Source organism: Pinus tabuliformis, chromosome J (assembly GCF_031772625.1).
Source record: "Pinus tabuliformis cultivar Carrire ecotype Pingquan chromosome J, CPIR1, whole genome shotgun sequence".
Lineage (NCBI taxonomy): Eukaryota > Viridiplantae > Streptophyta > Pinopsida > Pinales > Pinaceae > Pinus > Pinus tabuliformis.
Window position 1 is genome coordinate 14,958,303 of NC_142295.1, and position 72,089 is coordinate 15,030,391.

Here is a 72,089-nt window from a genome sequence, read left to right on the forward strand (position 1 = left end):
TGTGTGTAGCAAGATGCAGAAGTCACATATTCTGCTTCAGTTGTAGATAAGGCAATCGAACTTTGTTTCTTGCTAAACCATGACACTAACTGAGAACCCATATAGAATGCACCTCCACTCATCAACATTTCCTGCCCAATCTACCTCTGTTTATGCATGAAGAGTAAGGTTTGTATCTTTATGATACCATAGTCCAAAGTCCTGAGATCCTTGAAGATATTTGAAGATTCTTTTAACTGCTTGGAGATGTGATTCCTTTGGATTTACTTGGAACCTTCTAACAATTCCTACTACATGCATGATATCAGGTTTGGTACCTGTTAGATAAGGCAAACTTCCAATCATAGATTTGTAGGTTGGTTGGTTTACTGCTGGTGATTCATCGTTAGAACTGAGACTATACCCTGTTACCATTGGAGTACATACTGGTTTAGAATCTTCCATTCCGTACTTCTTCAAGATCTACTTGAGATATTTGGTTTGCGAAAGAAAAATACCATATTCTGTTTGTTGAACTTGTAGACAAAGAAAATAAGTGAGTTCACCAAGTAAGGACATTTCAAATTCTTGTTGCATCATTGAAGCAAAATTCTAACTCATGGATTCTTCATTGCTACCAAAGATGATATCATCAACATAAGCAACAATAATTAGCAGTTTATCATTTTCAATCTTAGTGTATAGATTGCTATCTGCAGAACCTTTTGTGAACCCTTGTTGTTGTAGATATTTGTCAAGGCAGTAATACCAAACCCTTGGAGCCTGTTTCAAACCATAGAGAGCCTTTTTGAGCTTTCATACGAGTTTTGCATCATTTCCAAGAATGAATACTTTTGGATGTTCAATATAGACTTCTTCTTATAAATCTACATTAAGGAACGCTGATTTTACATCCATTTGATATACTTTGAATTTTCGAAAACTAGAAAGAGCAAGAAACATCCTTATGGCTTCAAGTCTAGCAATAGGTGCAAAAATTTCTTCAAAAACTACACCTTCTTGTTGAGCATACCCTTTACAAACAAGTTTGGCCTTGTTTCTAATAACTTCTCCATTTTCATTCAGCTTGTTCTTAAATATCCACTTTGTTCCTATAATATTTTTGTCATGAGGTCTAGGAACTAATTCCCAAGTCTCATTCTTTTCAATTTGGTCAAGTTCTTCATCCATGGACTTGACCCAACATTCATCTTTGCAGACTTCATTTATATTCTGAGGTTCAGTGGAGGATAATAATGCTAGATAGCTTTAGGTCGCTATCTAGATGATTCTTCTAAACATACATGGATGGAGTCTTTTCCCTATCTGTTGTATCTTATTCTGGTGCTTCATTGGTTTCTTCTTCTATATCATTTTGTTTTGATGCTGGAAAGAATTCCCCAACTTCTTCACTGTCATATTCCTCTGTTGATTTCATTTGTTCTGGATTTTCGCATGCTTCATCAATACAACATCAATGCTTTCAAAAATTTTCCGAAGTCTTTTATTATAACATTTGTACCCTTTATTTCTGGATGAATAACCAAGAAGAATTCCTTCGTCTGCTCTAGGTTCAAACTTACCAAGTTTTTCATCAGTCCTTTTGATAAAACATTTGCTTCCAAAAACTGTAAAGTGTTTTATAGTAGGAGGCTTACCATACCAAAGTTCATATGGAGTTTGATTTCTATATACCCGAACATTTGCTTTGTTAAGAATAGTTATGGCAGAAAATGCAGCTTCACCCTAGAAGGTTGTAGGAGTTCCAGATTCATCTAGCATAGCTCAAACCATTTGTTGAAATGTTATGTTCGTCCTTTCCACCACACCATTTTGTTGAGGAGTTCTTGCAATGGATAATTTCCTTTTTATTCCATGTTGTTCACAAAAGTCAAAGAATTCATCTGATATGAATTCTCCCCCTCGATCAAATCTGAGACATTTGATTTTTTGATCTAATTCATTTTCAACTAAAGCTTTGAAGGCTTTAAAATTTTCAAATGCTTCATCTTTTTGCTTTAGTAGACCTATCCAACACATCCTGGAAAAATCATCAATAAATAAAATAAAGTATTCTTCTCCACGAGGTGACTTTTTCCTTGTTGGTCCACATAAATCAGTATGGATAAGTTCAAGAGGCTTAATTGTTGACCCTTCCTTTTCAATGAAGTGAAACATTGTTTGCTTACCGATTTGACATGGTTTTCATATGGTATTTTCTAGGATACTGATATCTGGAAGATCACAAACTGCCTTGAGCCTGCATGCTTTTCTTATATAATAAAATCTTAGATGTCCCAATCTTCTATGCCACAACCAATTTTCATTTGTTTTGCTCAAATAGCATTGTTGTTGTCCTCCTTTGAGTATGTATAAGTTGTTTGGAGTTCTTTTACCTTTTATCATGGTTTTTCCTATATCAAGCTCACGAACGACACATCTATTTGATCAAAACACCACTTCATTTCTTTGATCACACATTTGACTAACACTCAACAAGTTGTGCTTTAAACCATCTACATACATGACATTTCCAGCTTTAACCTTTTCTTTCAAGAAAACAAAACCTTTACCTTTAATGACAACTGGAGTGTCATTTCCAAATGAGACATTCTTTTCCTTTTCTAAAGCATTATATGAATGAAGTTTATCTTTATCACCTGTCATGTGTTTGGAGCATATGTACAACTGATTTTCTTGTCCTTATGCATACAAAGCTATACCAAAACTTTCTGATTGAGATTCCTTCCTTCTCCATATCTTGGGATTCAATGGTGTTTTCTTGTTTTGAAGTGTTGGACGAAAATTGCTCCTACATTCAGATTCTTCATGACCAAAGTTGTTACAAATCGAGCATTCTATTTCATTTTCAAGAGGAGAAAAGTTATTATAGGAACTTTTCTTGATTCCTGTTCCATCCCTTTGATTTCATGCTTCTCTAGTCATGATGGTTTTGTAAGAAACACGTTGAGCAGCCTTGTGCCCAAAGTTATGACATGAAAAACATTGCCCATTAAAGAAGTTTCAGCGATCATAGAATATTTTGTCATTTTTTACCTGTTGGTTGCGACTTCTACTGATATTCATCCTTGGATTAAATTCAGTATGATTTACCTGATGAGTAATTTTAGGCCTTTGATGACAGTTGACATACTGTCCACTGGTCTTTGCTGCATCAAGATAGCTTCTGGTGGAGGTTGATAGGTTCTGTGATTGAGATGATTCTTTAGTATATCCAAGGCCTGTCTTTATTAGAGGATAACACAGAACTTTGATGATTTCATTTAAAGTTTTTGATCCTTTAGCAAATCTAATATTAATAGATTTTGTTTTCTCAAGATCTTTTCTTAGACCCACAATACCACATTCTAGGTTTTCATTGTGTTTTTCTCTTTCAGCAAGTTGGTGTGTCAAAGTATCTATGATCATATTCTTTTCTTCTAAACAATTTTTTATTTTAGTGATTTCTTCAAGAAAATATTCCTCTTCTAATGCATCCAAAAAATCATCATTGTCATAGGCCATGAGTAGTCTATAATCTTGTTCAGATTCATCTTCATCACTATTAGATAAACCATCACTATCTTCATGTGTATAGTAACTCCTTTTATTCACAACCTGTTTTCTATTTCCTTTAGCATATTCCTTTCCCTTTTCATATTTATCTTTATGAGGACATTTGGCAGCATAGTGGCCGACTCTACCACAAGCAAAGCATTTGAAAGGTAGCTTACCTCTAAATCTTCTGGAACCCCATTGAAGCTTCTTTACAAAGTGTTACAGGGAAAAGTGTCTATTTAGAACTGCTCTATCCCACTCAGGTGTGACAGCTGCCTTAGAAACAAACAGAGAAAAACTATTTTTGTTTTTCCTTTATGAATTATAGATAGAGAGGAATAGAAAGACCAACCTCTGTCTTGCGCTAATCCTTCGATTTGATCCCTCTCTTCTTTGATAGTCCTCAGCTACCTGCTCCCTTGCACGCCCAGCTTCACAAAGTACCTGTAAGATCACAGAAGCATAGCACTATACAAAGACATGGATCTATAATCATAAACAATCTAGGATCAGATGTAAATTGACCATACAAATGTAACAAGCATCAATGATACAAAATCATGGAGGAAAACTCAAATAGTTTTTATTGATAAACAAGAAAAGATCCAGGAGGAGTTACAACCAGTTGTTCCAACCCAGCATCAACTTCCCAGCAAAGAAGCCCCTCTTCACCTCAAACAAAGCTTATATCACCCAACAATCTGATGTTTGTCTCTAGAAACCAAGAGCAATTCCTTACAATATGCAAAATTCCAGCCTCTGGATCTCTGGGATGAGGGATCCATATATAGATATCTGTAAGGGGGATGAGTCAGCTTGTGATTTGATTAGTGTCTTCTCTCTGATAGTTCTTGCTTCCACTTGGAGACTGAGGGCCTCTTACTCATCCTTGGTCGAATTCAATGAGGCAAGTGTCACAGGAGAAGATTCTGGAGGCTTCCATTGCCTCTCCACCTCGCGGAATGACACTACCATTTGTCATTTCTCCCCCATCGCACCCCACAGAAGGGACTTTTGAAATGAAATGCACCCTCACAGTGTATTTAGGTGAGATGCAACGCACTTAGCTAGTGGAGCAGCTGCAATGATCCTGTTTTGACCAATTCTGAGTAGTTTCTCATGGAGAACTTCTGGGAGAAGCTGTAATCTGTTGACCTTGTTCCTTTAGGGGTTAGAAAAACACTTTTAGGGACTTAGGAGCCCTTAGTTTATGGACATTTCATGCTTGGGGTTGTAGGGCACAAAAATGTCTATAACAGTTGCCCCCTAAAGTATGAGGCCGTTAACCTTTTGGTGTCGGGTGAAATGCTTTATTATGAGGATCTGAAGTTCTTTCAATGCTGGGAGGAGACCTGTAATAAGATACAATACAATACATTATCTTCATACTATTTTCATGATCTAGCTGAGGCGGGCATACCCATGCTCAGCTTTATAAATTCATTTTCATGTACATAGGACAGACAATCGTCTGAGTGTATACTGATGATTCTGATAGAGCCATCATCCTTTTGAGTGGATGATTATCTGTGCAGCAATGATGTACATTTAATGTCTTTATTTCCCTAAATATATCGCAGCCCGGATGGATGAAACTAGATCCGGGGTCTTCAATCTTGTCCAATCTTCACTCGAAGTACAAGTCAATCCATGTGAGAAATGTTCTGAAGTTGAACATGGAAAGACATCGCTTGATTACCAGTCAATGATGTAAATTGTTAACAAGCGCGAGAGGAATCACCGATAATGATAATGATCCTCAAGGTACTGCAGTACAATTCACGTGGTGTGAATAAAGGACTTGGCGTCGAACACCACGCAAAATCTTTCGGTCGAAGGTCATTGATGTAAGACTGTCGCCAGAAGTGAGAAACTTGCCCTTGAGGCATGCAAGCTTCAAAGTACTGAATGGGGTGTTCCTAGATCAACTTCTTGGATAATGAGCTGATGTCGACAAGAAGTGATTCGTCACAGGAGGGTGTTGGGTCCCTATAATACTAGTGATTACCCCATTACTATTGTAGTTATACCCCTTATTTATATTGTTGTGCCCCTATTACCCCCATATTGTTATTTCTGTGCCCCATAGAATCCCTCTATTGTTATTTTTGTGGCTTTATATTATTATTGTTAGGTCGGCTGGATTATATTGTGACTCCTTAGACTCCTATATATAGAAAGGAGGTTTTGTCATTTGTATCATCCAAGAATTGTTCATTTATGTAATGTAAAGGAGGTTTCCCCCTCGAAGAGGCTGAATTCTAAGGCGTTGATCTTTCTTTCCTATCTTTTATTGAGCTGGTTTCATAACATTTGGTATCAGAGCTTTGGATTCTAGGGTTTCGCTGCTCCAAACAGGTCATCGTGGCATTTTCGCTATAACTTTTTTTCTGTGACGTTTCAGAAGTCGCAAAAAAAACCCATTTGAGAAGAAATCACGCTGAACCTTGGGTCCGAATTTCAGATCTTTTCGCGTGATATTTATGGAGATATGATCTGAGGAAGTTGGTCTTTTGGCAGACTCCTGAATTACATTCAAAACAGGTGACCTAGGGAAAATCGTCATAACTTTCTCTCTGGGGATCGGATTGAAATTTCGTAAGAAGGTACAGAAAGAGGACAGACTGTAGTTTCTTGTATATCTTTTTCAGAACCAAAGGTCGAAAATTGTACACGTGGCACTTCATACAATTTCACTCTTCTGGAAAGGTCTATAATCAGGTCATCTTGGGAGATTGTGTATAACTCTTTCTTGGAGAATCCAATTTGGATCAGACTGGTGGCATTGGAAAGAGGACACAGAGAGCTACTACAGGTCGCAATTTAGAACTAGATGATTGGAAAGTACAGAGATACATCAGAGGCAATATCAAGCTCCTACAAAGTGAAAAAAGGTGTGTAGATTTTTTTAAATTTTTGCTTAAGCTTGGTTTGAAAATTTATTTTGAAGGAATTCAAAGGGCATAGTAGAGAATTATTATCGGTAACTGATGCCCCGAGGAAAGAAAATGCAAACACCTAGTAAGGAACCTGAAAGCTCTAGCATGACTCATGAAGAAGAGGAAGAAATGCAACATGATATATCAAAATTACAAGACCAAGTGCAACAACTGTCCCTTGCACAAAAAGAAACAGAATCTAAGATGGATGGTTTAAAGAAAGGTGTAGAAGCTAAGATGGATTGTTTAAAGAAAGGCGTAGAAGCTAAGATGGATGGCATGGAAGCTAAGGTGAAGGGCATGGACGCTAAAATTGATGGCATGGATGATAAGATGGAAGAATTGAAGATAAATATGAATAAGTTGCTACAAGAAATGGTCACTAAGGGTGAAAGAGTACTAAAGGAAACTCATGATGAGAACAAAAGAAATGTTAATCATGATTCCATAGACTCTAATGTTGGATCGAAGACTCACCATATCCAAAAATTGATATGAGGAAGTTTGATGGCAAGGATCCCGCCACATGGATATTACAGATGGAGCAATTCTTCGATCTCAATAATGTGCAAAACACACAAAAGGTACGTATGGCAACTTTATATTTGGAACCAAATCAGTTTGTATGGTATCAATGGCTTTGTTCTCGTAAACAATTTATCACTTGGGCAATTTTTACGGAAGAATTGATAGCACATTATGAGGATACAAAAAGCAACACTTTTTTTAGCCAATTGATAAGTCTCAAACAAAAGGGTTCAATAATGGAGCACATTGAGGAGTTCCAAAAATTGAACATAAGGGTAAAAGATATTCCAGAGGAGCATAGGATTGATGTGTTCATAGGGTCTTTAAAGGATAATATCCAACATGATGTGCGCCTTTGGGAACCTGATTCATTAGAGAAGGCATTCAGGTTAGCAAGAAAAATGGAAAGCAAAATTATGGCAACTAGGAAGCATACCATTCACAACTATAAAGACGGAAGTGTTGTTGCCCATAGTCTTCCACAACCTACAAGGTTGACACCACAACAATTGGAAGAAAAAAGAGCAAAAGGGCTTTGTTACAATTGTGATAGCAAATACACAAAAGGTCATAAGTGTGCTGAGAAGAAATTATTCTACATAGATTGTGAAGAGGAAGAAGAAAAGGAGCAAGAAAGGTCAAAAGAAGAGGATATATTCCAGGAACAAAGCCTAGATGAAGAACAAATAAATCCGACCATATCTTGTAATGCATTGGCGGGAATTACCACTCCTCAAACCATCAAGATAGAAGGACAAATCAAGAAGAAAAAGGTAATAGTGTTGATTGATTCAGGAAGCACCCACAATTTTATTCATTGTAGGGTAGCAAAAGAATTGAATTGCTTCCTATATCCAGCACCAGAGTGTCAAGTGATGATTGCAAATGGAGGAACAATAAATTGTTCTGGAAAGTGCCATAATATCAAGCTATCCATGGGAGAATATGTATTGACTAGCCCAATGCTTTCCATTCCAATGGGAGGTGCTGATGTTGTACTAGGAGTCCAATGGCTACAATCCTTGGGTACAATAGCTTTTAATTTTCAAGAACTTTTCATGAAATTTTCTGTGGAAGGAAAGGAAGTTGAATTAAGGGGTATTGCAGGGAAACCAGGAAAGATAATCAGCTCTAATGGCATGACAAAGCTTCTAAAAAAGGAGCAAAGAGGTGTAATTGCACAATTATGTTCGCTAGATGTTTCCACATTGGAATCATCTATTTCTCCAGATCTCCAAAAAGTCCTGGACAATCATTCCAAGGTATTTGAGACTCCCAAAGGTCTCCCACCTATGCGTGATCATGATCATGCTATTCATCTGATTCCAGGAAGTGTTCCTCCAAACATCAGGCCGTACAGATATCCCTATGTCCAAAAAAGTGAAATTGAACGTATGGTTGCAGAAATGCTAGAGGCTGGTATAATTCAACCGAGTCAAAGTTCTTTCTCAGCTCCAGTAGTATTGGTGCACAAGAAGGATGGATCATGGCGCATGTGTCCAGATTATAGGGAGCTCAACAAGCTCACTATTAAAGATAAGTTCCCCATTCCTGTCATTGATGAATTACTGGATGAATTGCATGGATCAATTTACTTCACCAAGTTGGATCTTCGTTCGGGATATCATCAAATCAGAATGAAGATTGAAGACATTCCGAAAACGGCATTTAGAACTCATGAGGGTCATTATGAATTTTTGGTCATGCCTTTTGGCCTTACCAATGCACCTTCAACATTTCAAGGTTTGATGAATTCAATTTTCAAACCATTCCTTAGAAAATTTGTGTTAGTATTTTTTGATGATATACTAATCTACAGCAAGTCTTGGAAGGATCATGTTGAACATGTTGACAAGGTGCTACAACTATTGGAGGAGAAACAATTATATGCAAAAAGATCCAAATGTTTCTTTGGAGTCCAGGAGGTGGAATATTTGGGTCATATTGTATCTCATGAAGGAGTTAAGGTAGACCCTAGCAAAATTAAAGCCATTAAGGAATGGAAAATCCCCACATCCATAAAGCATCTGCGAGGATTTCTTGGGTTGACAGGGTATTATCGCAAGTTTGTTAAGAATTATGGGAGAATAGCAGCACCTCTAACAACATTATTGAAGAAAGATTCATTTTCATGGACTCCGGAAGCAACAAAGGCCTTTAAACATCTTAAAGAGGCAATGTGCCAAGCACCGGTCTTAGCTACACCGGACTTCACAAAAACCTTTATTGTGGAATGTGATGCTTCAGGAAATGGAATTGGTGTTTCTAATGCAAGATGAAAGACCCATTGCTTTTGAAAGTCGTCCAATCAAGGGAAAGTTTTTAAGCAAAGCTATTTATGAGAAGGAAATGTTGGCAATACTCCATGCACTTAAGAAATGGCGACCCTACCTAATGGGAAGACACTTCAAGGTAAAAACGGATCATGATAGCCTTAAATACTTTTTAGAACAAAGATTATCCTCTGAAGAGCAACAAAAGTGGGTCACAAAGATGTTGGGTTATGACTTTGAAATCATCTACAAAAAAGGGAAGCAAAATGTGGTGGCAGATGCACTCTCAAGAAAGGATGAGGATGTGGAAGCATTGTTGTGTGCCATTTCTATTATCCAACCAGATTGGATAAACGAAGCAAGGGAGGAATGGAAGAATGACGAAGAAGTGTGGGCACTTATTCGAAAGCTACAACAAGATTCCAGTACTTCTGATACATTTAGCTGGCAAAATGATTCGTTATGGTACAAAGATCGCTTATACCTCTGTAAGAATTCCCAGCTAAAACAAAAGATTCTTATGGAATTGCACACTTCTCCCTTAGGAGGGCACTCAGGATTTTTAAAAACTTACCACAGGGTTAAGAAGGAATTTTTTTGGGATGGCCTTAAATCAGATATTCAAAAGTTTGTGGCGGAATGTTTGGTTTGCCAACAAAATAAAGTTGAAACAATTAAGACACCGGGTCTATTACAACCTTTATCCATTCCAAGCCAACGTTGGGAGGAGGTTTCAATGGATTTTATCACAGGTTTACCCAAGTCTGAGGGAAAGAGTGTCATCATGGTGGTAGTTGACAGACTTACCAAGTATGCACACTTTTGTGCATTATCACATCCATTTAAAGCCAGTACAGTTTCTACTGCATTTATGGAAACAGTTCAAAAGCTACATGGAAACCCAAAGATTATTGTAAGTGACAGAGATCCCATTTTCACTGGAAATTTTTGGACAGAATTATTTTCTTGTCTTGGTACTCAGTTAGCTCATAGCTCATCTTATCATCCTCAATCTGATGGGCAAACTGAGATAGTAAACAAATGTTTGGAAGGATATCTTCGTTGCTTTGTATCTGATAAACAGACACAATGGGTCAAATGGTTGCCTCTGGCTGAATGGTGGTATAACACTTCCTTCCATACAGCAACAAAAATGACCCCATTTATGGCACTTTATGGGTATCAACCACCATCCATCACATCATATTTAAGAGAAAATTCTAAGGTTCAGGCAGTGGAACATCACATCGAACATCAACAACAAGTCCTCCAACTCTTAAAGGATAACCTCGTGTTGGCACAAAATAGAATGAAACAACAGGCAGATCAACATCGCAGTGAAAGAAGTTTTGATGTAGGTGATTGGGTATTCCTACGGCTACAACCATATAAGCAAATGTCCCTAAAGCAAGCTAAGAAGGATAATAAATTATCACCAAAGTATTATGGTCCGTACAAGGTGTTGGAAAAGATTGGTACTATGGCATACAAATTGGAGCTTCCTGCAGCTTCTCGATTGCACCCAGTTTTCCATGTTTCATGTTTAAAGAAGGTTATAGGTGACAAGCTCCCAGTTCAAACAATATTGCCAGAACTTGACGAGGAAGGAAAAATTATATTGGAACCGGAAGCAGTCACAGAAACAAGAACTCGACAGCTACGAAATCGATCAATTTCAGAGTATCTTATCAAGTGGAAGAACTTATCCGCTGAAGATTCCACATGGGAGGATGAGAATTTTATGCAGAAGTATCCAGAACTACTCAAGCGTTGAGGACAACACTTTTTTGAAGGAGAGGGGCATGTTGGGTCCCTATAATACTAGTGATTACCCCATTACTATTGTAGTTATACCCCTTATTTATATTGTTGTGCCCCTATTACCCCCATATTGTTATTTCTGTGCCCCATAGAATCCCTCTATTGTTATTTTTGTGGCTTTATATTATTATTGTTAGGTCAGCTGGATTATATTATGACTCCTTAGACTGCTATATATAGAAAGGAGGTTTTGTCATTTGTATCATCCAAGAATTGTTCATTTATGTAATGTAAAGGAGGTTGCCCCCTCGAAGAGGCTGAATTCTAAGGCGTTGATCTTTCTTTTCTATCTTTTCTTGAGCTAGTTTCATAACAGAGGGCCTTAATGAATCCCACATCAATGACACGGAACGGAGCAAATGATTTTAATGGAGGTGAAAACGATCTGGTGATATAAAGTTCAGGGTGGCGGTCATGAAAGAATGGAGTATAATGTATGGTAGTGGGTGAGACACAGGTGAATTCTCTGAACGACTTCTCTTGAACATATTGGCGACACTAATGTGATGGATCGGTAGCATTAACCCCAAATGTGGATGGTATGGCGTGACCATGGTGATGTGACCAGTGAATGAAACAACCCAACCCGACTCGGACATGGAGTGGAAGTGTCATGTTCAAGAGCGACTTGCTACCAACAAAGTTTCTTTGAGTTTTCTTCCCAATTTTCCCCAGTCATTGTTGACCAGTACCTCTTTATTTTTGTCAAGCTTGAGGAGGATAACATATGCTTGTTCTATAATTTTCCCTTCGGGCAAACCCATCGCTATGTTTTAACGAGCCTAGCGATAGTGAAACTCATTCTCGTCTATAGACAAGTTTGTCGCTATTAATCTTTTTAACGAGTTTAACGACAAAGATAACTCGGTCCTTTTCAATTTTAGAGAGTCTGAAAAGGAACGTAAAGGTAACTCCAAAATTCCTTTTTCGTCATCTAATCCCTTAAGTCCGAAAAAGTATAAAACAATATAGAAGGGATGAATTTTCGATACATTTAACGAGCTGAACAAAACAAGCGCTCGATCTTTTTGTGTAATAATCCCTCAGGTCCAAAAAGATTAAAATCTAGAGGAGCGATAGCATTTCCTATCCCTTTAACGAGTTGGAGAGGCCAATGGCTCGACAATCTTTTCATATTTTACGAGTCAGTTGAAAAGAGCTTAAAGGAGACTCGTCTTTTGAGGAACGAGTGATAAAATGGGTAGCAGCTGATTCCAGGTAAGGGTTAGAATTTTCCAATCACGGCAGTGTCACAAGGATGGCTAGTGAAATCACTCTTCGCAGCTGTTCCTCAAAATGGGTAAACAATCAAATGGAGGTGAATGATCGGCCAATGAAAAAGTGGAGGTGACGGTGTAAACACGACCAAGGCTTTAATGGCTGAAGTACTACATTCACGATGGTTATTTACCAAGGAATAGTTCATTTTTTAACGAGCTTAAACACGGGAGGAAACATTTGCTCATGGCTTATGTTTATTTTTTAACGAGCTTGAACTATGTGCTAAAACTGTTCGATGCGGGTTTATTTTTTAACGAGCTTGAACCCTGTAGTAACACTTCTCGTGGCGGGTTTATTTTTTAATGAGTTTGAACCCTGCAGTAACACTACTCGTGATAAGTTTGCATGCCCCCAGCATAATAACGAAAATCGAGGTGCATGCCCCCCAAGCTTCATTGCATTCAACTCGGTGCTTGGAATGAAGGTTTACCTTCGAGATCTTCGAAAGACTCGACTTTGATTTTACGAGATCATAATCAAAGACTCGATTTGGAAAGGGAGTCGTTTCATTTTTTAATGAGGTTGGCACAGTAAAAGAACTATCCTCATGACTCCTTGTTTCATTTTTTAACGAGGTCGACACGAGATAAGAACCATCCTTGAAGTCCACCGTATTTACAATATTTGATAGAAAATCAAAAAATGATGGATGATTAAGGTTGCTAGAATAATCTTTGTGGTAATCCGGAAGATGGGAGCGATGGTGGTAATCTTCCCATGGTGCCTCTCCTATCATCATTGATTGAATGATTCCTTCGTCTGTAGAATGTACATGCGACCAAGGATCTAAAGAGGTGCCATATTCCTTAGACCTATCTATCCAATCACTTGATGAGCGTTGATTTGGGTTTTCCCTCCAAGCCAAGAAAATTGATTGCTACAATATTTCTAAAATGGTGATGATCCATGCTGACAAAATGTTTAGGAATCTTCCGAATCCATTAGATATAGAATATTTCATATTGCAGGTTTCCACTGTGGCCACTTCCGCCAAATTGCTCGGAGGCGGTAGGGCAAAAGTACCCATTAAGGCAGGGTCTTTTAGGAGGCCTACTCCAATATTTTGAAGCGAATGATTGCTTCCATGGATCATTGGAATGCTTCCCGTAACTTGTGAACTGTTGGGGAGAAATGTTTGTTGGTCGACGATTGTAATTCTTCCTTGAAAGGGAAATGCAATCTTCCTGAAGTAGGTCGACACAACTGCGGCCATGGCATATATCCAGGGCCTTCCCAATAGGATGTTGTAATCGAGGTTTTCATGGATAACCTCAACATCAATTTCTATTTTTTTTCCCCCCAGTTCAACTTGCAAGTTACTTAAAATCCCGTATGGAGTGTATGATCGTCCATCAAATGCTTTTAACGTCGTTGATGATCTCGACAAGGGTGGTGAGCCTAAATTTTTCCAGCAACTCATCGACATAATACATGTAGATGCCCACTCATCAATAATTGTTCGATGAACAGTTTTGTTGAGGGCTTTCACTTGAATAAGGAAAGCTAGTTGAGCCGGTAATTGAGGGTCATATCCTTTATGATCAAAGGCCACAAGATTGGAATCCATTGGGTCAATCCCACCTATTGCTGATAATAAAGCCTACTTTTGGGCGAGGCAATTTTGCGGTACCTCAAATGTCGACATAGCGGACGGCGATTGGGCCAGGTCCTCTACTATATTATAATTCTGTGCTGCTTTGGCATGAGGATTAAATGTCGATTTGTGTACTACTCCCTTTAGTGGCTTTATCATTGGTTCAGGAATGATGGGTGGCACAACTTCGGTCAAAGTTGTTGTCGAACTACTAGGTTGTTCATTAGCCTTGTTATTCGACAGCTGTGGATTCTCGTAATCTTTATTCCTCGTCAAAACATCATTTTTCTGCTTTGAGATAGACAACATAAGCACTTGGGATCGGGAAGCATTTTGATTAGCAACCAGTTTGGTTCCCGGGTTTGGAAACGGATCAGTCAATACTGCTGAGGTTTTTGAACTCTTAAAGAGTTTCTTAACTTCAGCTTTATGTGGATAATCTCTCGTCCGATGATCCTCATCGCATATATGACACCCCGCAGGGGGTTTCCTTTGCCCAGAAGGGTTTGCAGAAGGTTTTTCAGGAGATGACTCATCCAGTTTCTTCTTCTTCCCTTTCTTTTTCTTCTTGCCCCCTGGTTGCTTCAGTCATTTGCCCTTGTCGGTCGACACGACATTTACCTTCGAGGCAAGAAGTTCCTCTTTTGCATTTTGACTAGAAATCTTACGGGCCTTTTTAGATGTAGCCTTTGTCAATTTCGTGTCTGTTGCGCCAATCACGCCATCGCCAGCATGAGAGTCATTGTTTGATTTAGGAGGGGGAGGAACTGAGAATTCCGGTCTAGGAGCATCAAGTATTTTATCGTAGAGCGTGCCGGACTGAGTGTAAATTAAGTCCAAATATTGTGCACGAGCGATAACCTGCTCTTCGGTGATGACTCCCCCTTTTGCCACATCTTCCGTGATGGAAGGCAATAATGACTTAATAAACCATTCAGCTAAAAGCTGATCGGGAACATACGTTTTCACCATTCTACGATGACGTCGCCACTCATGTATATGATCAGATATGTGAGTGGCCGTTGTTTGTTTGAAATTGGTAAGAAGTTCTGTTCCTGTTTCGTACCTTATCGGTAACTGAAAATGGGTTAAAAAGGTTGTGGCTAGGGTACTGAAGTTGTCAAATGAAGCTCTAGGTAACTCGATATACCATTTTGCTGTCAGACCAGTTAACGTCCTCTAGAAAAGGTGAAGCCTAATCGAATCATCGTTTAGGGTGTTTGATGAACACCACAGATGAAATGTCATCACATGATTCGACGGGTCTTCACCCGGATTTCCATTAAATTTAGGAATATCTGACGAAAGTTTATGCGGAATCGTTGGCCACCAAGGGGCATAAGCAATTGGATCATTCGTCAGCCGGTTTAGATCTGGTAATTCTAGAGTTGCTACAAAGGGCAACTGTTGATTCAGGTTAGGTGAAGCATACCCAGGATAAGATGGAATCGCCTGAGCAGTAGGTCTTTGCATACCAGCATAATGTATTTGATGCTGGCAACTTTGACAAGGTTGATGGGCATAACCATTATAATATGGTTGTTGATAACCGCTTTGGAAATGCGATTGCCCATTACTTAGAAAGACTTGTTGCTCAGGTCCTTGATATGATTGCTGGAATTGCGGTTGTTGAGATTGAACTAGCCTTGGTTGTTGGACCATTTGCTGTTGTCCACTACTAGATGATTGACCAAGATGAGGAGTCATAGTACTTGTTTGACCCTGAGTCGCTCCAGATAAGGAGGCACTAACCTGAGGTTGTGATTGAGTCGTTGAGACAAGAGGCTGTTGTATTTCAACCTGAAAAACTTGGGGTTGACATACAACAGGTAGCACTTGTACTTGCGACGCAGTCACCATAGCAGGTATAGTGGGAATATTCGACACGGGGTGGACTGGTTGCATTGAATATACAACCCTTGGTTGTTGAGGTGGTATTGGCATCCAACCGCTGGATGTAATTCTATTTTGACCTGAACTTTGTTGTAAACTCCCATATGGTTGTTCTCCGGGAGGGAACAATGAAAAGGCATACTGCCCTCCATATGGTGGCAATCCAGTACTTAAAGGGTAGATTGGCCTTTGAAGACACATTGGATCAATTTGTTGAGTTTCAACATAAGAGATACCAGATGATAATCCGGATGAAGAAATAGGAACTAACCATGTCGTCGAAACAGTCTCTGATTGGACTCCAGCTTGTTGTTGACAACTTGCTGGGACAGATGGTATACCAGCGAATATCGTTGGAGTAGCAATAGGAGGCTCTGCCGCTGCTGCATCGGATGACACAGTCCTGGATGTCGACGGTTGTTCAGACATATCGAGTCTATCCAAAAGATTTTCTAGCGATTTTGATTGACTTTCTTCCACGATTGCGGATTACTCGATCAACTAAAAATAAAGGGGAAGTATGTTTTCGAATTAAATGAATTTTAGACGCTTTGACACAACTTATTTTTTCAATTTTTAAGAGTCGAGAAAAAACAAAAGATGACTCTAGTCGCCTTCGATTTTTAATGAGCCTGAAGTGACAAGTGCTCAGATGGACCTTTTCTGTTAAGGAGTCTGAAAAGGAATGAAAGGGACTGCTATGGAAATCTAGGTAGAGGGATTACCAAACCAATCACAAAACTGCAGAATACTTTTTACGGTACGGCAGTCAATCTTCCCGAATGTTGTGTTCAGTGCATTGCAATCGATAGGGTGGCAGACACGGCTTCCTATGGATAAAGGATTAAGCCTATTGGGGTCTCCCAAAATATACTCGACGGTACGTGGGAGCACAAGTCCGTACTGGCACTTATCGTCTCAAATTGGAGGAATCACCCAACCATCAGTGAGAACAACAGTTACCAGGCTTTACGACGTCGGAATACGTCTCTAGCCTAGACTTCTAAATGTTGTGCGTTAAGTTCCAAAGCGTTGTTAGATTCATTGAATTTATTTTAAGTTGATCTTGTTTATGAAGTTTGCCTTTCAGGTTCACCGCGAGATGTAGATTTAATTCCTAAAATGCAATCTAAGATGATAAACAAACTTTCTATCTTCTTTATGCAATGAAAATCCTAGCTACTAGGGAAAAGAAAGACAGAATCTTTTCACAAAGAACAAAGAGCACACTCTAAATGCACTTTCCTAAATCAAGCCAATTAGACTGTCTATATGCAAATGTACATGCATGTATTTGTTTTCGACTTCCTTAATATATGAATGCTAAAAACAAAGTTGATGCACAAATCTGAATTTCTTTTCAAGCGACAAATATCAACAAGCTTCTTTCGAAATCAAAAAATGGAGACGATTACAACACCTTACGATTTTGAAATGAATACTTGTTCTTGACTCTAGAAAATTACAAATTCAGACCAAAAGCAATAGTAACAAGATAATCGACCATCAACAGCAATCAAACTTTTTCCTACGATCGAAATCGACAGTTGCGACAGATTCAAATCAAAGGACGACAGTACGACTATGCTACTTTTGCAAAGGAGAACTGTAAATAACTCAACAAACACACAAAAACATCTACAGTTCTTTTGTACAAAGGAGGCGGAATAACAGCAAGGAAAAGGGGTTTCAAACAGACATATACTAATCACAGGTAGCAAGATTCAGGAATAGAACTGGAAAGAATGAATCACAGAAGCCACAGCTACACAGAGATCAGCGCACCTGTAACATAGAGAATCTGAAATGCAGCGCAGGTTGTCGACTCGGGAAGTGCACTGAAATTCAGGATCTCTGAACAGTACCTGCGCTGGGCCAGAAACGAGACTCTGTTCGGGTTCTGGGTCACAGTTTGCAGTTCAGTTCTTGGGTTTTGGCCAAGTAAAAAGCAATCAGTAATGCAACAATCAGGGGTAGATCTAAGGAGGATCTAAGAGCTATCACAGGGGAAATCAGATAGTTTGTGAATCAGTTGTTTAAATCATAAACAGATCCAGTGGATGGACTGAAGTAGCAGTTATCTACTTTGCATTTGTTATGGCAAAAGCAGTTCGAATGCTACTTGCAAGTTTATGAAACAAACAACAAAGAATGATAAACAAACAAACTAATTAGTTCCCCAGCGGAGTCGCCATTTTGTTACAGGGAAAAGTGTCTATTTAAAACTGCTCCATCCCACTAAGGTGTGACAGCTGCCTTAGAAACAAACAGAGAAAAACCACTTTTGTTTTTCCTTTATGAATTATATATAGAGAGGAACAGAAAGACCAACCTCTGTCTTGCGCTAATCCTTCGATTCGATCCCTCTCTTCTTTGATATTCCTCAGCTACCTGCTCCCTTGCACGCCCAGCTTCACAAAGTACCTGTAAGATCACAGAAGCATAGCACTATACAAAGACATGGATTTCATAAACAATCTAGGATCAGATGTAAATTGACCATACAAATGTAACAAGCATCAATGATACAAAAGCATGGAGGAAAACTCAAATAGCTTTTATTGATAAACAAGAAAAGATCCAGGAGGAGTTACAACCAGTTGTTCCGACCCAGCATCAACCTCCCAGCAAAGAAGCCCCTCTTCACCTCAAACAAAGCTTAGATCACCCAACAATCTGATGTTTGTCTCTAGAAACCAACAACAATTCCTTACCATATGCAAAATTCCAGCCTCTGGATCTCTGGGATGAGGGATCCATATATAGATATCTGTAAGGGGGATGAGTCAGCTTGTTATTTGATTAGTGTCTTCTCTCTGATAGTTCTTACTTCCACTTGGAGACTGAGGGCCTCTTACTCATCCTTGGTCGAATTCAGTGAGGCAAGTGTCACAGGAGAAGATTCTGGAAGCTTCCATTGCCTCTCCACCTCGCGGAATGACACTGCCATTTGTCATTTCTTGCCCATTGCACCCCACAGAAGGGACTTTTGAAATGCAACGCACCCTCACAGTGTATTTAGGTGAGATGCAATGCACTTAGCCAGTGGAGCAGCTGCAATGATCCTGTTTTGACCAATTCTGAGTAGTTTCTCATGGAGAACTTCTGGGAGAAGCTGTAATCTGTTGACCTTGTTCCTTTAGGGGTTAGAACAACACTTTTAGGGACTTAAGAGCCCTTGGTTTATGGACATTTCATGCTTGGGGTTGTAGGGCACAAAAATGTCTATAACACAAAGTTTACCTCGTCCTCTTCTGCCGAAATGTGTTTTGATTCATTGTGCTCCTCCTTTTCTTTTCCCCTTGTTGATGATTTAAAAGAGGCTTCTCTCATATCTGATGGGCCTCCTTTTCTCATTTCAAAGGTAGTTAGGATTCCATGGAGTTGAGTCACTGTAATAGTTTGAAGATCCTATTTTTCCTCTATGGCAGACACTTTTGACTCAAATTTAGAAGACAAAGATCTCAAAATTTTCTCCACTAATGTAACTTCCTTTATCTCTTCACCCAGATTCTTCATACAATTAACAATCTCATCTATATGTAAGAAGTAACTAGCAACACTCTCATCACTATGCATCTTAAGAGTTTCATACTGAATTTTGAGAGTTTGAAGCTTAACACATTTTACTTGAGAGTCTCCTTTGTAGCTTTGAATGATTTTGTCCCATATTTCTTTGGCTATCTTGAGTTGCATGACTTTGACAAATTCTGATTCTGATAGGCTTCCCAATAATGTATTGACAGCTTTGGCATTGGTTTCGTATAACTTCTTACCTGCAGAGTCTGTAGGAATTGCTGCTGGAAATTGATATCCTCCTTTTACAATTTCCCAAACATCTGCTCCAAGTGATTGTAGATAGGCTTCGGTTCTTATTTTCCAATATACTAGGTTGCTCCCATTGAAGATTGGTGGTGTGATGGATCCCATGCCTTCGTGATTATTCATCTTGAAAGATCTTCCTTCAAGCGATCAAGCTTCTGCAGAAGGACCTTCTCTAAAACCAATTGTTGGAAATAATACTAAGAGGGGGGTGAATCAGTATTATCTGATCAACAATTTTTCTTTTCTCAAACAAATTTATATACACTACTTCTGTGAAGTGAACTAGCGTGTACATGCAACTATGATTAGATAAACCAGCATACACCTAGAAAACTTGTGATTTACATATTTTATCATGTGTTTATATTTAATCAATGCATCAATAACTTATTAAATAGAGTAGTGAAAACAGAATAAACCATCACACATAAGCAACACACATGAACACCAAGAGTTAAGGTGGAAACCCAATGTGGGTGAAAACCACCTACTGCTGTCGTCTCTATCTTCTTTTAATAATAAGAAAATCTATTTACAATATTGTACTGGTGAAGACTCATACCAGTACATAGGCACCCACCTACAGAAGGCTACAACCTTCTTTCATTTTCCAGCTTCTACTGGAAGGGAGCTGCAACCCCCTAGTTCTTGTACTAGCCAATGTGATTACTAGTACGTAGGCACCGACCTATAGAAGGCTACAACCTTCTCTCTTCCTCCAGGGACCACGTTTCATAATTTTACAAACCGGATGCTCCTGGTACACAACAATACACATGAAGGTCTCATTTCATCAAATTTTCATACCGGACCCATATCAGACTTTGAAACTTAATCTAAATCATCCAACATTTAGTTAATCTGAACAATCAGATCACTATCACCAAAACACTATGCTGAATCCAGAAACCAACATCATCATTCAGAACCAGTTGTAATCTCAAAAATCAGGCATCAAAATGAATACACTACTTTACTGAACCCAACCTACGTGTATACGCTACTTCCTGTAATCAAACCCATGTATACCTTCAAAACTACTGAAACATAAAACTTTTGAATCAAGTATGTATCCACCGACAATACACTAAACATCTACAGTCAACTTACAGAGCTTTACACAGGCAACAACAAAGATCACTCTTATCACTTATACAATCAATCAATCAGATACAAACCTCATTATGCATTCAGATTTACATTCAGATCTAAGAAGACTTCATTGACAGATATCAGTAAAACAACAGAATTGATCAAATAAATCAGTTAGATCTCAAGAAAAAGGCTTTTCTTTTGTATACTCTACTTTGAATAGTAGAACCTGAGTGTACACGCACTTTTATCGAGATGAACCAGCGTACAGATCTGCAAATATTAACTCATAAAGGACTTCAGACAAACCCAGATCATGACATTTAAAGAATAACACAGGTGTAAATAATCAGATCTAGCCTAACCAATATCAGATCATTCAATGATAATTCATTTTAGGTCTCATGATCCTAATCCAACATTGAATTCAAGGTGCACAAAGTATTTTAGATTAAATCACAAACATAGCCCCTGCAACATAAAATATAATTTAGATCGAAGTATTCCTTAGAGACCCATTTACTTGCATACATTGGCCTTATGATCTTCTCCTCCTTATATAGTTTTAGGCCTTTCTCAATACCTCAGACCAAAACCATTTAGGACCAATACCTTGGACCAAATACCTCGAACCAATACCTTGGACCAAAATACCTCAGATAAAATACCTCAGACCAAATACCTTGGACCAATACCTTGATTTTCCAACCTATACGCGTTTTTCTTCATGTGAGAGTGCGTGTATACGTATACGCTCTTTTTGTTCTGTGTACCAGTGTGTATACATCGGTTTTACTAAGTGGACTTGCATATACTTCTTAAACTTCTTTACTTCAACCTTTTCCTTCAAGTTCTTTATTCTGATTAGTAGACCTTAGTTCCATTTTCCTGTTCTTCTATATCACTGTCTTGTTACCTCTGAATATACATGTCATATTCTGAGTTGCCTTTTATCAAAACTAAACTAACCTGTGAGTGATTTTCCATCAAGGACAACACTTGTATCTTAATGCCAACATCAGTAGCATAACTTTACATTGTAGTTATATAGATAGGCTTTTAATTTTCAAATATAATCCTTCTTTTTGTCAAGAGTAGATTCATTTATAGTGTTAAGGTTTCATTTCAAGCAAGTGTGATTTTATTTAAAAGCAAAGTGTGTGTTTGATTTTACTTTGAGTAAGTGTGAAGTAAGTGTGTTGTTCATTTCAAGAAGAGTGTGATTTTTCTTTTAAGCAAGAGAAATAGAATCAATTTCATTTTTATGAGTGATTTATTTACTTACATAGTTGTAGAGAAACATGTGCATTTTGATATCTCAAATTAACTTAGGAATTGTTTTAGGTAATAAGGACTCCTAGCACAAAAAGTGCACATACATTATACTATCCCTGGTTGATAATTCATGTAAGTAATTTAACACCAATTAAATTACCAAAAATTTTGGCGTCGTTGTTGGGGAAGTGTCTATAGGAGTCTTCTTCTTTTTCTTTCCATTAAAAAACAAAAAAATAAAAAAATGATATGCATAGGGAAAGAGATTCTTGAGATGGATTTGTGAGTAGAGGTAAGAGTTCGATTCCAACATCACCACCCACTCCACCACGACCTCGTAGTGCCACAACATCCACCCAAACTCATATTCCATCAATTACGGGCAGACATAGAATTCCTGAGATACTTAGATCTAAAATCCAACCTAGAGATTCACTAACTTCTTCAACTGAAGTTGTAATAGAAGAAGAAGATACTACATCCCCAACTAAAGGAGTAATTTTTCTATCTTCAACTGGAGAAGAACTTCTAGGACAAGAACTAAAAATCCTTAGGGAAGAGGAAGATGAGGAAACTTATTTTAACATTCCATTTATAGAATAACCAAAGGAGCTAGAGGAGGAACTAGAAAATCCAATTTTGGAACCTTACATTAGTTCTAAAGAATATATAATGGCAGAAGAAGGGGAAGGAGAAGTACATAATGTGAATGGTGAACAACCTTGGATTGGAGGTGGAAGAGGAGGAAAGAGAGGAGGTGGAATAAGTGGAAGAAGAGGAAGAGGAGGTGGTATAGGAGGTCCAAAACCTTTTGGATTTCCCATCCTTGATGAAAATACGATAGCCACAATGAAAAATATCTCACCCTCCATCCTTCCTAATTTTCGTGGATTAAGAAATGAGGATCCTGAATCATTTATCTTTGAGTTTGAAGTCTTGTGTAGATCTTATGACTACTTGCTTGATACTCAAAAGTTGAAATTATTTCCAGCCACTCTTAAGGATGCAACCTTACAATGTTTTATGGGATTAGGAGTACATTCTATAAGAACATGGTAAGAAATGAAAACTCCATTATTAGAAAAATACAAGTATTATTGTATGCCTCATAATTGTAAATATGAAGCATTTAAAATGATGCAAAAAGAAGATGAAAATCTTGAAGATTTTGTTGAAATATTTGCTTATAATGTAAAAAGGGCTAAAATTCATAATCTAGATGAAGAAATTTTGAAATCTCTCTTACTAAAATCTATCAAAGATGACTGGATAGATCTTCTCAATTTGATGGGTAAAGGAGATATTTCTTAATTTCATTTGGAGATATTTGTGAGTTATGCATACATATTTCAAGAGGAAAGGAAAGAATTAGGACAAATCCAAAGAGATCATGTTATGTCTAGGATTAATAAATCTGCAGCTGGGACAGTAAGTAGGGCTTAAATAGGAAATTTTCTTGACAACTTTAAAACTGATATTTTGGGGAGTCTTAGTGAACAAATATATACCCTTAAAGTACAAAACAAGAACAAATCTGAAAATGTTTCATTATCTATCTTTTTTCCAAAATGTAGGAAGAAGCATGCCTTAAGAAAATTCCCTCTTGACTTAAAAAGTGTGGAAACCTGTGTTATATGTGCAGAAAATCATGATAAAAATGAATGTCCTTCAATATCGGTTCTTAAAGTTTTCTATCAAGAGGAAGTAATGCCAAATCAAGTAGAACATATTTGTTTTATTGCCAAGAGACCATGGAAAAATCCACAATTGAATATGACCTAAGGTTTCAACACTCAAACATATGCACAACAATCTCAAAGTAATTGGACTACACCCATGCCTTGGAAACTTTGGCCTCAACCTTGGGCACAAGGATGGAAAAATACTTATGGAAAGTACCCTCAATATCCTCAATTTCAACAACCTTACCCTGTTTTTCCACCACAATATTTTCCTCAGCCTGTTCAACCCTCTCAACCACAAAATCCAAACCCACAACTTTCATTACCATTTCCGAAAAAGCCAAATCAACTGCCTTCTCAGCCACTTCCAAATCCAAATAATAAAAATCCACAACCTGTTTACAACATGGAAGGACATAATTTACAAAATGACATGATAATTCCATTATATCTAAACAATGTCCAACTTAGATCTGGTAGAGTATTGGAAAAGAAGTCACCATCCATTGTTATCTAGGAATTTGAAAAAGATGACCTCTCTGAGAAATAGACATCTTCTCATCAAGAGTAAAATTCTCAAAAATAAACCACCATTATACATTCTGATGATATTCCAATAAACTCAACTCCCGTTATAGAATGACCTTTAGTCTCTATGCAAAATCCTTCTTTTCCTGAAAGATTGAAAATTGACAAAGGGGTAGAAAAATAGATTATGTTGCCTGATTAAGATATGATAGATGAACTGAAGAATTTTTGTATAAAAATTCCTTTGTTACAAGATATCAAAGAAATACCAATATTTGCAAATACAATCAGGGAGTTAAGTATTAAAAAAACAGGAAGAAAAGGAAAGAAGTTAAAAGAATCTAATTAGTTGGAAAAATTGTAGATATCATGATGGGAAAGAAAACAGTTCAAAAATATCTAGATCGAGGAAGTCCCATTATGAAAACACACATCAACGGTGTTGAGATTCCAAACACGTTGATTGATTTGGGAGTAGCTATCAACACCATGAGTAAAAAAAATATGAATCAATTGAAACTTCCAAATCTTCAATATACACCTACATTATTGCAATTAGCAAATAGATATGTTATCAAACCTGATGGTGTGTTAGAATATGCATTTGTATCCTTAGATTCTTGGGAATATCCTATTGACTTTATGATCTCAACACGCAAGAATAATCTAGGAGGACACTCATTGATTCTAGGAAGACCATGGTTAGCTATAGTTGATGATTTTATAAGTTGTACATCTGGTGATATGTTTGTCTCTGATGGAAGTTAGACAAAGAAATTCACATTATATCCTCTTGCAAAAACAATGATAGAAGTAGAAAGTGAAGCATGGATACAAGATGATAATGAAAAATTTGATATATGACCAATTATTTCCACTTCAAAAATAGATGAAGAAGATCAAATTTTGAATTTAATGGAAAATAATGAATCTTCCTCATATTGTGAACAAAATCATAATTTTCAAGAACAATGTAATATTGAATATCTATCGTTAGATTGCTTTACATTCTATGGAGAAATTTTTGTTATAGCTCCAAATCTCACTCTTGATGTTTTTGATGTTGCACTCATGGCCTAGGGCAACCCCTCCTTCTAGACCTGGTCCAAATACATTAAAAACAATGTTTTACTCCCTATACACGACATTGCCCTAATCTAAACACGTGTGTACGTGGGTCTGTGTATACCCAACCCACGTATATGTCTTAAAACACTTAAAAATATTAAATCTCATTAATTTCGGGTGGAGATCAAGGGTTTTACCTATTGATTACCTATTAGTGCCCATGGCCCAACTGTTCCCAACAAATTCCCAACTAAAAAAAATACTTTGGGAGAAGTATAAAAAGGCTTCAATGGGAAGGCATAAGGAGGAGAGAATAGAGAGAAAAATCACTCTGCTGAGATTATCCCTGATCAGGTCTGAAGATCCTTGTCCTTCCAACACTTCCCCCATTACAGGAAACCCTTGTTTCCTTAAGTTATGATGTCTTTCCATTAGTTGAGATATCTTTGAGTGAGTCATGGAAGGAGTTTGTTGAAGGCTTGTGATTGGACAAATCTGGAGGACAGTTCCACTTGGAGCCTACGAAAGGAAGACTCGGGTGAAATCATTCCTTTCTGTACTTTAGTTATCTATAATAAAAGAAACACTTGTCTTGTTCCTAAAAATAATCTTCTTCATGCTTATGATATCAATGTTATGATTTACATATGAATGGTTGTTTCAATTGTATAACTAACTACTTTTCAATATGTTATGAAGTTGATTTCCTTATGATGCTTGGTCCATATACTGCTATGCTTTCTTGAATTGATTTTTTTGCAGGTTGAAGGATCGAGAGGAACTCCAAGAAGGTTTGGACTCTGGTTGGATCTTCCCAAACGAAGGACCCTCAGGTGTGCCTCTCTTCGTGTAGTTTGTTTATATTAGCATCATCGTTGTGTGGAATGCTTGTTTTTCTTTGTAGATAACCCCCGATCTACTAGGGTATCGACCCAAGACCCTAGGGGACTTTGTCCCTAAACAAAATTGGTGACTCCACCGGGGACAACAGTATTTTTGTTCCTATTTTGGGTTTATTCAAGCCAATCAGGGCTCAGCTGTTTATTTGCTTGCTGTGACTAAGTAGTTTGTTCCTATGTGAACTTGAACTGTAAGTTTTATCAATTTCTTCAGAATTTTTTTTGTTTTTTCTTGAGATCTGTTGTATACGCTGTTTTTCCAATTTACAGAGGCGTATGTACACAATATTCTCAGGTAAACCCGCATATACATAGGTTTCCTTGGGCTGAATAGCATATACACGCAGTTGTGCATTGACACAGTCGCATATACCCTAAAATTTTCAAGATTTTTCAAATATTTTTGTTTCTAAAGATCTGTCTGTTGGTCTGAGTCTTTCCTGAACAGTTACTTTTCTGTGTCAATCTTTATTTTTACAACAAGTTCATGATTTCAAACTCTCTCTAGTTGTGGAAAGTATTGGTCTTGTTTTGTTTTGTTGCAAGCGTCATCATTTTTGTTTAAGCACACAAGATTTCTTTCTAGGAATCTTGGTTGTTCTGGTCTTCCAGGGCAAAAAGATTGGTCTCAATCTTTGTGGCAAATCTTGTTTTGGTGATCTTTTTGTTTGCATGTCAAAACTGCATCTTTGTGGCCATTTACTTTTCTTGCTTTTTGAAAGTTGTTGTGTGACGATTTTGAGAATTGTCTTTCTTGATCTCGCGATCATTATCACCAAGCTCTTTTTGCTGCTTTTTGATTGTTAAGAGCATCTTGAAACACACGTTTTGTTGATTTTTCACCGATTTCGTGTTGTTAAATTGCAAAGTGTTTTGTTGCCTATTCTTCGATCATAAAGTTTCAGTCTTAGTTGGAGCACTTTTGAAAAGTCATTTTTGTCTTTTCTTTTGAAGAAAACTTCTTGAATACTTGGTTTTTTCTTTCTTTGGCCTTGTTTCGATTTAGTTTCCTTTTTGTGAGTGAAAGTGCATCTTTGTTTGTCTTGAAATTTGCTTTTAGTGTTTGGATGAAAATGAGCATTATCAACTTATATTCTATCTAAACATCTTGAGTGGCTAATTAGAATTGATAAACAAGTTACTTTCATTCTTTGATTTAGAGTAGTCTTAAGTTTGCATCATCATGTACTCATTGCATTAGGATAAATTTGTGCATCTTTTAGGGCATCTATAGTTTTGTTAATTTTTGTGAGTGTGAAGCTTGAGTAAAAGAAAAGAAAAGAAAAATTTATTGCTTTCCTAGAAGTTCCTCAGAACCTAATAGAAATTTCTTTCATCGAAGAAAAAAACGAGTGCATTTGCATATAGTTTGGTTTTTATTAATTTCTTGTGTGTCAAAACACCATCAGTTTCATCTCCGCTTATCCCTTGACTTAATAACAGCCCATTTAAAAACAAGCGCTAGTTAAAATACACTATAACTTTTTATAATTGTCGATTTAGACACACCAACAAGTTTTAGGATATTTTGGGGCCTTGGATTAGGCATGTGGAGAGAAAACTCTCCAAGGCCATTTAAAATGTCAAACATAGGAGTCTGAATAATGAGTGCAAATCCAATAGCATTAGGAAGACCAAGAAAGCTTCGGATCTGGGAGTTAAGCATGAGGGTTTTTTAAGATAAGGAAGAGAGATACCCCCTCTCCTATTTGTCGGATCTTACCTCACGACTGTTCTGCTTGGCTTCTGACACAAGTTGGTAACCTTAGTTTCTTCTCCTAGCGATCTACATAGGTGGCTACGAAGGGGAATCCCGTGGCGCTTGAGGTCGACGTTGTATCACTCTCAACGGTACTACTGGAGGGCACCCTTGCGAAGCTTGGGGGCTTTCACCAGCGCAGGCTATTGTTAGGAGGTTAGCATAACTTCCTCTGTTACCTTCACTGGTAGGACTGGGCCATCATTATCCCAGACTATCTTTGGAAGGCCCCTTACTTCACTTTCTTATTTTTTGGTGTCCGGTCCTCATCACCCAGAGTGGAAATACTTGAAAGTTGTTTGACTGGCTAATATCTTTTAGGGACTTTTTAGTGTGTGCTCTATGCTCTTAGTTGGCCTAGCTTTCATTTTTTCTTGAGTCTTTAGTTAGATCTTAACAAAAAATTCAAAGTGGTTGACCGATCACCTAGAAAATCTCGAAGACTTCGTGGTTTTTCACCACCAAGTTTAGAGCCTTCTCCTAGAAGGCGCAGAGGTAATATTGCCAGTGGGTTTCATCTCGTGGTAGCTGACGCATCGGGGATTGATCCTCCCCTTGGGGGCATTAGTGTTCAGGATAGGCCTGGTACTTCCGCAGAACTAGAGAGGAACACTCCAGTTCTTTCTCGAGTTCTCTTTCAATCAAAAGATAACATAGAGGTAGAAGAACTCCCAAAGTTGTTAGCGGCTCTGAATTCTCCTCTACCTTCTAACCATCCAGACGTATTACAATACGTTGCAATTCCAATGTAGAGACCATCAAGTCCAGGTCACATTACGCACTTATCTTCGATGACCACCACTGGAAGCATGGCTTCTACTACAAGTGTTACAACCATGTAGACTCCAACATCAGTACAAGGGGGAGGAACTATTTCCATCCCCTCTGCATCTCTATTTGGGTCTTTTGTTAGCACATCCTTAGTTGGGTCTACCTCCATTCCTTCTACGAGTGGAAATTACCAAGCCAATGCATTTAGTTCTGGATTCTCCCTGTTTGGAACCCATTCACAGGGTATTCCGTCAGTTCCATTTAGTGCCCCCACATCCATGATGGGTGGGTCAGCTTCATTTCAGGGTTTTCCTTTTGGAGGTGGTCATATACCACATTCCAACCCAATGATAGGATCTATGCCTTTTTCTTCTACAGGACAAGACAACAATCCCTTTCAAGGTTGGACTAACCCTGTGGTTAGTGGCATAGGAACTAGGAATCCATTTTTTGGCTAACAAGGGAATAGGCCGTACTCCACAGTTAGTTCATTTCGAAGTATTCCTCCCTTAACTTCTGCTTGGAATCCTTATCAGGGATTATCAACTCCTTATAATCCTTTAGGAGGGAGCTTTGCTGGTTATGGAGGTTTTTTAGCCGGAATTGGTCAAACTCCAAGTTTTTTCGGATCACAAGGTCCACCTTTTAGTTCAGTTGGTTCAACTGGTTACTTCGGGCAGCCTGTTGCCTTTCAAAACCCAGGCCAATCTTTTCAGAACTTTGGGGGCTCTGCATAGTCCAGGTGGAATCCCCAAGGTCCTCCTAGGCTTCCTTTTCTAGCAACATTGAATTTTCCAGACCTCATGAAATTAACAAACGATCCAATCAAATATAATCCAGCCTAGCCTCCAATCCCAACCAAACTCCCTTCAGACATTCCAAAGTTCGAGGGGAAGGGTGGTGAAGACCCGAGTGACCATGTAACCACATTCCATTTGTAGTGCTCATCAAACTCCCTTATCGATGACTCGATTAGGTTGAGACTTTTTCAACGCATCTTAACTGGTAATGTGGCCAAGTGGTATATATAGTTTCTAGGGGGGAAGCTTTACATATTTCGCCGAATTGGCTAATATGTTCCTAAATCATTTCCAGTTGCCCATCCATTATGATGCCAGAACTGAACTTCTAGCCAATTTTCGTCAAGACACGGCAACTCACATTTCTTATCATATTCAGGAATGGAGATGGAGAAAGAGGCTCATTAAAGCCGAAATTCCTCTGGAATACCGTCTCGAATGGTTTTTGAAATCTTTACAACCTGAAATCTCTAAGGATGTCTCTCTGTCTGGAGTCTATTCTGAGGAGCAAGCTATTTTCAAGGCCCAGCAGTTAGAATTGATTTATTCTCAGTTTGGGATTCTATAAAAAATCTTGCTAGATGCTCCTCGGACTAAGGTTGATATAGACAAGTCAAAGCCAGGTCCCCATGCGTATGGTATCGTTGGATCTGTAGACACAAATGCGGTGAACCTGTTGAGCCAATTGTAGCAGTTGTCTTTACAAACTGCTCCTACCAATCAGGTCACATTGTATAACCCTTCGTATTCTCAACCTGCTTCTGTTAATGTCGTCCAATCTTCCAACCCTAAAGGAAATCAAAATTCCAATGGCAAAAAGAAAGGACGAGGTAAGAAAAAGAGTCAAGATGGGAAGACTGACACAAATAAACCTGGCAATAATGCTAGTGGTGGTGGAAATGAGTCTAGAAAGAAAGTCAAGTTTCCATGTAAGCTATGCAGTGGAGACCATTGAACTCATCTCTACCCAAATATTCAAGATTCTCAACACTTGTTAGGGCAGCAAGGGACTTCTAGCTCTCAAGCCATGTTAACCAACCCTTTTCCCCAAGGGCAGCAATTGCTTGCTGGCATGAGTTCGAATCCTGGTACCTCTGTAGGGGGAAACCAGGAAGGGGATAAATCATCAAATGTTTTCATGATGGATTCCTGCGCTAATGTGGCCACACAGTCACATGATTATGGTGAAGGTGAAACATCCAAGGACAAAATAGTTCTCGAAACTACCAACCCACTTCATATTGAGTGACCCTCTGTCGAGACTATACCTAGGATACCAAAAGGTTCCGCTAAACGTGTGACTATCAACCCTAATATTAGGGCAGCCCAGAATTACTCCATTGTTGAGGATCTGGCGAATAGTCCACGTGTGATGTCTGCTTTAGAGGTGCTCTAGTCCCACTCAAAGAAGTTCCTTACTGTCGGCAATGGGGGTAGTGGATCCAAATAATTCTTTAGCTCTCACTTTTGATATGCATAATGTCAAAAAGAGACTTCCTCATCATATGGCTTTCCAGATAAAGTCTACTTACCAGAAAACTAATATTTTTCAGATGGTTATAGATGAGGGAGCTTCCACGTGTGTCATGTCTATGTCATGTTGGAAGGCCATTGGATCGCCTTCGGTTGTTCCTTCACCTACCCTCTTGACAGTGTTTGATGGTCATTCTCATAGGCCATACAGGATTATCCTAGCCTTTCCTATATGTGTTGGAGGAAAGGTCATTAATATCAAAGTAGAAGTCATTGATGCTAACCTAGATTACAATCTCCTCTTAGGAAGGAACTGGGTATACGAAATGGATGCCATTGTTTCGACTCTATTTCGTGTCATTTTCTTTCCTCATGAAGGGAAAATTGTTAAGGTTGATCAATTGGATTATTCTCCAGTTGATCCTCGAGCAACTTCGGACTCTACTATTCCCTTAGTGGATAACCCCCGTCCGCCTACTAAGAATCTAGGAGTCAGGATGTACTCTTCATTGATGGGTACTTTTGATCTTCCCCCTCCTATAGCTAGAATAGATACAATTTCATCCTCCAAGGAGCCTTTACGAAAAGAGTTTGTTTGAACTCACTATTTTTCGAATCCTGGGACCTTTCCTTTATCTGTGACCACATCAGATGAAGGGAAGGTGGGTGGAATAGAATCTCCTACGTCTGTAGCAGAGCTTGGATATGAATTTATCAATAACTCTATAGACGACCATCTCGCTCCTTCTTTAGAAAAAGAGTTAGATGGTGATGTGGCTCATCCTCGGACCCTTGATTCCACTTCTATGTTGGATTGCTCGGATATTGTTTTTCCATCTGACGAAGCGATATTTGAAGCAATGATGGCTGTAGATCGACCTTTGCAAGATTTACATCATCGTTTATATGTTCATCCTCCTTTGCATGAAGTTGAATCCAGGTCCTCCAGTCTGACTAGCAATGTTTGTACAGTTCCTTTGGCTCCAACACAGTTATTTGCTGAAGGAAGTATATTGATTGGTTCAATAACTGTACCTATAAACATCCCTAGGAGCAAGTTGGCGGAGCCCCCTGATCGGCTCTACCTTAAGAAGTACTTCGCTTAAGTAGCAGCTAGGCAATGGCTTCTTTGGACATTTTATACATTTATACATATCTCATCGGGAGTTTTTTGATATTGACACTTTTTGGTCTGCTGTGGCAGGTGTTGATGGATGACTTGGTCTATTTTGGATTTGCCGATGGTGCTAGTCGGCACACTCGGAACCTTGCTTCCGCCGCTTGGGTATTCTACTATCCAACAGGTCAGTTGATGGTGTCAAGGGGAGTATGCATTGGTCCCACTTCAAATAATATGGCTGAGTATACTATCGTCATTAATTTACTATCCAAAGCAATTTCTTATGAAATCAATTCATTGGTAGTCTATCTTTATTAACAATTGATAGTGTCACAATTAAATAACATTTATCGAGTAAGGGATCCATGTTTATATCACCAGTATTTAAGGGTGAGGTTGTTGCAAAGATCATTTACTTACATTAATTATTTGCACATTCCAAGATCTCATAATTGGTTAGCTGATTCTATCGCTAATCGAGCATTAGACTGGCACATCATTCATTCGTCACAATAAAATCAAGCATTAAAAAGTCTAAACTATATATATATCATAAAATATCTCGAGTGTGTTAACACCCAGGTTGTTCCCTATGACTCCCAAGGGAATACGGCCGGGGTAACCACTAACCAATCTTTGGGTTACAGTTCCTAGCCCAACTGCAACCAGAGAGGGCTCTCTCTTTATGATTTATCTTTGTTATAGTTGTGTTTTAGGCTAGCTATGATGCTCAGGTTTTGTTTATGTTTTGGTTGAAGGATCTCTTTCAGGTCTTATGATGTAATACTTTGATGGTGAGTTTCCATTGGGCAATGGAGTCTAGATGCTGTGAGATGATCTTAAATGTTGAGTATTGTTCTAACTGCAAGGCCTGATGTGTATCTAACAGACAAATTTAAACTTGAGTGATGATATGTGTCAACCAGCAGAAATCTGTTAAGAATTTTCTGTTATGTTGGTGAAATGAAAATGAACGCAGAGCACAGGAGCAAAGTTTGAATTCCTGTGACAGTGGCCAATATGAAAGATGTATTCTGAAAGTGCAGCAGCTTAAGAATCACACTTTATATAGATTACACCTGAAGAAAACATTTATAAACAACACAGACTGAACTCAGGGTGCTCAGTGAGCAAATCCTGGGAGTTATTCTTTTTCTCTGTTGCTTAATATCGGAAATCAGATAGCGTATATGGATTTATAATAAAACAAACTAAACATGGAAAAGGTTACAGAGACTTATTGCATGGTAAGATACGCAGGGATCCAGCAGTCATGAACAGGAACAGAACATCTTCAACACATCAAACATCCATGAAATTCCATTGCTTTCCTTTATTGACTTTCAGAAAACAATTACAGCATAAGAGCCTCTTCAGGAGAAATTCACAACAACCCTTGCTATCTCATGCGAAGGGGTTTATATAGAAATATGTATACAAAATATCTCAGGTATTGAGTCATCTGAGAGAGAGAAAATATCTTCAGTAGTGTTCAGAAAGTAGGCAAGAAGTTATTACAATGTTAAATGCAGCGTAAATGCCCTTTATGTCTGTCAGAGGATTGTCTTGACTTTTAAGAGTCACTGAGTCGGTTGCATTACTCTGTATTAATTCTGGAGATACGCATTTACTTTTGCATGCGAAGTGCATTCTCGGGTTTGCCAGCTGTGGTTCCCTTTTCTGCTTTGTTGGCCGCTACATCTGCTGAGTTGGCTCAGCTTTGATTTTATGATGCCTGCTGACTTTGTTGACTTTTCTTTTCATCAAAATTTGTAGGAAAAACAGAAGTTGGTGCATGAGTTACTGTTTATAAAATTCTCTGGATTACATCTGTCCACCATTCCTGTGTAGGGAGCTGGTGCTTGAGGATGGCCTCCATTGTCTCTTCAGCTTCTGTGTATTTGAAAAAATTTGGGGCTACATCAAACAAGTGATTAATTTCATTCATTATAAAAAGTAGATTTTCTATCTTACTATAGAAAATCTGTCCTGTAATAGGCCCTGTGTCTTCTGAAGTGCTGGCCTTCTCATTGACCTGTGCTGAGGCAAAAACATTTACTCTTTTAGCATACTGTTCATGGGTGAATAATTTCCCTCCGCTGTTCAGTAAGCTAGGGAGTCCTCTACTCTGCAACACCTGAAACTTCTCCATGAACTTATTTACCTCTGTCTGCATATCCTGGGTTCTCCTGTCCAATGTCTGCACTAGACTTCTGAGAGTAAGAACCCTCTTGATCATTTGAATAGTCTCAGTTCTGTTTGTGATTCCAATGGTGGCTAACTGAGAACTTGTTTTGTGATTGAGCACATTGATCATTCTTGTAGCAACTTCAGGCATATTTCCCAATAAGGCCCTTGATGTTCGGATTTCCCTCTGTGCCTTTGGAATGAGCTCTAGTTGCTCATGGATTGTCTCGATGTATGGCCATTGGTTGTTGATGGATTTACCAATATTGGACCATATCATTGCTCTGATCTCAGCTATGATTTTATCTAGCTTGAGCTCATTCTCAAGCTCCTTGATTCTGTCTTTAAGAGCTTTGATTTCCTTGGCCTTTTCTCCCACTTCTCTCTTTGTCTTATCATGCCTTTCATTTACCTTGGCCAGCTTTTCCTTAGTTTCATTCAGCTCTGTCATCTGGGCTTCCAAAATTTGTATTTCATTCTTTAGCTTCTGCATATCTAGGCTCTGATCTGTGCTGATGGGTGCTGCTGAAGTAGATGTGGCCGTTTGTTCAGCCTGCTGAGGTGGAGGCACAGTAGTAGGAACAGTCTCCTCAAGATTGATGACTTGAGGAGGGGGCTGAGATGTCTGCCCTTCTTGTGCTTGTTTTGATGATGCTTGTAGAGGTGCTTGTGCAGCTTCATATTGCCCCAATTTTTCTTGTGCCTTCACAAGCTCTTTGTAAATGGAAATTAGCAGGTCAGTAGAATCCTGCTCATACCTTTGCTTAGCTACCTCATCAGTCTGTGGATGGATAGTGGCTGGAATTTTGATCTTCTTTCTCAGTGTAGCCATGTCAGCATCTCTGAGTTTCAGGATCTCTTGTATCCCTTTGATGTCATTGGGATTGTGCCCAATTTCTACAATGATTTCCTCCAGGGCTCTTATCCTGTTGTCTTTGGCCTGAGAAGAGGCCCTCTCCAGTTCTAGCTGGGAAGCTGTGGCATTCAGACTGCTGGTTAGTTTGTAATTATCCAAAGTCTTGTCGGCCAATGAAGCATACACCATTTCTCCAGTTTGCTTATGCAGCTCAATTTTGTCCATAGGGTGTATGTCTTTGGCAAGTACCTCTAGGTTGGTCCTAAGGTAGTCAGCAGTGGATTGTGGCCGAAGTGCTGTAGGCATAAAGTGACTCATTGTCAATTTGCCTTCACTTACATCAAAAGCAGACATAAGTCTCTGCTGATTGGAAGGAGCCATGTTTAGCAGGTGATTGTACAATTGTACCTTGATAGGGTCACTCCTCCTCTTGATGTCTATAAACTGCTGCTTGATGCTTACTTGTCCCTCTTTCTGCTGGCTGGAGGAGCTGACCTCCCCTCCCATGGTCCTGTCTTGTTCCTGCTGGAAGGAACTTGCTGAAGTTTCTCTGTTGGGTGGGCCCATGCCCAATGCCTCTCTTATTGCTATATCCTCCTCTGGAAAATCATTGAGTCTCTGCCTTTTCTCTCCCTGGTCTACAGAGGATGTCAGGGGAGTCTCTCTGTATCTTTTTCTAAAGACAAATGTATCCTCCTTTTGAGGGGTTTGGATGACCGAGGCATCAAAGGTAGTGTCTTGTCTTGTAGGCCCCGTTTTTTCAGTGGTCTGAGGAGTCTCCACTGTTTCCTTTTGCTAGGCAGACTGCTCCTGCCTTTGTTCTTCTTGATGTTGTTGCTCTTGCTGTTCTGGTTCTTCTTGCTGCCCTTGCTGCAGCCCTTCTGCTTGCTGCTGTTGTTTTTGTTGCTGTTCCTGCTGTTCCTGCTGTTCCTGCTCCATCTCTTTGCCTTTGCCCTTTTCTGAGATATTTTCACCAGTTCTTGTAGCTTGATGTTGGGCAGTTGAGGAAGACGTTGCTGCTCCAATTTGTGTGCCTGGCAGTGAGGTGACCTGTGAATAAAACTCAAGGTCAGCCATTTTCTTGAGGTTTCTTAGAGCTCTTTGATTAAGCTCTTCTTGAGTCACATCTTCTTCTAAAGTTCCTCTTCTCCACTTGCTTTGGTTGGCATATTTTTCTAAGTTAGGAAGGCTATAATGACCATAAGCAGATAATTTGTATTTGAGCCTCCTCATTGTAATGAAGTTATTGGGGTCATAGGGTTTCCATACGAAGCTGTATTTGAGACCAAGGCACCCAAGTATTCTATCTGCCTCTCTCCACCCTTCATCCCTTTCATTGAGAAGTAAATGGCCAAGTTGATTTCTGATTTTTAACTGTGCCTTCTTACCTTTTCCTGAAAAGTGGAGCATATCCACATAACCAAACTGCCTGAAGTATTCCAAGGCAAGTAACCTCATAGGCACAAATCTAGGTAGTTTAAATGGGGGCAACTCACACCCATATAGTCTGATAACGGTGTGGTGTTGGTAGAAATACCAATCCCCAATACTGTATGCTTTTGATAAATGCAGGAGTCTTTGCATTTCATCTGTCAATCTGGGAGGTGGTGAACCCAACAGTAGAGTCAAGGCTGGATGGATGAAAAGATCAATAAATTCGTAGTAGGTGTATGGGGAACAACTCACTATGTGAAAAACGGATGTCCAATACACAACTGATCTCAGATTGCCCTGTGCATCTACTCTCTTCTTTGGGAAGGAGAACTTATCATGCTGGAAGTAAAGGAGCAGATGATATAGGTACGAGGTGTATCTAAATACCCTTTCTCTTGATAAATTCATCAATTGATCATGCATCTTATCTGATATGTATGTGGCATAATCATAGTGGATTGGCTTCTTTCCTGGGGAAAACATAAGCATCATTTGTAGAACAGTTTCATCCACATACTCCACTGAATCATATCCCAGGATGGGACTGATCATGTCAACAAGGTCTAAGCCCAACTGGTTGAGGTAGAGATAATGGATGGGAGGAATTTGCACAGTATCAGCTTTGATGAAAATCTGATTAAGCTTTGTGATTTGTGCCTCTGTTATCCTGGCTCCCTGTACTATTAAATCAGCTAATGATAGAGGAACCAACTTTTGATCTGTCTGGAACTGCAACATCTCCCTGATGGCTTCAGGGGTAATGAGGAACAGAATTGAGCCTGAAGAGTCCAGCACTGCCCTCTGGGATGCATCATAGTGGTCAGCAACTAAGTGTACAAGCTCAGGGAATTGATTAACCTGAGGAAGCTTGAATATTGGAAGGAATGAATCCCAAATTCCCAGGATGTCTGTCCCCCTCTCATGTTTGATCTTTATCTCATTTAGGATTTGCAAATGGAACCTGCTTCTGCTCAACATCTCCTCTGATATCTTGTAGTCCAAGTCTGCTAATGCCCTGGTGTCCAATGTTCTATTAGGGACATTCAGGGGAGCCACATTGAGGGCTATAGGAGCTATAGGGGGGTCCATGGCTCTCCTTTAGGATTTCTGTTCACCCAAGGACTGTTTTACTATGCAGAGTAACACCAACAAGGTTTCTTTGCAGAGAATGTTGGTTTTGTAAGTGAAAGGTGGAAGTAAGGCTACAGCAGTTGAAATACTGCCTCTGTGTGATTAGGTGGGTGGCGGAAATGTTCAGAGGATGCTCTTTTGTGGTGTATTTATCTCCTGCCGGTGACGGGTTCACGATTGCGCGAACCAGTGACAGTTTTGTTTCGAATTGCCTACAATTGGCTTGACAGTAGCTTAGTGACGGCTCTGGTTCAATTTAAATGTCAACTTGATGGTATTTAACGGTGAAATTGGAGTCTTAAGGTCTGTTACTCATTGACATGCGAAATGCAGTGAAAATGGAGTTTCAGAGCTCAAATGAGGAATACCTGTAGATTTGGGTCGGTCAGAGCTTGTTGGCGCTGAGGAAATTGACGTTCCGGTGGTTAGGAAACTCTTTTCTGCGGTTGGTGCAGGTTTAAACGTAGTTTTGCATGCAGAACACAACAACGACGAATGCACAAAAATGGTAAAAAACACGAATTTTTTGCTAAAATAGACCTTTTGGTGCTTTTGGCGCGAATCCGTGCTGACGTCAGCATGACGTCATTGGTGGGGTCAAGGTCGGATGACGTCATGCTGACGTCATCGGGTGACGTGGCGGGGTCTGGTTGGTCCACAGGGGCAGTGAGATGGCAGGACAGGTGGACCAATGGCAGGGCAAGAGGCTGACGGGACAACGTACCTGGGTGACGGAGCGATGACATGTTGCTGACGCGGCGAGGATGTAAGCAAGTGGGATGAGGAAACCGGAAACCGGCAGTGGTTTCGTATCGCACCACTTCCGGTACGGGGGCGGTATTTGTAGTTGTACCTCCGACGCATTGTGGTGAGGGCGCGTGGCAGCGGAGTGACGTACTCAAAATACGGACGTCGGGAGATAAGTTTCGGGCAACGGATGAGCTCCGACGTCATGGTGACCGTTAGATCTGCAGAGGTTAATCGGACGGTGGTCGGATGACTGACGTGACAGGGGGATAGTACATATAACTGTCGGACGTCGGAAGGACTCCGACGCATTCAGGGCCGTCGGATCTGGAGGGCCTGATCTAACGGTCATCGGGGAGGTGACATGGGCAGTGTATACGGAAGCGGGCGGAGGCAATAAAACATGTTTTTGAACGATTTTCCAATGTATTTCCAAAAAACAAATTATGTGCACCAACCTTGGTTATAGAGCGGAAAGAGGGTTTTATAGTTTTTTGCTCTTTGAAGCGGGTAAAGGTGGAATTTAAGCCCTTTAGGGGTTTTTTATGTGCAAAAGGGGTAAAAATAGAGGAATCAGCTCATGAAGGGGAAGGGGTAGTTGGCATAGGTTCATCAACATGACCTGGTGTCATTTGATCCCTGACTCGAGACTTTATTGGCTATAATGCCAAGGGGGTGGGTATTTATAAGATTTTGGGGTTTATACACCTTGGTGTTAGTAATATTAGGGAAAAAGGTGATATAAGGGATTTATATAATAGGGTTAGTGTTAGCATGGAGTAGGGGGTAAGTGGAGGAGGAAACCATTAAGTTTATGTGAAACAAACTTGGTTTTAAGAGTAGATCAAAATGAAAAGATTTTTAGACAAGAAATGTGGCTTCTAAAGATTAAGAACCACCATGAAACCTTAGTCTTTTCCATGAATCTAAGCTGATGGGGGAATGTTAGAAATGAAATTGGAGGGGAAATGAGGGAAATTAGTCATGCTTCCTGCTGTAACCTTTTGCTTTGATGCCCACCATCACTGTTCTTGCAATGATGGGGATAACCTTTCTGCAACCCCAACTACCTACCCAGCTACTTACCTAGCATTTTTATTTCTTCTTGGGGGGTGCACTTGGACTTGCAGACCCTTATTTTCCTTTTCTTTTCTTTGGCTTTTTCTTTTGCTTTCTTTATCTACTTCTACCCTTATCTCTTCCAAGGTCCCAGATTAAGCTGTTGGGAACCTTTTCTTCTCTACCTAAACTAGCTTGTCTGCCAAGATTCAGCTGTTTGGACAGACTTCTTTCTCTATTCTATAGCATAAAATTGAACACATGGCATGATCCAGATTAAACTGTTGGATCATCCATCAAAAATTGGAAAATAAGGTCATCAACATTGAAACACTTTACACACCTTCTTGTTCTCTCGGAAATATGGGATCTTTGTGAACTCAAAGCAGAGCATATTTGGACTTTCTCTTGCCAATCATGAGATATGAAACCTATTGGTATAGGTATCCAACAGTGGCTCCACATGGGGAGGGTTTTTCCTTTGAAAGACCAAGAACAGCAGGTCAGATTGCCTTGCTCTTTAGCTGCCCATACCAATCTTTGAAATTTGCTGCATTAATGTGTCAAAATTTTGTGCTTCTTTCTTGGAAGACCTCTGATTCTATTTGCCTTATTGCTGGTTGGTGAATTACTTAGAAAACTGCATTTTACAATCTAAAACAGGAAACAATATGTACATCTGCATATATACAAGGAATCCTTAGATTCCACTCATGGGGAATAGTCAAAATAGTGCTTCAGCATCCTGCCATTGACAGGACCTTCATCCAAGTCAGTTTCAGTCAGACCTTTAAGGAAGTATGTGTTGTTACCTTGTACTTCTTGGACAGCAAATGGTCCTCTCCATAGAGAATCAAATTTTCCATGTTTTCCTTTCTCTTCTCTTCTTGCATCCCATTTTAAGACTTTGTCCCCTACATTGAAATCTTCTGCTTTGGTTCTTCTATCAAAGGCCTTTTTCAATTTTCCTTGTAATATCTGCACTCTGCTGAAAACTTGTTCTCTAGTTTGCTGTAAACAGATTATCTGATTGATCCTCCTTTGCATATCATTGGGCTCTGCTTGACTCTCTTGCAGAAGCTTCATAACAGGCACTCCTAGTGATGAAGGAAATTTAGCTTCTAATCCATAGACTAACTCATATGGGCTGGTCCCAATTGATCTTTTTGTTGTTAGTCTGTCTGCCCATAAAGCATTGACTAGTTTCTTATGCCAGTTCTTTTTGTTCTCTTCCAGCACCTTCTTTATGATATTGATTAAACTTTTGTTTGATGATTCAGCAAGGCCATTTCCTTGAGGATAGTAAGCAGTAGAATGGCCCAAGGTAATGTGAAATTTATGGCAGAAGTTCACCATTTTCTTGGATCTGAAGGCAGCAGCATTGTCTGTTATTATCTTGTCTGGACAGCCAAATCTAGCCAGTATATTGTTTTCCAAAAACTGAATGATTACTGAGTCATTTGCTTGTCTGCATGGGGCAGCTTCAATCCACTTGGTGAAGTAGTCTGTTGCTGTTAAAATCCATCTGTGTTGGCCTGAAGATGAGGGATGAACTTCCCCAATGAAATCCAAGCCCCATTGTTGGAAAGGTCTCTCTGTTGCAATGGGTCTTAAGGGAAGTGGCAGCAACTGTCTTTTGCCCTCAAAGAGTTGGCATTTGTGGCATGAGGCTGTGAATTTCTTCACATCAGAGAACATGGTGGGCCAGTAGTACCCTGCCCTTAGTATTTTATCCACAGTGGACTTCCAATATAAGTGTCCACCACAGTCTCCTGCATGAAACTCCTGCATGATATTGTTAGTTTCATTCTCCATTAGACAGTGCAGCAATATCCCTTCATGGTTTTTCCAAAGTAAATTTCCGTCCATCACACAAAATCTAGATGTTTTCATTTTTAGGAACCTACACTTAGTTCTGGACAGTCCTGGGGGAGCACACAGGTTTTGTAACACATAACAGATATCAGAGTACCAAGGAGATTGTTCAAAGGCTACATTGATCTTTGGAGTCGCCAGCTCTGTTTCACTGTCCAGTTGATTGATATCTAAGGCTTGGAAATTTGCTTCTGTCATTAATTTGGCCAAACCTTGCCCTTTTATTAGCTTTGTAGGTTTTATTTCAATGTCAAATTCTAGTATGTTTGCAATCCATTTTCCTCTTCTGCCCTCTAAGTTTTCTTGGGTGAGGATGTCTTTGACAATAGGACTTGGTACATAAGCCACAACATGGGAGTAAAGGATGTAAATCCTAAAGTCTTTAATAGCTTTGATCAAAGCATAGGCTTGTTTCTCCATAATTTGATACTTTAGAGGGGCATCTCTAAGAGCCCTGCTGAAGAAGGCAATAGGCTTCTCATTCCCTTGGTCATCTTTCTGTAATAAAACAGCAGCAATAGTATGCTGGGAGGCAAAAGAGAAAATGATAAAGTCTCTGTCAAACTGAGGATTGGTTAACACTGGGGTTTGGGTAAGGGCCAGTTTTATACCTTCAAAGGCTTGCTTGGCTTCAACTGTCCATTTTACTTTTGAATCCTTTTTTAACATGTTGTTCAATGATCTGATTAGTTCTGCTAAATTCGGGATAAACCTTCTTAAAAAGTTAATTTTTCCTAAGAATCCTTGCAACTCTTTGACATTTCTTGGGTGAGGCATTTGTAGGATAGCTTGTATCCTATCTGGATCAATTCTTATGCCATCTTTTGAAATAATGTGCCCTAAGAGTTTCCCTTCTTCCAAGCCAAATAATGATTTCTTGGGATTTAAAGAAATACCATATTTCCTGCATGTTAGGAAAATCTGTCTCAAATGTTTCAGATGTTCTTGGTCGGATTTTGAAAAGGGTGTAAGATCATCTAAGTAAATGACTAGGAAGTCATGAATCTCTTTTGCAAAAGCAATGTCCATTGCTCTTTGAAAAGTTGCCCCTGCGTTTTTCAATCCAAAGGGCATTTTTACATACTTGAAAGTTCCCCATGGGGTTGTAAATGCAGTTTTGTCTTGATCATCAGGGTGTACTAGGATTTGATTAAAGCCTGAGAATCCATCAAGCAATGACATTCTTGAAGCCCCCACCACTCTTTGGAGAATGTGATCCATTTTGGGTAAAGGGTAGTTATCTTTGAGTGATACTTGATTCAGATTCCTTAAGTCTACACAAAGTCTAATCTCACCAGTCTTTTTCCTTGTAGGGACTAAGTTGGAAATCCATTCAGAGAATCTGATTGGTGCTATGATGCCAGCTTTGAACATTTTTTGCAATTCCTTTTCAATGGAAGGAAGGAGTACAGGATTGATCCTTCTCAATTTCTGTTTGAATGGTTTTTGATTAGGCTTGAGGGGAATGGTATGCTGGATGACAGAGGTATCATAGGACTTTAGATCCTCATAACCCCATGCAAAAACATCTTGAAACTCTTTAAAGAGGTCAATGTATTTGGGTTTTTGATCAGGGGGCAAAGAAGCAGCTAGCTTTATTATTTTAGGCTTGTCAATAGTACCAATGTTGCATTCTTCAACTGCTGCATCTAATGGTTGCATCTTTGGTTTCCTGGGGACATCATTTGAATCAAAAATGTCCTCTAGTGGGGTAAGGCCTACTGGAAGGAAGTTGTCTTTGAGTTGTATGATTTCAGCTTCAGCGTTGCTCACCTCTTCACAGTCAATTTGGTGAATTTGCTGAATGTTTTGATTATTGAAAATGGTTGGATTCAGTAATTGTTTTGCTGTTCTAGGTGATATTGGCTGAGCAGTCTGTTGGAACTGTATTTGTGATTGACTTGCTTCCTCAAGTATTTGTGATTGATTTGCTGATTCAGTGTCAATATTTAATCCTGCAAACTCTTGTTGTGAGGTTAGAAAATTGTTTATTTGCATATCATTCTCAAATACTTGCCATTCTTTGACATTGTTTGGAATAGAGGGTCTGTATCTGACCTCGGCTGTGAAACAGTTATTGGGTTCTAGTGGGAATTTGAAAGTGCTGGCAAATGTTGCCAAACTGTGTGCGTGGAGATTGTGGCCCCTTGAAATTTTTGTGATAAAGAACTCAGAGAAAGTCTCCAACATTTCAATTACAGCAGACCTGTAAGATCTCAACCTTTTGTCATTGGTGACAAAACTTCCTTTCACTTGTTGAATTACTAGATCAGAATCTCCCATGATGGAAAGCCTAGGAGCTTGTAATGACTTTGCTAGTTTGAGACCTAGTAACAGAGCTTCATATTCTGCCATGTTATTAGTGCATCTAAAATTTAATCTATAAGCCCTGCCTTTTGCATGGTCTTTCCCTTTGTTATGTATCCAAACTCCAGCTCCAGCCCCTAACTTGTTAACCGAGCCATCAAATTCTAGGACCCACAGGATATCTTGTTGAAAAGGAGGTTTAAAAATCTGTTCATGGGATGGCCATGTAAGTAGGAGTTGGGGTTTCTTTTCCCGCTTGTTTTCTAGGACAGTTTCATCACTTGTTTGACAATCTTTGACAACTAGAGGAGGGATAATGTCTATTGTTGGACTGATTGATGTTTTATGGGTGCTACTTGCTTGATTAATGTTTTGTTCTTGCAAGAGTTTCTTAGTTCCAATATCATTGTTTGAGAGGCTTGCACTGTCATTGAAGAGAATGAAGGAGTCTATGTCTGAATGGACAGCATATATTGGAAAATTTTGAGGCTTTTCTTCACTGCTGACCATGTACTTCATGAGTGTCTCCCTGTAAAGTCTTTTTGGTTGTCCAAAGACAGAGATGGTGGCATATGACATATCTAATTGCAGGGAGCCTTGGAGTTTGGCTCCCCATGATCTTGATAACAGCATCCCATATTTAGGTGGGATATCAGCGACTACAACATCCATTAGAATGGTTTTATTAGGGTATTGAACCAGGGATACACATAAATCTTTTATTAGGCCCAAACATTTGACTTGGCTAGAATCAAAGGAAAACAGGTCTTTGTATGGTCTTGTTATATCCAAGTTCAATCTTTCCATGACTGCTTTTGGCATAAGGTTGTGAGAGGCGCCTGAGTCGAACATTGCATTATGTAGTATTTTATCATGAACATGCAAGCTGACATAAAAAGGTAATATCCCTGTGACCATTGTTTTTCCATCTACCTCTGGGCCAAACAGTAATTCCGGAGTGTCATCTAGCACATTTACATCATCTTTGCTATTAGTGAATTGAAGAGATTTCTTGATCTGTTGCTTATAGATGTCATGCTTGGCTAGCTCTGAGAGGGGAATTGCTATCTTTAGCTTGCCAATCTCTGTGCCTAGGTCAAAAGGTTTATCAGCTTGGGTTTTGGAGTTATGAATAGCAGCCCTTTCTTTGCTCATTTCATCTTCTTGTTGGTTTCCATCTTGACTTTGAGACCTGCCCCTTTTGCTCATGTCTGGAGGGGTGATATCTAAGTCAGGGTGAGAGGACGAGGTTGCCATAGGCCATTGTAGTGGTGACAAAAGTGTGGTGACCTCTTCAACCACCACTTCTTCTGTAGGCAAGTTTGTTTTGTCATTAGGTTCCGTGACTATGGTTCCTTTAGACTGCTGTCTATCTTTTATCTTTTCAGGCTGATTTACATTTACAGTCCTACTCCTTAGCTTGTATTGTTTGTGAACTTCATAGACAGCACTATCATATCCTTGTTTAAAATCAAAGGATTCTCCTGATTTAGTTTGGAATATTTTGATTTCATCATCCTCATGGTCCTCTTGTGTTAAGAAAACCTGGCTTTTACCATCTAGACCCATTAGATTAATCTCAGGGTCTTCATTAGGTTCAGTTGATGTTGAAGTTTCTGCATAATTTTCTTGGAAAGGGGGTCTAATGTCTTGGTCAGCACTTGTTCTACCAATGTTTTGGTTTTGGGTTCTCCTAAAATTCGGATTTCTAGGAGGGTTGTTTTGTGGTGCTTCCCATGATGACTTTCTTTCAATTGATTCCACTCTTTCACCCAATCTCTTCATGCTATTTAGTATTGCATCCAGCTTTTGATCAAAGCCCGAAGGTTCTTCTTTAAAGGCAGTCCTTTTCTCCAATTTTGCCCTGTTTCTTTTAGCAATTAGGTTAGCTTCCACTGTGACAGCAACCCTTTGAGCTTCTTCAAGGGTTGGAGGATCTCTTTCCTTCAACTGATAGGCCATATCAGGGTCAAAACCATCAGGGAATTTATACAGGGCTAAATCAGGAGGAGGCCTTAAGTTCTGTGGAATAGCATTATATACATTGTTAAACCTAGCACAATATTCCAAAACTGTCTCCTGGGGACCTCTCTTAATAGTGTCATATTCACCAAGTACGTGGAGAGGATCTTTCTTCTTCTCCCATCTCTCAGTAAAAGCTTCGTAAAGCTGATCAGGTGTTGTAATGGAGTTTGCATTGAGGGATCTGAACCAAGTTCTAACATCCCCAGTTAAACTTTGAACAAAAATTCTCATTCTGACAGTGTCATCATCTATTTCATAGGTCTCAAAGTGGTCTTGCATCTTCTTGGCATGCTGGATAGCTGTTAGAGAGCCATTTGAGTCAAAATATGAGATTTTACTTTGATAATCTTGAGGTAAAGCCGCAGCATTAGCTGGTATCTGCAGAGGTGCATACCTGTTAGCCATATTTATGAGGTTTAGGGGGTTAATAGGAACAAATGGGACAGCAGCTAGTGGGAGACTGGTCAAAGGAGTATGTGCAGTGGATGCAGATGTGAGAGGAGGACTTTGCGATGTTGATGGTGAACTAGGGGAACCAGGGGTGGACCGGAAAAGAACTTTGCAAGGAGTGGGAATGAGGCTGGGATGATCCGAACTTATATTTGCATCAGCAGGCTCTTCCTGCTTTTGCTGTCTCCGGATGTTTCTTTGGATGGTATTTGGATTATCAACAATGATGGGTGGTTTAGGGTCAGGATTTGCCCTAGTATGCCGAGGATTTTTCTTAGGAGCCAGCTTCCAACCTGTTTTTGGGATTTTGTAGGAAGTTTTTATACCTGCAAGGACTGGATAAAGATTTTGGAATGGCTATATACTCTCAAAGCTAAGACGAAGATTTCCCAAACAAGCTCCTCCCTAAAGCTGTTAATGTGATGCAGAAACAGTTCTAAGGCCTCTTGGCTGATTTCAGGTTTGATGGTAACTTTGGAAAACAGATAGTAATTGAAAAATCCTAAGAAGATCCCCAGTGGAGTCGCCAATTATGTTAACACCCAGGTTGTTCCCTATGACTCCCAAGGGAATACGGCCGGGGTAACCACTAACCAATCTTTGGGTTACAGTTCCTAGCCCAACTGCAACCAGAGAGGGCTCTCTCTTTATGATTTATCTTTGTTATAGTTGTGTTTTAGGCTAGCTATGATGCTCAGGTTTTGTTTATGTTTTGGTTGAAGGATCTCTTTCAGGTCTTATGATGTAATACTTTGATGGTGAGTTTCCATTGGGCAATGGAGTCTAGATGCTGTGAGATGATCTTAAATGTTGAGTACTGTTCTAACTGCAAGGCCTGATGTGTATCTAACAGACAAATTTAAACTTGAGTGATGATATGTGTCAACCAGCAGAAATCTGTTAAGAATTTTCTGTTATGTTGGTGAAATGAAAATGAACGCAGAGCACAGGAGCAAAGTTTGAATTCCTGTGACAGTGGCCAATATGAAAGATGTATTCTGAAAGTGCAGCAGCTTAAGAATCACACTTTATATAGATTACACCTGAAGAAAACATTTATAAACAACACAGACTGAACTCAGGGTGCTCAGTGAGCAAATCCTGGGAGTTATTCTTTTTCTCTGTTGCTTAATATCGGAAATCAGATAGCGTATATGGATTTATAATAAAACAAACTAAACATGGAAAAGGTTACAGAGACTTATTGCATGGTAAGATACGCAGGGATCCAGCAGTCATGAACAGGAACAGAACATCTTCAACACATCAAACATCCATGAAATTCCATTGCTTTCCTTTATTGACTTTCAGAAAACAATTACAGCATAAGAGCCTCTTCAGGAGAAATTCACAACAACCCTTGCTATCTCATGCGAAGGGGTTTATATAGAAATATGTATACAAAATATCTCAGGTATTGAGTCATCTGAGAGAGAGAAAATATCTTCAGTAGTGTTCAGAAAGTAGGCAAGAAGTTATTACAATGTTAAATGCAGCGTAAATGCCCTTTATGTCTGTCAGAGGATTGTCTTGACTTTTAAGAGTCACTGAGTCGGTTGCATTACTCTGTATTAATTCTGGAGATACGCATTTACTTTTGCCTGCGCAGTGCATTCTCGGGTTTGCCAGCTGTGGTTCCCTTTTCTGCTTTGTTGGCCGCTACATCTGCTGAGTTGGCTCAGCTTTGATTTTATGATGCCTGCTGACTTTGTTGACTTTTCTTTTCATCAAAATTTGTAGGAAAAACAGAAGTTGGTGCATGAGTTACTGTTTATAAAATTCTCTGGATTGCATCTGTCCACCATTCCTGTGTAGGGAGCTGGTGCTTGAGGATGGCCTCCATTGTCTCTTCAGCTTCTGTGTATTTGAAAAAATTTGGGGCTACATCAAACAAGTGATTAATTTCATTCATTATAAAAAGTAGATTTTCTATCTTACTATAGAAAATCTGTCCTGTAATAGGCCCTGTGTCTTCTGAAGTGCTGGCCTTCTCATTGACCTGTGCTGAGGCAAAAACATTTACTCTTTTAGCATACTGTTCATGGGTGAATAATTTCCCTCCGCTGTTCAGTAAGCTAGGGAGTCCTCTACTCTGCAACACCTGAAACTTCTCCATGAACTTATTTACCTCTGTCTGCATATCCTGGGTTCTCCTGTCCAATGTCTGCACTAGACTTCTGAGAGTAAGAACCCTCTTGATCATTTGAATAGTCTCAGTTCTGTTTGTGATTCCAATGGTGGCTAACTGAGAACTTGTTTTGTGATTGAGCACATTGATCATTCTTGTAGCAACTTCAGGCATATTTCCCAATAAGGCCCTTGATGTTCGGATTTCCCTCTGTGCCTTTGGAATGAGCTCTAGTTGCTCATGGATTGTCTTGATGTATGGCCATTGGTTGTTGATGGATTTACCAATATTGGACCATATCATTGCTCTGATCTCAGCTATGATTTTATCTAGCTTGAGCTCATTCTCAAGCTCCTTGATTCTGTCTTTAAGAGCTTTGATTTCCTTGGCCTTTTCTCCCACTTCTCTCTTTGTCTTATCATGCCTTTCATTTACCTTGGCCAGCTTTTCCTTAGTTTCATTCAGCTCTGTCATCTGGGCTTCCAAAATTTGTATTTCATTCTTTAGCTTCTGCATATCTAGGCTCTGATCTGTGCTGATGGGTGCTGCTGAAGTAGATGTGGCCGTTTGTTCAGCCTGCTGAGGTGGAGGCACAGTAGTAGGAACAGTCTCCTCAAGATTGATGACTTGAGGAGGGGGCTGAGATGTCTTCCCTTCTTGTGCTTGTTTTGATGATGCTTGTAGAGGTGCTTGTGCAGCTTCATATTGCCCCAATTTTTCTTGTGCCTTCACAAGCTCTTTGTAAATGGAAATTAGCAGGTCAGTAGAATCCTGCTCATACCTTTGCTTAGCTACCTCATCAGTCTGTGGATGGATAGTGGCTGGAATTTTGATCTTCTTTCTCAGTGTAGCCATGTCAGCATCTCTGAGTTTCAGGATCTCTTGTATCCCTTTGATGTCATTGGGATTGTGCCCAATTTCTACAATGATTTCCTCCAGGGCTCTTATCCTGTTGTCTTTGGCCTGAGAAGAGGCCCTCTCCAGTTCTAGCTGGGAAGCTGTGGCATTCAGACTGCTGGTTAGTTTGTAATTATCCAAAGTCTTGTCGGCCAATGAAGCATACACCATTTCTCCAGTTTGCTTATGCAGCTCAATTTTGTCCATAGGGTGTATGTCTTTGGCAAGTACCTCTAGGTTGGTCCTAAGGTAGTCAGCAGTGGATTGTGGCCGGAGTGCTGTAGGCATAAAGTGACTCATTGTCAATTTGCCTTCACTTACATCAAAAGCAGACATAAGTCTCTGCTGATTGGAAGGAGCCATGTTTAGCAGGTGATTGTACAATTGTACCTTGATAGGGTCACTCCTCCTCTTGATGTCTATAAACTGCTGCTTGATGCTTACTTGTCCCTCTTTCTGCTGGCTGGAGGAGCTGACCTCCCCTCCCATGGTCCTGTCTTGTTCCTGCTGGAAGGAACTTGCTGAAGTTTCTCTGCTGGGTGGGCCCATGCCCAATGCCTCTCTTATTGCTATATCCTCCTCTGGAAAATCATTGAGTCTCTGCCTTTTCTCTCCCTGGTCTACAGAGGATGTCAGGGGAGTCTCTCTGTCTCTTTTTCTAAAGACAAATGTATCCTCCTTTTGAGGGGTTTGGAGGACCGAGGCATCAAAGGTAGTGTCTTGTCTTGTAGGCCCCGTTTTTTCAGTGGTCTGAGGAGTCTCCACTGTTTCCTTTTGCTGGGCAGACTGCTCCTGCCTTTGTTCTTCTTGATGTTGTTGCTCTTGCTGTTCTGGTTCTTCTTGCTGCCCTTGCTGCAGCCCTTCTGCTTGCTGCTGTTGTTTTTGTTGCTGTTCCTGCTGTTCCTGCTGTTCCTGCTCCATCTCTTTGCCTTTGCCCTTTTCTGAGATATTTTCACCAGTTCTTGTAGCTTGATGTTGGGCAGTTGAGGAAGACGCTGCTGCTCCAATTTGTGTGCCTGGCAGTGAGGTGACCTGTGAATAAAACTCAAGGTCAGCCATTTTCTTGAGGTTTCTTAGAGCTCTTTGATTAAGCTCTTCTTGAGTCACATCTTCTTCTAAAGTTCCTCTTCTCCACTTGCTTTGGTTGGCATATTTTTCTAAGTTAGGAAGGCTATAATGACCATAAGCAGATAATTTGTATTTGAGCCTCCTCATTGTAATGAAGTTATTGGGGTCATAGGGTTTCCATACGAAGCTGTATTTGAGACCAAGGCACCCAAGTATTCTATCTGCCTCTCTCCACCCTTCATCCCTTTCATTGAGAAGTAAATGGCCAAGTTGATTTCTGATTTTTAACTGTGCCTTCTTACCTTTTCCTGAAAAGTGGAGCATATCCACATACCAAACTGCCTGAAGTATTCCAAGGCAAGTAACCTCATAGGCACAAATCTAGGTAGTTTAAATGGGGGCAACTCACACCCATATAGTCTGATAACGGTGTGGTGTTGGTAGAAATACCAATCCCCAATACTGTATGCTTTTGATAAATGCAGGAGTCTTTGCATTTCATCTGTCAATCTGGGAGGTGGTGAACCCAACAGTAGAGTCAAGGCTGGATGGATGAAAAGATCAATAAATTCGCAGTAGGTGTATGGGGAACAGCTCACTATGTGAAAAACGGATGTCCAATACACAACTGATCTCAGATTGCCCTGTGCATCTACTCTCTTCTTTGGGAAGGAGAACTTATCATGCTGGAAGTAAAGGAGCAGATGATATAGGTACGAGGTGTATCTAAATACCCTTTCTCTTGATAAATTCATCAATTGATCATGCATCTTATCTGATATGTATGTGGCATAATCATAGTGGATTGGCTTCTTTCCTGGGGAAAACATAAGCATCATTTGTAGAACAGTTTCATCCACATACTCCACTGAATCATATCCCAGGATGGGACTGATCATGTCAACAAGGTCTAAGCCCAACTGGTTGAGGTAGAGATAATGGATGGGAGGAATTTGCACAGTATCAGCTTTGATGAAAATCTGATTAAGCTTTGTGATTTGTGCCTCTGTTATCCTGGCTCCCTGTACTATTAAATCAGCTAATGATAGAGGAACCAACTTTTGATCTGTCTGGAACTGCAACATCTCCCTGATGGCTTCAGGGGTAATGAGGAACAGAATTGAGCCTGAAGAGTCCAGCACTGCCCTCTGGGATGCATCATAGTGGTCAGCAACTAAGTGTACAAGCTCAGGGAATTGATTAACCTGAGGAAGCTTGAATATTGGAAGGAATGAATCCCAAATTCCCAGGATGTCTGTCCCCCTCTCATGTTTGATCTTTATCTCATTTAGGATTTGCAAATGGAACCTGCTTCTGCTCAACATCTCCTCTGATATCTTGTAGTCCAAGTCTGCTAATGCCCTGGTGTCCAATGTTCTATTAGGGACATTCAGGGGAGCCACATTGAGGGCTATAGGAGCTACAGGGGGGTCCATGGCTCTCCTTTAGGATTTCTGTTCACCCAAGGACTGTGTTACTATGCAGAGTAACACCAACAAGGTTTCTTTGCAGAGAATGTTGGTTTTGTAAGTGAAAGGTGGAAGTAAGGCTGTAGCAGTTGAAATACTGCCTCTGTGTGATTAGGTGGGTGGCGGAAATGTTCAGAGGATGCTCTTTTGTGGTGTATTTATCTCCTGCCGGTGACGGGTTCACGATTGCGCGAACCAGTGACAGTTTTGTTTCGAATTGCCTACAATTGGCTTGACAGTAGCTTAGTGACGGCTCTGGTTCAATTTAAATGTCAACTTGATGGTATTTAACGGTGAAATTGGAGTCTTAAGGTCTGTTACTCATTGACATGCGAAATGCAGTGAAAATGGAGTTTCAGAGCTCAAATGAGGAATACCTGTAGATTTGGGTCGGTCAGAGCTTGTTGGCGCTGAGGAAATTGACGTTCCGGTGGTTAGGAAACTCTTTTCCGCGGCTGGTGCAGGTTTAAACGTAGTTTTTCATGCAGAACACAACAACGACGAATGCACAAAAATGGTAAAAAACACGAATTTTTGGCTAAAATAGACCTTTTGGTGCTTTTGGCGCGAATCCGTGCTGACGTCAGCATGACGTCATTGGTGGGGTCAAGGTCGGATGACGTCATGCTGACGTCATCGGGTGACGTGGCGGGGTCTGGTTGGTCCACAGGGGCAGTGAGATGGCAGGACAGGTGGACCAATGGCAGGGCAAGAGGCTGACGGGACAGCGTACCTGGGTGACGGAGCGATGACATGTTGCTGACGCGGCGAGGATGTAAGCGAGCGGGATGAGGAAACCGGAAACCGGCAGTGGTTTCGTATCGCACCGCTTCCGGTACGGGGGCGGTATTTGCAGTTGTACCTCCGACGCATTGTGGTGAGGGCGCGTGGCAGCGGAGTGACGTACTCAAAATACGGACGTCGGGAGATAAGTTTCGGGCAACGGATGAGCTCCGACGTCATGGTGACCGTTAGATCTGCAGAGGTTAATCGGACGGTGGTCGGATGACTGACGTGACAGGGGGATAGTACATATAACTGTCGGACGTCGGAAGGACTCCGACGCATTCAGGGCCGTCGGATCTGGAGGGCCTGATCTAATGGTCATCGGGGAGGTGACATGGGCAGTGTATACGGAAGTGGGCGGAGGCAATAAAACATGTTTTTGAACGATTTTCCAATGTATTTCTAAAAAACAAATTATGTGCGCCAACCTTGGTTATAGAGCGGAAAGAGGGTTTTATAGTTTTTTGCTCTTTGAAGCGGGTAAAGGTGGAATTTAAGCCCTTTAGGGGTTTTTTATGTGCAAAAGGGGTAAAAATAGAGGAATCAGCTCATGAAGGGGAAGGGGTAGTTGGCATAGGTTCATCAACATGACCTGGTGTCATTTGATCCCTGACTCGAGACTTTATTGGCTATAATGCCAAGGGGGTGGGTATTTATAAGATTTTGGGGTTTATACACCTTGGTGTTAGTAATATTAGGGAAAAAGGTGATATAAGGGATTTATATAATAGGGTTAGTGTTAGCATGGAGTAGGGGGTAAGTGGAGGAGGAAACCATTAAGTTTATGTGAAACAAACTTGGTTTTAAGAGTAGATCAAAATGAAAAGATTTTTAGACAAGAAATGTGGCTTCTAAAGATTAAGAACCACCATGAAACCTTAGTCTTTTCCATGAATCTAAGCTGATGGGGGAATGTTAGAAATGAAATTGGAGGGGAAATGAGGGAAATTAGTCATGCTTCCTGCTGTAACCTTTTGCTTTGATGCCCACCATCACTGTTCTTGCAATGATGGGGATAACCTTTCTGCAACCCCAACTACCTACCCAGCTACTTACCTAGCATTTTTATTTCTTCTTGGGGGGTGCACTTGGACTTGCAGACCCTTATTTGCCTTTTCTTTTCTTTGGCTTTTTCTTTTGCTTTCTCTATCTACTTCTACCCTTATCTCTTCCAAGGTCCCAGATTAAGCTGTTGGGAACCTTTTCTTCTCTACCTAAACTAGCTTGTCTGCCAAGATTCAGCTGTTTGGACAGACTTCTTTCTCTATTCTATAGCATAAAATTGAACACATGGCATGATCCAGATTAAACTGTTGGATCATCCATCAAAAATTGGAAAATAAGGTCATCAACATTGAAACACTTTACACACCTTCTTGTTCTCTCGGAAATATGGGATCTTTGTGAACTCAAAGCAGAGCATATTTGGACTTTCTCTTGCCAATCATGAGATATGAAACCTATTGGTATAGGTATCCAACAGAGTGTACATAAGTGTGTCCAAAATAATATACAAAAATTGGGACTCAAATGCCCATAATCATGTCCAGTACGTTTAATGCCCCGGCTCAGGATGAGCGGCTAAGTATGCGACTACTGCTTTGGCCACACACCTAAGAGTGCAAACCCAGTCTCGTGGCATGCCAACCACATGACGCTGCATGTCTATAGGGAGATCCTCTATAGCCTCCATTGGTACTCGGTGATTTAGTCTCACCAAGTGCCACTGAAATATGTGAAGAAGTCGCTCTATGTTTGCAGCCACCTCTTCAGCTCCTTAGCCGCGACGTCTGTGCCGTGGGAACCCATCTGGTCGTACTAGCCCAATATCTGGAACATGATCATCATATTAGTCATTTGAATCCTATCAAAAATATTTTTCAAAATTCATTATTATATTTGAAAAATCATAAAAAATCATAAAATCAAAAACATTTGTTACCTATATCGCCCCATGCTGCGGTTGGTGGTAAAGCTAGATCGGGATCTCCTCAAAAGTCCAACCCAGCATAAGGGTAGTCATCTACGACAATGATCTGCTGCTCCCACCAGGAGAAGAAGTCATCATTGAAAGTAGTCCGTGGAACATCCCCACCTCCTAGTCGTTTCATCAAGTCAGCCCACCTGCCCATTCGTGGATCTCGTGGGGTGCTGATCGAAACTGATACTCTAGGATGGAGTGCTGGGACCCTCTCAAAGAAGAAAGAGCACAAAATAGTTCCATACCTAAATTTTTTGGTTTGCCCTTTCTTGATAGAAGTAAGCTATCTCTTCGGGTTGGCGAGAAGAGGAGTACACCAATCAAATACGGTGGTAAGACAGTCCTACCGCCAAGCTCATGACTAGCCGTGAAGCCTGGTGTAAGAAAGTTGATCCGTTCACTCTAGCTATAGTGAACAAGATGATCCTCAATGATAAACTCTCCACATGCTTGATTGGAATTTTACTTCCAACCTTTTCTGGATAACCCGGGAAATATATATGCACGTAGTCCTCGATAGAGAGACTGCCTATCGAGGACTGCCTCGTGATCTACCCATGGAATGTACTACCTCTCCCCTCCAGGGAAGGCTTGTGATGAAATAAATATCCTCAATCTCTATCTTGAGTGGCATTTGATTAATCATAAATGAGTCATCCTCGATGCTCCAGTAGTGAATAAGCATTTCGAGCAGGTGACTGTTTGCTTTCATATTTGGCATTTTAAAGAACTTTAGCAAACCACACCCTCTTAAGGCATCCAGGGCATTAGGATCATTCATAACCTCATCATCCACTAAGGAATGCTCTCTTTCTCTCCAAGTGACTGGCATCCTGAAGAAAAAACAAATTTGGACTGTTAGATTTTTGTTTTGAAGTTTTTGCGGCGTATACGTGGGTCCGTTTCATACACAGTCGCGTCTAGGGCCTGCGTATATGTGGGTTGCACATAGCCAACCCACGTATACGCCGCGACAAAATTTTTGACAATAATTCAACGGTGAAACTCAAACTAATCACAATTGAATGCAAGATAAGTTTAAGGGTTACTTGGTGTTGAACGGTCGAATTTAGTGAATGGCAAAGTTTGCTCCTTTTGCTCCACTCCTTTGCTCTCAGATCAAACGGTGATAATAGTGAGTCCAAAAACTATTTTATAAGCTTTGAAAATGTCAAATTTTTTCAAAACTTGATTTTGTTTTTTCTCATGTAACTTTTAACTTGGGAGCTTGGAATGTCGAGAATGGTTTGATTTTCAGGACATTTTGGACGCTTTTTCGGCAGTTTTGAGACAGTTCCATGACTGTTGACCCGTCATGGTAGGTATCGTTTTCTCACTTGCATATAGGTTATGGAAGCCATTTTTTCCGTTGCATTATTCATACTAGCCTCCATTTGTTGATACACTTGCCATAGGGTCAATCCCATCATGTTATGGTTCATAAACCATCTTCACTCGCCGATTTTTTAAATCATGACACGATGGTAGAGCCATCCTTTTCATGGGCATCGTAGTTAGCACCTCATTGACATTTGTTGCCCATGATGCTTCGATTTGAGTAGGCTCGGGAGTCCTCTATAGTCATGCCATGACTTATGTGATGAAGACTCATTCCTATTTGCTTCTTTGCTTCGTTTTGGCCTTATACCCTAGAGGCTCCTTTGTGTCAAGTTGTACTATTTCATTGCACTTTGACCATTTGCACCTTTTGGCCTTGAGCCGACTTCACTTGGATTCATGTTTAAGCCAACTTTTGACCATGGTGACTGCAAAATCAAACTTTCATTCCCTTGACTTCTGTAACTTGACACACCTTGACCCATGAAAGGAACACGCCTTTGAGTGTCTTTGACCAGTTTTCACCTCACTGCATTGAGCATAAGATTGTTCCAATCCCAAGAACTAGATCATCTGTTTCACTGACACTCATTCTTTCCACTGTACTATAGCATTATTTTATTCTTTTTCCAGCTTAAAGAAAAAGATTAAAAAAATTATATATTCCAAAAAGAGCGGGAATGGGACAATATTTCCACTTATTGTTGGCAGCTAGATTTAATCGTGTCACCCTTGAACAAAGCACTCAAAACAAAGTCTCCTCTATTTGGGCAGGATTTAGTTTGACTTAGGTATGCCCTAACCTTGTTATTGAGTCAGTTCTCCCCCGATTGGTTATTTCTTCCAATCATATGGAGGGTTTGTTCGTGCCTCCTACGTGACAAACTTATACAGAGTCATCATATGCTGCCACATAGTCACATTGAGTCGTGCTTTTGTTCAAGGGAAGTTAGCTCGAGTCGGCCTCTCTACGGTGTCTCTTGACTCATTTTTTAGTCGGCCATCCCTAGTTGTCAATGTCTTGTCTATCATCAAATTAGTTATATTGGTCCTTTACTCATGCTGATTTGAGAAGGTCTCCATTGACTTCTTGCTAGCGGGTCTTGTCCTTATCGATGACAACATCTTGCTCTGAGGACAGGCCTAGAGCCACACCCTGGCCCTATTTTCATTATTGATAGGTCACCTTGTGCTCAGCATCGATCAGTATCATGGATCTTTGACTGAGTGGTTTCCCTTGTGTTCGACATCAGCTTACACTATCACACATTGGGATTCGTGCAGTACCTTGGTTTCCATTTGACCCTATTGGTGGATACCTCGCCTCTGTGTCAGCTTTCATTATTGGTTGGTTTAGAGGGTTTCTGTCGTGCACTAGCCACATCTTGTGTACACCGGGAACATGCATTGGTTCGGTTACTACATCTTTTTTTGTCTGATTCCTTCCACATTATTTGCCTATGGGTTACACTCGTGCTAGATTGATGAAGGATGCCTTAATGCCTTCCTTCTAGTGGATCTTTCCCTATCGACTACGACTCATTGCTTTGAGGCAAAGATCTAGAGTCCATTTGGCAATACCTTGGGGTTTGCAATCATTAGTCGCAGATCCTTCACTATCAACAGTGGGAAACCATCATTGTCTCCTGATTGATAGATTCTTACAGGTGTTTGACTCCAACTCATCTATTCACACTTGTTAGATTGTACTAGGTACCTTGACACTCATTATCATTATCGGTGAGTAGTCTCGCGTTTGTTAATGGTATACATCAATGACCGGTAATCAAACGATTTCTCAAATGGTCGACTTCAAATCATTTATTCCCATGGTATAGAAATGTACCACGGCGGTCGATGAAGACCTCAGGTTGCATCAGCATTCATTGGTTCACTTGACAGTTGCTCCTGTTGCTGCTAGTTGATACCACTCCACCTTATATGTTGCAGTTATTCATGGCGACATTCTATATGCTAGCACCTAAGTTTGCAATGTAGTACCATCTTACTCCATCATGTTAATTTGGTATTTTTTGGATCAGTCTTTGATATCAGTGATCCTCTTCATCCTTCAGCATCATTGACGTTCTTATATGTGATATTCAAACATGTACTTGTTTGATCATGATCAGATGATCCATTATGTATTTTCCAGTCTGTTATACTTGTATACTTAGTGGATCCGAATGTACTTGATATGCAGACATGCTTTACTTTCTCTGAACATGGGTATGCCTGCCTTAGACAGTGTTTCTTTCTGATCTCCTTTTGTGGCTTGGCAGGCTGAACTCTGGTGAAGTCCTTCTCAGTTTTTGACAAGTTTCCTTTCCATGCACTTACTTAATACATTTCAGTCATCATGTACCCCTTCTAACCTCATATATTAAGGGGCATCTTTTATAGCTCCAAATCTCACTCTTGATGTTCGTGATGCTGCACTCATGGCCTAGGGAAACCCCTCCTTCCAGACTTGGTCCAAATACTTAAAAAACAGTTTTTTACTCCCTATACATGACATTGCTCTGATGTAAACACGTGTGTACGTGGGTCTGTCTATACCCAACCCACGTATATGTCTTAAAACACTTTAAAAAAATTAAATCTCCTTAATTTCGGGTGGAGATCACGGGTTTTACCTGTTGATTACCTATTAGTCCTGTGCCCCAACTGTTCCCAATGATTTCCCAACTAAAAAACTAATTTGGGAGAAGTATAAAAAGGCTTCAATGGGAAGGCTTAAGGAGGAGAGAATAGAGAGAAAAATCACTCTGCTGAGATTATCCCTGATCAGGTCTGAAGATCCTTGTGCTTCCAGCACTTCCCCCATTACAGGAAACCCTTGTTTCCTTGAGTTATGATGTCTTTCCATTAGTTGAGATATCTTTGAGTGAGTCATGGAAGGAGCTTGTTGAAGGCTTGAGATTAGACGAATCCATAGGACAATTCTGATTGGAGCCTGTGAAAGGAAGACTCAAGTGAAATCATTCCTTTATGTACTTTAGTTATCTATAATAAAAGAAACACTTGTCTTGTTCCTGATATTAATCTTCTTCATGCTTATGATATCAATGTTATGATTTACATATGAATGGTTGTTTCAATTGTATAACTAACTACTTTTCAATATGCTATGAAGTTGATTTCCTTATGATGCTTGGTCCATATATTGCTATGCTTTCTTGAATTGATTGTTTTGCAGGTTGAAGGATCGAGAGGAACTCCAAGAGTGTTTTGGACGCGTTTAGATCTTCCCAAACGAAGGACCCTCAAGTGCACCTCTCTTCGTGTAGTTTCTTTATATTAGCATCATGGCTGTGTGGAATGCTTGTTTTTCTTTGTAGATAACCCCCAATCTGCTAGGGTATTGACCCAATACCCTAGGGGACTTTGTCCCTAAATAATTTGGAAATTATTTAATAGAATTTTTTCCAAGGAAAACTTTGAATATTAATAATAATCTAGAAGAATCTCAAAAGAAAGAATTAATAAATATGTTGCAATAACATTCCTCTGCTTATGCATGGGAATACACTGATATGAAAAGAATTGATCCAAACGCTTGTATGCATCATATCTATATTGAAGAAAATGCTAGACTAATCTGATAATCAGAGGATAATGAATCCAAATCTAAGAAATAGTTAAAGAGGAATTACAAAAAATGTTAAATGTGAATTTATTTTATCCAATATCAGACAACCATTGGGTTTCACCCTTGGTAACTGTTTCGAAAAAGAATGGAAAATGGAGAGTATGCATCGATTATAGGGAATTGAATAAAGATACTTTAAAATATCATTTTCCACTTCCTTTTATAGATCAAGTTCTTGCAACATTAGTAGGGAAAAAGTACTTTTCATTCTTGGATGGTTTTAGTGGATATAACCAAATCAGAGTAGCTACAGAAGATCAAGATAAAACAACCTTTACCTATTCATGGGGAACCTATGCATATCGATTACTTCCTTTTGGGTTATGTAATGCACCTCCAACATTCCAAAGGGAAGTTCTAGGTATTTTCTCTGATCTAATTCATGATTGTGTGGAAGTTTACATGGATGATTTTACTATCTATGGAAATTCTTTTGAAGAAGCTCTTAAAAATTTGGAAAAAAATCTCATTAGGTGTAAAGAAACAAATCTCTCTTTAATCCATGAAAATTTATTATGATTTTTACTGAGGGAATTGTTCTAGGCCACCATATTTTAGGAGATGGAATTAAAGTGGATGCATCTAAGGTAGAAGCCATTTCTAGATTATCACTTCCTACATGTCAAAGGGATGTTAGAAGTTTTCTTGGTTTTACTGGCTATTATAGAATATTTATAGAAAAATTTACAAAGATTGCCTCTCCACTTTTCAAATTTCTTACAAAAGATTGTGAATTCATCTAGAATTATAACTACCAAAAAGCTTTTGAAACATTGAAAGAAAATATTTCTGAAGAACCCATTTTAAGAGGACCGAATTGGAAACTACCTTTTCACATTTCCACTGATGCCTCAAATACAACTTTAGGATTTGTATTAAGACAGAAAGGTTTATCTCCTTATTTCATTTACTACACAAGTAAAAATATGACCCCTGCAGAGTTGAATTATATTGTAACAAAAAAGGAGTTTTTAGCTGTTGTGCATGCCATCAATAAATTCAGACATTATATCAATGGTTATGAAACCTTCATTCACACAAATCATTATGAAATTAGATATTTAATGAATAAATCAATTTCTAATGGAAGAATTACAAGATGGATATTGTTATTAAAAGAATTCAATATCACTATTTTGGATAGACTTGGAAAACAAAACATATTTGTTGATTTTCTATCTAGAATCCAAAATGATAATAATGATTTTCCTGTAGAAGATAATTTTCCGAATGAGTATCTTTTTGTAGTATCTATTAAATCTCTTTGGTTTGTAGATATTGCTAATTATTTGGCTACAGGGAAGTTATCATCATACTTGACTCCTTGAGAGAAAAGGAAGGTTATTCAAACTAGTGCATCTTATTCATGGATAAATGAAGAATTGTATAAGACAGGACCTCACTTAATCATTTGAATATGTGTTAGAGAGGATGAAGTACCAAAGATATTAAAGGCTTGTCATGATGAACCATGTGGAGGACACTTCGCTAATAAAAGAACTACTTATAATGTCCTTCTCTTATGATATTATTGTCCTTCTATTTTTAAGGATGCCAAGGAATTTGTTAAGAGGTGTGACAATTGTCAAAGATTGGGGAAACCTATTCCTTCTGATGAAATTCCTCTACAACCTCAGGTACTTATTGAACGTTTTGAGAAACGGTCTTTGGATTTTATTGGTCCAATCAATCACCGTCAAGAAAAAAAAGGTAGATTCTTGTTTGTACAGATTATGTCACAAAATGGGTAGAAGCTAGAGCACTTCCTTTTTCTACAAAAAATATTGTAGTTTCATTTCTTTTGTAGGATACTTTCACTCGTTTTGTTGTCCAAATGGAAATTGTGACAGATCAAGGCACTCAATTTACATCCAAGTTGGTACAGAAGATAATGGAGGAGTACAAAATAAAACATAGGAAGTCAACTCCATATCATCCACAAGCCAATGGACAAGTTGAATATACCAATAAAGTAATTGAAGCAATTCTTACCAAGACTGTGCATCTGCATAGAAGGGATTGGGAAGAAAAGCTTCTAGAAAATTTATGGGCATACTGTAGCACATGTAGAAATACAACAGGACACACTCCTTATGAACTTGTTTATGGAAAGCAAGTCCTATTTCCTATTGAGTTCCAGATAAAGACATTTAAAACAACAAACAAATTAGGTCTTGATATATCAGAAGCCCAAAGACAAAGAGTGGAGCAATTGAATGAACTTGATAAGATACGCCAGGATGTTATTCATAAAACTAATATAGTACAAAAACAAAGATCCAGGTGGCAAGATAAGTTTATCAAAGAAACAAAATTTCATCTTGGTGATTGGGCATTGCTTTTTGATTCAAAATTCAAAGATTTTCAAGGAAAAATTCAAAATCATTGGCTTGGTCCTTATGAGAATCAAACTGTCTTTGATAATGGAGTAGCCAGAATCAGAAACATTGATGAAGAAAAAGTAACCTTCCTTGTAAATGGTCATAGATTACGAATATATCATAAACCAATAACAAGGTAAGAATTCATAAGAAATCTGCAACATAATCTTGATTGGAAGTCGATCAAGGAAGATTCTTCTTCCTCTCCAACTTAGCCTTCTACTTTTCTTTTCAAAATAAAAAATATTTAAAAAAAATTGAATAAAAATAATAATAATGATAATAATTGTATAAACATGAAAACCAACATTGTTGGCATGTTTATACAGAAAATATAGGTTGAAACCAAGATTTCTTGGCATATTAGATTTTTGTTTCCTTATTCTAGTCTCATTTTCCTTTTAACCCTCTTTTCTCTTTTCAAAAACAAAGCAGCTACGGAATTGTCAACAATCTGCAGCTCTAATAGAATTATGTAGGTGACTTGACAGATTGCGACCATGGAAAATGAAGATCATGGCAGAAGAAAATCTAAAGAAGATCGCAGCTGAGGCAACCTGATAGCCTACAAAAGACAAATCAAAATCAGTAAGACAAGGGATCTAAGGTGTTAGTGCTTGAAATTTCACCTCAGGCTGAGAAAGGTAAACTCCAAGGCAACATCAAACCACTTAGCCTCGTAGCTAGCCCTACGGGGCAGGAGAGGGCTCTCTCCGATCTATCTCGGTAAAGATCTTCAACGAGCGAGATAACCAATAAGGAAACACTGATTTTAGGCTAGTAAACTGATAAAAAGAGTTTGTTTTGGGATTTTTTGGATTTTGGTGGAAAAACGGGGAAAGGCAATTTTGGGTGCGGGGATTAGACACAGTTTTTGCAGGGGGTTCTTTGGGGCAAGGTAGGAGACTGTATTGATGCCTTTAAATTAAGTGAATGGGTAGGAATGACCAGTGAGGAGCTAAGGAGAGCAAGCAATCACCTTGAGTTCTCCTTAAACAGATGAAAACATTGATATTAAGCAAACTTAAAAGCAGAGCATGGAAATCATGAATTCTACTTTAACACTTCATTTGCCTAATTTCAGAAGAAAAAGAAAGAGGATGATTTCACATAACACACTTACAAGTACAAAGAGAAGCACACCATCAATACATGTAACCACAGGAATCCCAAAAAGGACTGCAAAACCCTGGTCTTTCTTCCTTTGCCAAAATTGCAGAGATACAATGAATAATACAATAGAGCTTTCTCCCTCAAGAGTCCAACCATGAAAATGACCAAGAAAGTACATAATATAGGAAATCTAACATCTTTCCTTGCCTCTAGGGGTCGAGCTCATCCTTCTAGGAGCTGTTTCAACCAATTCTAAACTGAGCACTAAAATCTAGGCAGTCAAAACAACTTGCCTCTATAAGCTAGGAAACCAATTCATTCATTAAATGTTTGCTATTTCATGAATTAATCTTCTAGAATAGGTAAATAAGTGTCATATCAACATGAAAATACATTAATTACATCAAAGAGGGTGAAAAAACGATTCCCAAATCAAAACTGGCCAAAGCTGGGCGAATTCCTGAGCTGTAGGTGAAAAATTATGAAAATTGCCTGATAGGTCGCGCTTCTTTGGAGCTCCGTTTGAGGCACTTCCAGGTGTCCAAATGAGGCAAAAGTGGGCTTGTTGGAAAGATCTGGATGTCTAATTTCCAACCCAACTAGAATTTCTGAATTTGGTGGCCATTTGCCCGTCCAAAATTGCAATCTCCCAAGACTGCTCCCTGTTTGTCAAAAAGGTGGCAGAAAGTCAATTTTTGCATGTTTTTTGACCTTCTGGAGGCTCAAAACTTGATGAAAACTATTGGTAATTGCTGAGCAGGTGTATCTTTGCATGAAAAATCCAGAAATGCTGAGTTTTCCCAAAATGAAGTTGCCCATGGAATAGGTCGCGCGCGGCGCGTGACCTATCAAGGAGAAAAACCTGTTTTTTGTCCAAAAATTCATAAAAGACCAAAAATGCTCAAATTTTTTTGAAATTTGTGCTGTAGTGAGGTCATTTAATATCATGCTCCTTCAATTAAGCCTCAGCCAAGATGTGGAGGGGATCGGGCCTTTTTCGTCGTTTTAGTCTCTTGGCCAACCGCCCTTGAATCACCTTCATTTTCGCCTTGCATACGTGCATTCGGGCCCAATAGTGGTTTTTCATGTTTCGGAGCAGGTCCTTATCTTTGTTGGCCTTAGCCAGCAGCCTCTCCAAATGAGCATTGACCTGGAGAAACATAGCCTCTCGAGAGATAAAATCCTCCCATGGGATACCCTGCTGTTTTGACTGTTTAAATGCTGCAGTCTTGAAGAATTTTGAGGTCGTTTGGGAGTTTACTGGCGGTTTTTGTAGATGAATTCCCAACAGGTCGCACGCAGGTGCTGATAGGTCGCGCGCGCTCGATAGGTCGCGCCAGTGTAATTTTTCAACTGGAGGAACCCCCCTGATAGGTCGCGCGCAAGTGCTGACAGGTCACGCGCGGGCTCAGCTTGCCAATTTTGCTAAATTTCTCTCCAAATCGCCCAAATCGCTCTTCACTATTGCTTTGAGGCAAATGATGATGAAATAGAAGGAGAGAGGGGCTTTATAGGCTTGATTCAAATTAATTTCTCCTCAAACCCTCTTTCTAATGTTTTTAACTTGACACTTTTTCAAAATTTAAATGCTACTGACTTTATGGTTTCCTTTTGTCCTGAAATAATTTGAACTGATGCTTTGTCTTGAAAATTTCTTGTAGGGATAGCTTCTTAGGATCTTGGCAAAGGGAACCAGGGCTGTATGCTGTCCTTTGAAAATGTTTGAATTTTTACAATTTTTTTTACAAAAATGAGAAAAAGACCTTGTCCTTAAAAACAGGTTTTTTAAATCCAAGGTTAAAATTAGCTGTACAAGATGAAATCTTTGAAGAAATCTTTGAAGAAAAACTTGGATAGTCTTAGATATCATTTTTTGGGATTCAACTGCGTTAAGTAAGTCATTCAAACGTATGACCATTTCCATGAGAGGTAGTCGTAACTGACTAATTTCTCATGATTTTTGAATAGTTCACTTAGCACTCATTGCATCGGGTGATGCTCACAGGGGTGAAGAAGTGGGATTGAAACTAGTGAAATGTGGAGAACGAATCACATAGCATCAATCATCACTTCCGGGGCTTGCACCCGGTAACCAGGACTTCCCAGGAGGTCACCCATCCCAGAACTCCTCTGGCTCAAGCGCGCTTAACTGTGGAGTTTTCCCCACAATCAAGCCCACTTAGCTTGCTACCCCATTTGCAAAACCTTAGCAAGTATTGTGCCTCATGAACCATTCAAGTAGAGATCCCTTGACTCTTTTTGAATTTAAGTATGGGGGATTTACGCAGTGCATTATATTAGATATCATTTTTTGGGATTCAACTGCGTTAAGTAAGTCATTCAAACGTATGACCATTTCCATGAGAGGTAGTCGTAACTGACTAATTTCTCATGATTTTTGAATAGTTCACTTAGCACTCATTGCATCGGGTGATGCTCACAGGGGTGAAGAAGTGGGATTGAAACTAGTGAAATGTGGAGAACGAATCACATAGCATCAATCATCACTTCCGGGGCTTGCACCCGGTAACCAGGACTTCCCAGGAGGTCACCCATCCCAGAACTCCTCTGGCTCAAGCGCGCTTAACTGTGGAGTTTTCCCCACAATCAAGCCCACTTAGCTTGCTACCCCATTTGCAAAACCTTAGCAAGTATTGTGCCTCATGAACCATTCAAGTAGAGATCCCTTGACTCTTTTTGAATTTAAGTATGGGGGATTTACGCAGTGCATTATATTAGATATCATTTTTTGGGATTCAACTGCGTTAAGTAAGTCATTCAAACGTATGACCATTTCCATGAGAGGTAGTCGTAACTGACTAATTTCTCATGATTTTTGAATAGTTCACTTAGCACTCATTGCATCGGGTGATGCTCACAGGGGTGAAGAAGTGGGATTGAAACTAGTGAAATGTGGAGAACGAATCACATAGCATCAATCATCACTTCCGGGGCTTGCACCCGGTAACCAAGACTTCCCAGGAGGTCACCCATCCCAGAACTCCTCTGGCTCAAGCGCGCTTAACTGTGGAGTTTTCCCCACAATCAAGCCCACTTAGCTTGCTACCCCATTTGCAAAACCTTAGCAAGTATTGTGCCTCATGAACCATTCAAGTAGAGATCCCTTGACTCTTTTTGAATTTAAGTATGGGGGATTTACGCAATGCATTATATTAGATATCATTTTTTGGGATTCAACTGCGTTAAGTAAGTCATTCAAACGTATGACCATTTCCATGAGAGGTAGTCGTAACTGACTAATTTCTCATGATTTTTGAATAGTTCACTTAGCACTCATTGCATTGGATAGTCATCGCTCTAGCCTGCTGGGCATTTATTGACCTTTAAAGACATGACCTCAAAGACAAATTGAACCTAAAACCTAGACCTAGGACTTTGACAAGACAAGGAACCTTGAAAGAATTTATAGACTGAAACAACTTGATCCAGCAGTGCCAAGAGGGGAATAAAGACACTAGCTCCTCCATCAGGGTTATGGCATGCCTAATGGAATGCAATGAAATGACACTGATGAGACACCTACTTATGCAAAATGCAAATAGTTTTGATCCCTGATGGAGGGCTTCTAGACCGACTCTAACATTGGCTCCAATGGGGATGGTAGCTCCTTGGAGGTACCAAGAACCTTAGACCTCTGGGAGAGCAGACCAGTGCCTTTCGATCATTGGGCAATGGAGTCATTATTTGACAAACAATACAAGACTTTGACTCATTTATTGACTGAAACCTGACTCAAGCCGACACAATTATGAAACCTACATGACTGAAAACTGACTCACAAATGACTCATGACTGACTTAACTAAAACAAAAACTTACAAAGCTTATTGAAGGGCAGCAGTCCATCAAGATTTGAAATCATGATGACAACCACCTGTGTTTCTTACAAGACAATATACATCAAACTATATCAAAATGCCAATGCAACCAATCAAGCAGATGCCTTCTTGATTGATTCTCCTGATTAGATCTTCTGGTCAACAATACAAACCTATCACTGGGCATCCAAAAACATAGTTGACCATATTCTCCTTCATCACTGAATACTGCAATAATCACCTTCATTGTTGACTGCAAGAGATCTGCCATTGGATCTTGAAAAACATAAAGTCTTTCCTCCTGCTGAAAGAGCAAGGTGTCTTTTTCTATTGATTCTGATCTTCCTTCATCATGTAGTCCAGAAAGAGTATGTTCCTGGTCCTCAAAAAATTCTGAACAAGTAGATGAGCAGATCTCCTCTTGAAATAACATTTCAAAACATGAGACATATGAGGAAGAATCTGAAATGGAATCCTGAATGGTCTGATCTTTTGTAGTTTGAATATATGGTAAGTCATCCTCATATGATATGATAGCCAGATTCTCATTACATTCATCAATCATGAGAAAAGAAATTTCAGATGTTTCGTGAAACCCAACACTAACATTTCTATCAGCTATCATAGATTCATCCAGAGAAACCTTTTCACTTACTTGAACGAAGATCTTGTCTTGTTTTTCACAGAGGCAATGAACTACCTCCTCATGAAGATCTAGTGCTGGTGAGATGAGAGCATTTAGGTCTGCTACTCCATTTTCTTCATTTGAGGCAGCCGCGACAATACAACTCTCTTTTATGAGATCTGGAACAACATGTTTTGCCACATCACAATTTATCTCCCAATCTGATTTATCATCATCACTTTCTGAGATTGGAACATTACTTTCCCGCATTACCTGCATGTTGTTTTCTTCTATGGACAGATCTGAAACAACATTTGCTCTTTCCTCATTTTCAACCATATGGAAATCTTCAGCCTACTGATCTTGACAAGTATCCTCTAAGATTTCTGTGTGCTGCTGAAATGGATTCTCATACAGAGCCTCCATGATCTAAACATCCATAAAATTATCATCTTCATAATATGTCTCAAGGTTTTCAATAAAACTACAAGCATGCTTGCAACAGTCTTGAACTAAATTTAATGATGGATAAGAGTCCTTATATCGTTCAATGAACATAGCATGAAAATCCTTTAAACAGTAAATACAAGTAGGCGACAAACTTTCATACCAGGATTGGGCTTCATCTTCCAGAGTGGCCAAGAATATCTTCATCAACCAATCTTCAGGAAAATCCACCTTCAACTTGCGAATGTGCATATGAAATCTAACTAGATGTAAAGCAGCATCCTTCTTACCATCATCATTAAATATAGGTAGATTCCTTGACCAACCTACCTTTGGAATTTTATTTGGAAAACCAGGGATGTGATCTCGGCTCAAGGGAGGATATCTTCTTGTGATTCGATCCATCTTGAAAAGCTCAAAGCTACTGATCTCTCTGCAGTGAAGTCACCATGAAGCATTGATCTCTGGAGTTTTCAGTGAAGGAGTCACCAGTGAATGATTTCAGCCTTGTCAGTGTCTGATCGTTGTCCACTATCAATAATCAGATCTGAACTTGATACATGTACTGGGGTAAAGTGCAAATGAAGTGCTGTATTCACAAGCTCACAGAGATTGACTGAAGCAGCGTTTATCTACTTCCACTTATGCAAAGAAAAAGCGTTTCGAAGGCTACCTTGCATAACTTCAGGCTCTGTCTAAGACTTATGAAGCAAACACATCAATCAACAGACAATTTGTTCTCCCCAGTATGGTCGCCAATATGTTAGCGCTTGAAATTTAACCACAGGCTGAGAAAGGTAAACTCCAAGGCAACATCAAACCACTTAGCCTCGTAGCTAGCCCTACGGGGCAGGAGAGGGCTCTCTCCGATCTATCTCGGTAAAGATCTTCAACGGGCGAGATAACCAATAAGGAAACACTGATTTTAGGCTAGTAAACTGATAAAAAGAGTTTGTTTTGGGATTTTTTGGATTTTGGTGGAAAATCGGGGAAAGGCAATTTTGGGTGCGGGGATTGGACATAGTTTTTGCAGGGGGTTCTTTGGGGCAAGGTAGGAGACTGTATTGATGCCTTTAAATTAAGTGAATGGGTAGGAATGACCGGTGAGGAGCAAAGGATAGCAAGAAATCACCTTGAGTTCTCCTTAAACAGATGAAAACATTGATATTAAGCAAACTTAAAAGCAGAGCATGGAAATCATGAATTCTACTTTAACACTTCATTTGCCTAATTTTAGAAGAAAAAGAAAGAGGATGATTTCACATAACACACTTACAAGTACAAATAGAAGCACACCATCAATACATGTAACCACAAGAATCCCAAAAAGGACTGCAAAACCCTGGTCTTTCTTCCTTTGCCAAAATTGCAGAGATACAATGAATAATACAATAGAGCTTTCTCCCTCAAGAGTCCAACCATGAAAATGACCAAGAAAGTACATAATATGGGCAATATAACATCTTTCCTTGCCTCTAGGGGTCGAGCTCATCCTTCTAGGAGCTGTTTCAACCAATTCTAAACTGAGCACTAAAATCTAGGCAGTCAAAACAACTTGCCTCTATAAGCTAGGAAACCAATTCATTCATTAAATGTTTGCTATTTCATGAATGAATCTTCTAGAATAGGTAAATAAGTGTCATATCAACATGAAAATACATTAATTACATCAAAGAGGGTGAAAAAACGATTCCCAAATCAAAACTGGCCAAAGCTGGGCGAATTCCTGAGCTGTAGGTGAAAAATTATGAAAATTGCCTGATAGGTCGCGCCCTAATCCTGATAGGGCGTGCTTCTTTGGAGCTCCGTTTGAGGCACTTTCAGGTGTCCAAATGAGGCAAACGTGGGCTTGTTGGAAAGGTCTGGATGTCTACTTTCCAACCCAACTAGAATTTTTGAATTTGGTGGCCATTTGCCCCTCCAAAATTGCAATCTCCCAAGACTTCTCCCTGTTTGTCAAAAAGGTGGCAGAAAGTCAATTTTTGCATGTTTTTTGACCTTCTGGAGGCTAAAAACTTGATGAAAACTCTTGGTAATTGCTGAGCAGGTGTATCTTTGCATGACAAATCCAGAAATGCTGAGTTTTCCCAAAATGAAGTTTCCCATGGAATAGGTCGCGTGCGGCGCGCGACCTATCAAGGAGAAAAACCTGTTTTTTGTCCAAAAATTCATAAAAGACCAAAAATGCTCATAATTTTTTGAAATTTGTGCTGTAGTGAGGTCATTTAATATCATGCTCCTTCAAGGAAGCCTCAGCCAAGATGTGGAGGGGATCGGGCCTTTTTCGTCGTTTTAGTGCCTTGGCCAACCGCCCTTGAATCACCTTCATTTTCACCTTGCATACGTGCATTCGGGCCCAAAAGTGGTTTTTCATGTTTCGGAGCAGGTCCTTATCTTTGTTGGCCTTAGCCAGTAGCCTCTCCAAATGAGCATTGACCTGGAGAAACATAGCCTCTCGAGAGATAAAATCCTCCCATGGGATACCTTGCTGTTTTGACTGTTTAAATGCTGCAGTCTTGAAGAATTTTGAGGTCGTTTGGGAGTTTACTGGCGGTTTTTGTAGATGAATTCCCAACAGGTCGCACGCAGGTGTTGATAGGTCGTGCACGCTCGATAGGTCGCGCCAGTGTAATTTTTCAACTGGAGGAACCCCCCTGATAGGTCGCGCGCGCTCAATAGGTCACGCGCAAGTGCTGACAGGTCGCGCGCGGGCTCAGCTTGCCAATTTTGCTAAATTTCTCTCCAAATCGCCCAAATCACTCTTCACTATTGCTTTGAGGCAAATGATGATGAAATAGAAGGAGAGAGGGGCTTTATAGGCTTGATTCAAATTAATTTCTCCTCAAACCCTCTTTCTAATGTTTTTAACTTGACACTTTTTCAAAATTTAAATGCTGTTGACTTTATGGTTTCCTTTTGTCCTGAAATTGTTTGAACTGATGCTTTGTCTTGAAAATTTCCTGTAGGGATAGCTTCTGAGGATCTTGGAAAAGGGAACCAGGGTTGTATGCTGTCCTTTGAAAATTTTTGAATTTTTACAATTTTTTTTACAAAAATGAGAAAAAGACCTTGTCTTTAAAAATAGGGTTTTTAAATCCAAGGTTAAAATTAGTTGTACAAGATGAAATCTTTGAAGAAATCTTTGAAGAAAAACTTGGATAGTCATCCCTCTGGCCTGCTGGGCATTTATTGACCTTTAAAGACATGACCTCAAAGACAAATTGAACCTAAACCCTAGACCTAGGACTTTGACAAGACAAGGAACCTTGAAAGAATTTATAGACTGAAACAACTTGATCCAGCAGTGCCAAGAGGGGAATAAAGACTCTAGCTCCTCCATCAGGGTTATGGCATGCCTAATGGAATGCAATGAATTGACACTGATGAGACACCTACTTATGCAAAATGCAAAGAGTTTTGATCCCTGATGGAGGGCTTCTAGACCGACTCTAACATAAGGTATGTAAATATTAAGTTATATAATAAAGGAAAAATATTTTAGTTATGAAATAAATTATGAGTAATCGTTGTACTTCCATACTGAATAATGATTACCCTTATTACTCTCACATGACTTTGGTTTTAACGGAAATAGCTATGTCTTGTCAACCAAGTCAGTCATGAACCCTGATTTAATTTGAAATTCACCCTCTCCTCCCCATTCATCATTCCACTTCATGCATAATACTTCCATTTATCATTTCACTCAGCCTTGTTCAATTGCGAGACTGCCCTCATTTAAACTTTGTTTCAGTCCATACTCAAATTCCTTCCACTCCTTAACCATGTCGAAAGAGAAATTATGGGATAAGCTTCTCTAACATGGGGGTCATTGTAAGATCAAAGCCGAATGGGGTTAAGTTTCTTGAAGGATACCCACAGGTCAAACAATTGTTGCAGCAGGCACAGTGGCTAGAATTTGTGGAGAAATTCGATGGGCACGAGAAAGAGGTGACAAAGTCTTTTGCTAGGGCATACGATGGCATTGAAGCAAAAATTGGGGATGTGAAGCTGGTTTTGATAGTCTTTCATAGTAGAAGCTATCGGATTACCAAGAATCAGAGAGAGCTAGTTCAAGAACATAAAAATTGAAGAGAAAGAATGAAAATTTTTCCTCAAGAATCTAGGTATGGATAC